At 35.8% G+C, this 72,089-nt stretch overlaps 5 protein-coding genes and 1 pseudogene across 6 annotated transcripts in view; 1 reads left to right on the forward strand and 5 right to left on the reverse strand.

The window, feature by feature from the left end:
• Positions 1–3,099: 3,099 nt before the first annotated feature.
• On the reverse strand, positions 3,100–4,940 carry LOC146905704 (alkane hydroxylase MAH1 pseudogene; annotated as a pseudogene). The gene has a single exon (XR_015019083.1). The product of XR_015019083.1 is annotated as an alkane hydroxylase MAH1 pseudogene (transcript).
• Positions 4,941–6,730: 1,790 nt separating this feature from the next.
• LOC146905705 (uncharacterized) lies at positions 6,731–8,522 on the reverse strand. The gene is made up of 3 exons (XM_085728615.1): positions 8,285–8,522; positions 7,128–7,632; positions 6,731–7,031 (listed from the first exon to the last, which is right to left on the reverse strand). Exons 1-3 carry the CDS (start codon positions 8,520–8,522, stop codon positions 6,731–6,733), a joined length of 1,044 nt encoding a protein of 347 aa, XP_085584741.1.
• A 304-nt stretch (positions 8,523–8,826) lies between these two features.
• LOC146905706 (uncharacterized) lies at positions 8,827–9,375 on the reverse strand. Its single transcript, XM_085728616.1, has one exon. It carries the CDS (start codon positions 9,373–9,375, stop codon positions 8,827–8,829), a length of 549 nt encoding a protein of 182 aa, XP_085584742.1.
• Positions 9,376–30,583: 21,208 nt separating this feature from the next.
• Positions 30,584–35,870, reverse strand: LOC146905707 (altered inheritance of mitochondria protein 32-like). The gene is made up of 5 exons (XM_085723477.1): positions 35,574–35,870; positions 35,408–35,493; positions 33,075–33,380; positions 32,898–32,981; positions 30,584–31,198 (listed from the first exon to the last, which is right to left on the reverse strand). Exons 1-5 carry the CDS (start codon positions 35,790–35,792, stop codon positions 30,859–30,861), a joined length of 1,035 nt encoding a protein of 344 aa, XP_085579603.1. The 5' UTR covers positions 35,793–35,870; the 3' UTR covers positions 30,584–30,858.
• Positions 35,871–37,846: 1,976 nt separating this feature from the next.
• LOC146905708 (uncharacterized) lies at positions 37,847–38,560 on the forward strand. The gene has a single exon (XM_085728617.1). The coding sequence runs from the start codon at positions 37,847–37,849 to the stop codon at positions 38,558–38,560; it is 714 nt and encodes a 237-aa protein (XP_085584743.1).
• A 29,704-nt stretch (positions 38,561–68,264) lies between these two features.
• Positions 68,265–72,089, reverse strand: part of LOC146905709 (protein kinase PVPK-1-like) — a 4,155-nt gene continuing 330 nt past the window's right edge. The window contains exons 2-3 of the mRNA XM_085730867.1: positions 70,455–71,490; positions 68,265–69,315 (exon numbers count right to left, since the gene is read on the reverse strand). Of these exons, the coding sequence (XP_085586993.1) occupies positions 68,469–69,315; positions 70,455–71,470 (1,863 nt within the window). The 5' untranslated portion in view covers positions 71,471–71,490 and the 3' untranslated portion in view covers positions 68,265–68,468. The remainder of the gene's footprint in view (positions 69,316–70,454; positions 71,491–72,089) is intronic.

Raw genomic sequence — 72,089 nt, forward strand, 5'->3', positions numbered from 1 at the left:
CCCCATCAACAGAAAGCATAGAAGATTCATGTTCCTCCAATACAACCTCCCCATTAGGAAGGCCATAATCCTCGTTTAGCAAATCAAATGAGTTGTGAAGAACCAATGATGGATCCTCAGCCTAATCCTAAAATTTTCCAATGTTTGCACTAAAAGTTTCATTGGTTCCTACGTTCACAGTGCAATTAGTATGAGACAGATCATTGCCAAACTCCTTGCTAGAATTATCAACAGGCATAGTGATGAGTCATAATTTAGTCTATTTTTATGCATTATTTAGTTTCGTTTTAATTAGATTTAGTTTTATTTTATTTAAATATTATTTCCTTTTTGAACTATTTTACTTCAATTGCATATTTTATATTTCAGGAACAAATATATGATGGAAGGTGTCTTGGAGCAAAAGAAAGGAGTCTGGAGCTGATTTGGAGCAAAAATACGAAAGATTCGGAGACAAAAATACTCTCCCCCAAGTCAGAAGCTTGGCACGGCCCGTGCCAATGTTGGCACGGCCGTGCCACCTCCCAGGACTGCTTTTGCTGCTTTTGCTTGAAGGCCAAGTTACCCTGTTTTAGATTTACCGGAATGCCCTTATAGTTGCTTAGATTTTAAGTCGATTGTAAAGCTATAAATAGAGTATCTCTCCATGACAAATATTCATCTTTTGTTCTTGGAAATAATATGTGACAATTGTTTCTTTGAATAAAAGTTCATCTTTATTTTCTTGTTATTTATTTTATGTTCTTCTTCCTCTTCTCCTCCATATCTATAATGAACGTTAGTGAGTAGATTTCTTTGTCTTGGGATTGTTGGATAAGTCTAATGACATAATCCGGATCAAGCCAAGCCTTAAACCTTAATCTTATGTAACCCTAATTTCTAATCTAGATTCACCGTTTTAACATGAATTAACCATTATCAAACTGTGGAAACGAAAGTGGAGGGTTTGATAATTGTTAATCCATTATTCCAAATATCAATTCATAAAACGAAAGTGGAGTTTTGATATTCGAACAAGTGAATCTAGACAAGGATTGCGAAACATGAAAATAGTCTAGCAAACCTTGAGACATATAAAATTTCGAGCTTCAAGGATTCCAAAGGCAATCACCCATGAAAATAGGTGTGGTTGTTGGAGGAACACACTCACTGAGACCGAAAGGAGATGTGATAGGCTAAAGAGAAACTTGTATTTAGAAATTAGGACCAACGTAAAGTTATAAGTTTAAGGGTTTGCTTGCGAAGGACTTATCATTAGGATGAACCAATAATGCCAAGGCTCCTTTTATTTTATTATTGTTATTTTCTCTTATTTAAAACCCCCTATTTTATAATCTTTCTTCTCTTCTAATCATTCTATAAAAGTTAATCGAATTCATAACTCCCTAGCGGAACGATACTCTTTTTACTACTACTTCGATAGACCGTGCACTTGCGGTTTAGCCTATCACATAGTAGTGATATGAGCATCCTCCTTCTAGCTTATCTCTAAGTACCTCAGTGCCTTTCCCCCCAACAACAATGGAATCAGTCTGCATTGTGTTGAGTTGCTTTTTCTTAGCCACCTTAGGTTTGTCAGTGTGCCCATTCTTAGAATTTAGCTTCTTGCAATTTTGCAGAGTGTGACCTAACATTTTGCAGTGTGCCCAATATAGAGGTTGCTTCTCATATTCAATAGCAATAAGGAAGGCATGATCCTCCCTTTCCATAATAACATAATCAAACAATCTACTTGACATATCCACATCCACAAGCACCCTAGCATACAAACCAAACAACCTAGAAAGAGTGGCATCATCTATGGCTAGAGGGGTCCCAATACCCGAAACTATATCAAACAAAGTCTTCTTCCTCCAATACTCCTACTGGAAATTCATCAATCTGACCCATATTTGAGCATGAGTCTCAACCTGATGCTGTGGTGTGAAGTCTTTTGTCTAACAGTAAAATCTCAGAATGCCTAGTTTCAGGTTCACTGCTCTAAGAGCCAAAACCTTGCGCATATCTTCAATAGATTGAAACTTGAAGTCGAAAAATCCCTTTCCTAGTGGAATTACACTTCAATAATTCATCAATTTGACCCATCTTTGAGCATGAGTCTCAACCTAATGTTGTGGCGTGAAGTCCTTTGTCCAACATTAAAATCTCAAAATGCCTAGTTTCATGTTCACTGCTCCTAGAGCCAAAATCTTGTGCATATCTTCAATAGATTGAAACTTGAATTTGAAAAATCCCTTTCCTAGTGGAATTACACTCCAATTTTGAAGACTTGGCTGCAAATCATTCAACTTGATTTTTAGAGCTTTTATAGACCTGATTCGTACTCATCTTGAGAAATTTTAACACTAATTGTATCACCTATGTAAACCTTGGAAGGAAGTTTATGCAATTGGATATCACAAGATTTCGAAAGAGCTTGAGCGAAGGATTTGTCGGTGCTGATTTTCTCTGCCACCACCGTCTCTGGTGGAGCAACAAAGGGCCAAGGGCAAACCATCCCAACGGAAGAGAAGAACAAGGTTGTTATGAAGAACGAAATCGATGTTGGAGCCAAACGAACAGAACAAAACGACACGACTACATAGGAGAACCGTCGAAATAGAAGGAACTACGCCGTGGAAGAGGAATGTGAAGAAGCTAACACCCGTAAACGAAATCGAGAGGTGAACCTGAACATTGAAGTCGGGCAAAAACCAGGGAAAACTCTTGCCGAAGTAACGCCGAAAAGATGAGAAGTCGGTGGAGAAATTGAAAAAAAAAATAAGTATGGAGGAGAGACGTATAATTGAATCTTTAATCTATCATTGAGATTGGTTACACATTCATTGTTGTTTATGGGTGAGAGGGGGTGAGAGTTTAAAGTGTGGCAGTGAAGAAAGATTTTCGAAAATTTATATGAAAGGACGATTTTGGTATAAGGTAAAATTTTAAGTATATTTGAGTGTAACTGAATCATATGGGATGACTAGAAAAATTATAAGTTAACCTCTCCTAATTAACTAGAAATAACACCATTAATTACACGATATTTATTTTTTTTGACAAAAACTGACTACATGATGTTAGTAACTAATTTAATTTAGAAAAACAAGTAAAAAATAATCTTAAAACAAACATGAAAATCAAACAAATAATTATTACAATCCAAACATAACACTGATAATATATTCTTGCTCTCGCATTGGAGAAACAAACAAACATGACCACATATGGTGTTATTTGAGAATTCAAATATATAAATAAAACATTACACATATTATCCGAACATAGTTCAGTTATTTTGAAAAGATCTCTCTTGATCATTAAATGCTTCTTTTTTTGACATAAACCTTCAAGCCATGTTTCATGTGTAAAACAACAGAAACACTTGGGATTATGGGATGATCTTCCACCACTTGAATGTGATAATTCAACAATATTGCTACAGCAACCATTTTCATCTCAATGAAGCTTATATCCTTACCCAAACAACTCCTTGGTCCAGCATTGAAAGCAATGAACTTGTAAGAGGGAACATGAACTATCCCTCCTTTCTTAGAAATCCACCTCTCTGGTTTAAATTCCAAGCAATCTTCTCCCCATATTTCCTCGACCCTTCCGACGGAGTATAGAGAATACACTATCATTGTATTTGATTTAACCCTATGCCCACTAGGAAGCACATCAGATTTTAATGCAGATTTATGCTCTAAAGGAACCGGAGGATAAAGCCTCAAGGCTTCACATAAAGCTCCATGTAAATAAATTAACTTGCTAAGCCCTTTTGCTCCTAAATCTTTCCAACTTTGTTCCCTTGATGGTAAATTTTCTTTGATCTCTTCAAGAATCTTGGCTTCGATAAAAGGGTGTGTTGCCACCAACCAGAAAAACCAAGTAAGGCCCGAGCTAATCGTATCTCTTCCAGCGGCAAGTAGATTGATTGATGTATCCCTCAAAAAATCATCATCTATTGGATTTTCTCCATCTCCTGCTGCATTCATAATGATATTTAGCAAGTCAACTTTTTGTTCTCCTTGCATTTCTCTTTTGGATTTGATTTCGGAATACAGCATTTCATCAATAATTTTCTGATTCTTTATAAACTGTTTCTCTTCACCAACTTGAAACCATTTCTGCAGCTTCCACCAAAATCTTGGTTTTACATGTCTAGAAAACAATGTGTCCTCTGCTTGAGTAAATGCTCTCTCACATGCAATTTCAGGGAGTTCAATAGAAAGACAATTAGGATCAAATCCTAAAACTACATAACATATATTGTCAAAGGTTAACCTTTGAAAAATATCTTGCAAATCCACTTGCATCCCTTTTTTACAAGCATGATCAAGAAATACAAGAAGACCACTAAACAGTTTTTTCTCAATGGTTTTGTGAATAAATACCTGAAAACTTTCCTGCTTGAAAATTGAATGAAGTAGTGTTCTGTTGTACTTCCAAATGTGAAAATCAGACCTAAAAATTCCATCTCCAAGGATTTCAAAAATCTCACTGAAATCATTTCCTTTCCCATAGTTTTCGAATTTTGTGCTAGTGATGTGTTGCACGTTCATGGGGTCACTGGTGCAAACAATGTTCATGTTTGTTAACCATGGTCCTTCAAAAATGAAAGTTCCTCCTTTTTGTTTCAAAACTAAGTTTAGATAATCATGGATATTGGACATGTTGTATAAGAGACCAGGTAGCATTCCAAGCACAGGCCATTTTGTGATTGGTGTGTTTCTATTGAGCCTCCAATAATGGATTGCAAGGAAAAGAAAAACCGCCAAAAGGATTTCTCCAATGCCAAACATGTACATTATTCTGTTGGCCTATGATATATATGTCACACTAACACTTTTGTAGATATGTTTTTCTATATGATATTGTCTCAATGATAGTATTTCATGAGGGTTATTGCCAATGGTGTGATATTGTGAGAATGCTAGGAAGCTATTTATAAAGCATTTCTATTGGTTTTTATTGTTTTTTTCATATATATTTTTTGGTCCATTTCATCACCCATATTTGCATCCAATGGTTACAATAGCAAACTTTGGTATTTATTTACAGCAGCAAATCCTGGTCCATGTTCAAGTTCGTTGATAGTATAGGAAGAAAATGTGAACGCAGTACGTTATTGGGTTTTATTACTATGATAATTAAATGACGGTACATAGATTCACAAATTTTTTTATGAAATAAAGTTTAGTTGAGTTGGATTCCAAAACTTATCAATGCAAGCTTGAGTCACAAAAAACATTTACAAAAACACTTACAAATCATTCACTAAATTTTTTTTCATACTAACGGCGGGAGTTGAATCCACTCTCTGATGGATATGAGTAGTGGCAAGAGCCACCGTGGTGGCCTTCGGAGGTCATGGTCCACCTAGAGTCTATAACCTTTTTAGTGTTTTAATACTAATTATAACTTTTTTAGTGTTTGAATACTAATTATAACTTTTTCAGTGTTTTAATACTAATTATAACCTTTTTAGTGTTTTAATACTAATTATAACTTTTTTAGTGTTTTAATACTAATTGAAATGTTCTCAAAAAAAAAAATACTAATTGAAATGTGAAAAAATACATATCTCACCTGTGTAAAAATACATGGCATGTGTCACCATAGGAACAAATATGGCACTCATTTAACTTACACAAGGACACACTCCACTTTTTAAGGTTTTTTTCTTCTTCTTTATTTTTAGTGGTGAAACTTCATATCAATAGATAAATTGCCTATTGAGACATAGCTTCTGTTGAATTTCTGCTATGATATTGTTGTTTGGAATAGACAAGAGTTATGATGTCTCCATATAAGAGGAAATATAAGAGTTTTGACATTGTCCAATACAGAATACAATAAAGTACAATGTAGGAAACTAAAGAAAGTGAAAAAACGATGGTATGATTTACTAGCACCAATATTTTTGCCATGTGCCCATGAAATTTGGATATATTTCAATAAGTAGCTCTAAAGTTGTGGTCATGTATACTTCAAATAGTATGAACGTCAAAATAAAATAAAAATAGTAGCATTAAATCATGGTTTTAAATATTTTTGTTTTGATCATGGTTCCCCTCAAAATAAAATCCTAGCTCTGTCCCTAGATATGAGTTATCAACTTCTTACCACTAAATCAATTTTCGTTAGCAAGATTCATAAATTTTAATGGAGAATTATCGGGTCCAGGAAATATAATTGTTGTTTTTCCTTTTGGATTCGTACACAAAAAAGGAGTGTGGATGTAAGGCAGAAGTCCTGCTATTTATTTTTTTTATTTATAGCCCCTGTAAGGAAACATTTTTTTTTCTTTAAGAAACAAAAATGGAATATAGATTCACAAAAACTAAGACACCTCTTTGACACAAGGCATCCCAAAAAGGGCTCACAAAGATACAATGTAGCTGTCCAAATCAAATAAAACAAGCAGTTAGCCGATGCCCAAACATGTCAAGGGATTTGACCACCACTGCTGACAACCATAAACAAAAGTGGCTTTATTAGCTCTCAACCACCAGTAGGAATGAAATTTAACCTTCTCCATGAGTTCTAAAGTGAAATTGTGAGAATTATTAAATAATATGTTATTTCGCTCATTCCAAACTAGCCAAATACAAAGAAGCCAAAGTAACTGTAGAAAAAATCGCCGCTCCCTCAGACCACCCAAGTAATTTGTAAACTGTACAAAATGATCTGGAATACTTTGATGGTCTACACCAGAAACGCCTATCCAAGACCGAACATGCTGTCAAAGAGGACTCGACATATCACAATGAAGAAACAAATGTTGAGCAGTTTCGACCTGACCACATCCCGCCAAGCAAGATGTGTTTGCGCCTATGATGATGTTGCGGCCAAGGAGGTTGTTTCTAGTTGGCAACCTGTCGCAAAGTAAACGCCAAGCTAAAATGGAACCTTCAACGGCACCTGAGAATGCCATATCAGATTCTCGGAAGTATGTTGCATAGGAGGATCCTGAGTAGTGAGCACTTGGTATGATGAGTGCACCGAATAGCCTCCAACAACGTCGGGGAGCCACTGCCAATGATCTGGAACATCAACCTGCACGATAACGCTAGAAAGTAACCTAGAGAAAACAACCTTCTCCCACACCCACAACCTTCTCCTCCACTACCAAGCATTACCCCCTCCTCCCACACCCACAACCTTCTCCTCCACTGCCAAGCATTACCCCCTCTTCCCAACCTAGAGAAAACATAGTTGCAACCGTATGCGACTTGTTCTCAGCTAGATCAAACAACCGACTGAAGCGCTGACAAAGAGGTACCTCTCCTAACCACCGGTCATACCAAAATAAAGTGACAGCCCCATCTCCCACCTTTCGCTTCACCAACTTCGGGAACCACCCATCGCCATCTCCACCTACTCCGTCCCTAATCTTAGCCACCTCTCTCCACCAATAAGAAACACTCCGGCCCCCAACCTCCAACCTCTCTGCCTCCTCACCATACCTAGCCGCCAACACCCTATACCAAAAACCACCTCTATCAACAAACATCCTCCAACACCACTTCCCTAACATAGATAAAATAAACTCCCCCAACTGCCTAACCCCCAACCCTCCAAACTCATTTCTAAGACAAACGGTATCCCAATTAATCCATGGAATTTTTATATGATCCTCACTCCCTCCCAAAAAAAATTAAGCAAAAATTCAATGGAAGAGATTATACCTGATAGAGCTTTGAAGAAGGAAAGAGCATAGACATGCAGAGAGGTCATGACAGATTTAAGCAGAGTCAAGAGGCCACCGAAAGAAAGAAAATGACTTTTCCAACCAGATAGTCTAGACTTTATGGTACGCAACACAGGGTCCCAAAACGCTAACCGACGAGGATTACCTCCGATGGATAGGCCCAGATACAAAAAGGCGCATGTCCCACTTTACAATTCAGAATGGATGTTGCTTCAACCAACTAAGAGTCAGAAATATTAACCCCAACCAACAGACTTTTGTGGAAATTCACCTTCAAACCAAACATCTCCTCAAACAATAACAAAACCGCCCGTAAAGCGCGAACATTGGCCCAACTCTTGACACCCAAAAGCAGAGTGTCGTCAGGAAATTGAAGATGGGAAACTACCATCGAGTTGTTCGTTCCCACCTTATATCCCTCGATTAACATTCACCATTGCAGACATCATGGTATTCAAGCCCTCTGTGGCTAAGAGAAACAAGAAAGGAGAGAGAGAGGATCCCCTTGATAGAGCCCCCTCCCCAAGGGGAACTCATTTGTAGGACTACTATTAACCAAAACTGAAGCCGTAGCGGTGGACACACATTCTTTAATCCACTTCCGCCATAAAACTGGAAATGCCATTTTACCCATCACCGCGTCCAAATAGTTCCCGTCTACTGAATCATAAGCCTTTTCTAAATCCACTTTAAAAAGCAAGAGATCCTTTTTTAACTTACGGGCTTCATCTACCACTTCATTTGCAATAAGGACCCCATCAAGAATCTTTTTGTCTTTTACAAATGTTGTTTGAGCTTCAAAGATAACCTTTCCCACCACCATTCTAAGCCGATTTTCTAAGACTCTGGCCAAAATTTTGTACAAACTACCCACCAACGAATGGGGTGAAAGTCATTTAATTTTTGAGGATTTTTGACCTTTGGAATAAGGGAAATAAAAGTCGTGTTGATACCTCTTTCCAACTTATCATTTCGATGAAACTCCACAATAAATCGCATAATATCCTCCTTCAAAATATGCCAGAATTCTTTTATGAACCCAAAATTGACACCATCCGGACCGGGACTCTTAAAGCTGTCACAATCCCAAACGGCGACCTTAACCTCATCCACAAAGAAAGGTTTTATCAACCCACCCCCCCATCCACAAACAAAAGAGTCTTGAAAGACAGGTTCTCAACCACAGACCTGTCTGTGCTAGTACCTTTAAAATGATTACTAAAATGAGTGGAGACGAAGTGTCGAATAGGTTGAACTCCCGCCACGATGATACCATTCTCCACAAAAGATACAATTGAATTACATCGCCGTCGACTGGAAAGAACTATGTGAAAAAATTTTGAATTCGCGTCACCATCCTTCATCCAAAGCATCCTAGACTGCTGCCAACAAATGTTAGTATTAACATGAGACAGTGAGTGAATCTCATGAGTAATACCACACATTTCCTCAATTTCCTCCGCAGACAACACCTCATCTTCACGTTTGTCATCGAACCAGGATAAACGGGCCTTTAAAGAATCAAGCTTTGCTGAAATATTCGAAAAATGTGACAGGTGCCACTCTTTCAAAGCTGCTTTTATCAATTTAAGCTTCTCCTTAAGAACGTAACCGCCCCACCCGTCAACAGAAAAAGAATTCCATTTTTTGGAAACAAACTGCTTATAACCAGGCATCACTTGCCAACACTTCAACATTTGCGACGGACTCGGACCCAATTTTCCTCATCCACAGACAACTGAATTGGACAATGATCTAAGACACCGCGGAGAAGAGAAATCTAAAGACAATTAGGCCATTTTAAACACCAATCTTCTGAAAAAAGAAACATATCTATATTTCTCATAGAAAGACCATCACCCTTAAACCAAGTGTAACGACGACCACAAAGCGGCAAATCTATCAACAAGTTGTCCTCAATGAACAAATTTAATGGAGCGGCATCTAAAGAAGCAACACCGCCCCGTGAAGAACGTCTTTCCTCCTCAACACGGACAGCATTGAAATCCCCACAAACACATACATTCTGACCACACAACTGTTGTAAACGAACCGATAAAGACCCCCATAACTCTTGTTTTACGTGATTATCACATGGAGCATACACATTAAACAAATAGAAAGTTTCATTCGACTTGATAAACCTGTCGTGTATCATAAGAACATGTTCCAGACTAACAGTTGACCACACTTCTACCTCTGAACTGTCCCACTCTGTCAACAACCCCCCCCCCCCCCCCCCCCCGACGCCCCTACCGAAGGACGAAAGGAGAAATCATGATTCAAACTTCCCCACAAAGAAGAACACACCGCCGTATCACAAACCGTCGACTTTATTTCTTGAAGGCAAAGAATCAATGATTGTTTCTCCGCTATTAACAACCTCACCTCCCTCCTCTTATCCATCCCCCTAACCCCCCAACATTCCAAGAAACCAACTACCAACTTCATCTCACCCACCCTCCCCGCCCCCACTCTAGACTCCTAACCAACGAACCTACTCCCTCCCCCCAACCGCATCTCCAATCACCTTCTCCAACCGCCACTCTCCCACTCTAGACTCCTAGCATCCGCCACTCTATTCAGAATAAGCGGTACCGACTCCTCATTAAGCATTGTACCTTCTAAGCGTCCCGCAAACTACAGCTCCTCGTCCTGAGTATCTGTACCCAAGAGTACAGACACCACAAATAAAACAACAAACAAAGGAGTGAGAATACACATCATAACATTTATTTGGGATGAATGATTAATAAAGTAAACTGTCATAACATCATTAGTCACCATTCATAAATACACTCAATTTACTTCATAATGTCATACATCATCAGCACATATGTCACTAACATATACATTAGTTACACACCTTTAACACATACATCAATTCACATCTTTGGCACATGCATCAATGCACTTATCATCACATATATTTTATGCACTTCCTTCCTATCATCTATATGCATGTTAGTACCGGTTCCTATCGTCATTTTAATGTATGTCAGAGTTGTGTTACTGAACGTACATTCGTCTTTCGTCATTTTTATTCAATATGATATGAAGCATGATGACTCATTAAACACCACATATCAAATACATCAACAACATATCATCTTTACAACATATTTCACTTTCTAATATTACTTATTGTTATAAAACAAGTACGTCATTCGTCTTTATTCGTCATTCACAAGCATCATTTATTACATCATTCATTATCATCATATAGCAATTAGTATTTCATGATTTACTCATCATCTTATGATAGTAATATCTCATTAGTAATCAACATCTTATATGCATTCGTATATTATCTTTTCATCCCCTAATTATCCATCATCACGTAAAGAATCCCGCAATCCACCTTTACTATATATTTTCCTCTAACGACATACTCTATTCTTCGTCTTAGTTTAAAGTTATTAATTCACCATTACCTCTAATTATAAAGCTCATTCATTTTCTAAGTCTAGTTCGTTGTGTTTTAAGACCCTACCTTCATATATTAATTCATTATTGTTGCCGTATATTACCTTAGACCTCTAACTCCGTATACTTTATTTACTCACGTTTTCTACCCTTTAATCTTGCTTATATTATTATGCTTGACCTTTATTCTAAGGTTCTCCTATTATCTATGTCCTTTGTTTATGAATTATTCCTAAACAAATTCTTTTTACTTAACTTATTTATCGTTCATCATTTCAAGCTTTAGGATCACTAGTACTTTGAATTAATAACCTTTTGATTATGCCTAACACACTCCCTCATCTTTCTATATTAGTTTTGGACCCTTACCCTTACTTTAGGAACTCATTTGGGTAAGAAAAGTTGGGTTTTCTAGGCTTTGAATGGGTGCACGGGTCGTGCTCATTGGGGACATGGCCGTGTTCCCCTTAAACAAAAAAAATTCAAATTCTAGATACCAACACACGCACGGGTCATGCGCCCTTGTGGCACGACCGTGCGTTCTCCCATTGTCAGCAAAATCGTAGTCTTGCTGCGATTTCGCCTCGAGGGACCTTCCTCGAATACAAGGAGATTGGGGTCTCATCAAGTGGGGACAGATTCCAAACAAGATATGTGAGCCTCTAAAGCCAATCAGAAAGAGGAAAGCTGCTTCTGAGGAGGTAAAAGATGTGCCCCAGAAGCCAACTAAGAAGGCAAAGGTTGTTAAAACTGCTACTTTTGGTGTTCATAAGGAAGTAGCAGAATTAGATACTTTTGAGATTCTACCCACCAGAACCAGAGGTGATGCTTCAACAAGAGCTGCTCCTGCTCAAACACCTAAGAAGCGTCATAACCAACCAAATAAGACAACCAGGAAGTTGGTGTTGTCCAAGTACACTGAGGAAGAATACAATGAAGAAGATGCTTCAAGTCTGATCTCAAGGGAAAATAGAACAAAGAAAGTAGAAGCTGCCAAGAAGGTCCTGGAGTTGTCTTCAGGTTTACAAGCAGAGATTCTTACTGAAGCTGCTGAGGGTCTGAAGGATCTTGTTGTTAAAGATCCCAAAGAAGCTATAGCCAGAAAGCAAGCTGAGGACAGGGAGCAAGTCAAGAAGTTATCTCAGGACCTGCATGGAATGGATGTTGTAGAGAGCTCAGAGTTAGTGGCATCTATGATGAAGGTGAAGAAGGAGTCTACTGCTTCTGATGCTAGACCAGAAGCTGGAAACAAAGGTAACAATGCACACTCTTCTTCTCCCATAAACCTAGAATCATCATCAGACTCTGATGATGATAAACCTCTTAGTCAGAGATTCACAAACTTACAAAAGGCCAAATCCCCCCCCCCCCCCCCCACCACACCATCAACCAAAACCCCACCTAAGCTGAGACCAATTCCTAATAAGGGTGATGCACCTAAGAAAACAAAATTCTTTGATCCACCAACTGTTATACCAATTCATACTCTGCAACCTGGTGAAAAGTATGATGGTGATACATTGATCCCTCATGAATACCTAGATGAACAAGCCAGACTTGATAAGATAGATGATGAAAGGGTTAAGCGTGACTACTAGAATCATATTGTAGAAAGTCATCTTAGAGCTAGAATAGCTGCAGAGGCAGCTTCTGGTGGTTCTAGTACATCATCATCAACCAACCTTCTTCAACCTACAAATGAAACTCCCTCCACCTTAAACCTTATAACAAATCATTTGAATGGTGAACTACCCACAAACCAACATGAACTACAAACAGCCTCTGAAACAGACCCACATTTAACTGTTTCATAACCTCAACAACAACCTTAACCCTCACCACAAAGAGCCTCTGAACTACGTATTACTCTCACAGTTTCATAACAACAACAATAACAACAACCAAGCTCACCATCACAAACAGCCTTTGATGCACCAACAACTAATCTAGGTGTATCAGAAAACCAAACAACAACTACATCTGAACTTCCATCAGTTTTTGATACTTCATTAGTCACTAAACCATTAGTTGTTGAACCTATACAGTTTGCCAAACCAGAAAATAACCTCACTGATTCTGATGTTCTCAGCATCTGAAGATGTGAATCCAACTTCATCACACCTAGCCAACCAAACCTTTGTGAATTTCACTGATCCCGAAATCACAAACACTTGTAAGAATCCTAACCATAAACCTCCAGCCTCTGTTGATGACATTCAAGCTATGGATATTCAAGAAACTGTCATCACAGAAACCCAAACCCAAACCTTCATTAACCCACCTCCTATCATAGATACCAACATTATCCTTAGGAGTGGGTGCATTGAGATCTTTGAAAGTCTGATGGAGCTTGTAGAAGACAGAATCAAAGCTATGCCTTCAGGAAATTACATTGACTAGTGGAACAGACTCAGGAAGCTAGTTGATGCTATTTCGGATAATCTTCAGGAGATGGTTGTTGCCTCTCAGCAAGAAGCTCTGCAAAACTGGTTCTCTGAAGTCTGCAGAAGCATGGATGAAGTAGAGCTCAGAACCTGCATCACAAGTCAAATAGATTACTCAGAATTAATCAAGGAACTTGAGCCTGCTCCAGAAGTACTTGATATAGTTAAATCTGGATTCCAATCTTCCTGACTAGCTCACATTATGAAGAAACTTGGGCCTATCATACTGAAGAGTCAAGATCTTGAGGTGATTGCATTCCAGGATAAGTTACAAGCTGATATGGATGCTCAGAAACTGAAGACTGAAGCTGTGGAAGCTCATTTGCTATAATTGAAGTTGAAACATGAAGCACTAGAGAAGAGAATGGAAGAACAATATCAGGAAAGTATAAGAAGGCATGAGGAATTTGAAAGAAGGGTACAGAAACAACACGAGGAGACCTTGGTTGAGCAATCAGAGATTAAGAATGGCATTGCTACACTACTTGAGATGATGAAGAAACAAAATCAGCCTTAGGTGCACATTAGTTTTTATCATCTAATTTGTCTCTTTATATTACTACTTCTGATATGTTATGCTGCAAATGATTACTTTTTTTGCTTCTGATAAGAATATTGTTTACTCTGATCTTATTTAATTCATGTTTTATCCATCTTCTCTTGCTCTTTTCCTTATTTTTTTAGTCTTTTTGTTGATGACAAAAGGGGGAGTAAGACATAATAACATTTAGGCTCTGAGTCCACTAAATTAAGAATAAAATTAATTTAGAAGAACTTTCTTCTCATCTTTTAGATTTCATGTGAATTATTTCTGAGTGACGTTTTTGTGCTTAAAATGAATTTAATTAAGTTGAATAGAACTCAGCGGGAGCTTACAAACCTCTCCTTAATGACTATTAGACTAAGGGGGAGCTTACAAACCTCAGACCCTAAAGTCAACTTGTTAATTAGATTAACAACAATTGACTATTAATACTAGTGTTTATCATCATCAAAAAGGGGGAGATTGTTGGAACAAAATGTGTTTAACAATGACACCTTTAGTTTTGATGATAACAAAGTATTAAAAGTTTAATTGGATATACTAATATTTGTTCAAGTGTGTAGGACCATAAACTAAAACTTATAAGTCTTAAAACGGGGTATTGGTTCTTAACAACTTTCATATCTTAGAAATTCTAGAGTCTTAAGAGTCTGCATCTGATTTGTATTGTGAACATCGCTGATTGTATATCAGGTGTTCAAACCAAACTTATTTCTTTGTAATTTGTTTGTTTAGAAGTTTCTTGCTTTTGTTCTTGAGCATAGGAAATCTCGTGCTTGTGTGCTTGAGTATTTAAGTCTCTTGCTTGTGTGCTTGAGCATTTGTAATCAGAACTTGATTTTAGTGAAATCTCCTTGGAAGTGCAAGAGGGACTGAACTACTTCTGGATTGTGTAAGGAACTAAGATAATTATTTTATGTCTTTCTCTTCTCTCTCTCTATCTTTACATTATCCGCTGCATTAGACTCTGAACATTGCTCCAAAATCTGAACTCTATCAGACTCTGGACTCTGGACTTAATTTAAAAAGAAGAAAAAGCTAACACAATTCAACCTCTCCCTTCTTGTGTTTTTCTCACCTTCAGCATCATTATAATCATAATAATTATGATTCCACCTATATTTAACTTCATAAAATTAATTAAATAAAAATTTGAAGTGTTACAAACTATATAAAAAAGACCGGAGGAAGTATAGTCTAAGGATAATTCGGTAACACTCATACACATATTAGAAACATTAAAATCACTACAACTTTTCTTCTTAATATATGTTCACATATTTTAAAGGGTGTTATAAAAAGGGATATAAAGAGTATTGAATATAATGATTTTTAAGATAAAAAAATCTCCAAAATCTTTAAATTAGTCATGTGAACGTGGTACCATGGAGAACATTGAACGAACTATGCCTTCAAAATTGTATATGATGTTCTCAAAGTATGCAACCACTCTACATAGAATTTGAGGACTAAAAGTGTTGATAAAAAAACTGGAGGCTAATATACGATATATTTTTTTAATATGTGATGAGTGCTACCGAATTATCCCATGATTTATGTCTTTTTTGAATTAAGGTAAAAATGAAATAGAAAAATTATAATGTGTCATGTTTTGTTCATTTTCCAAACAATCAAATAGATATATTATTTTGTTACATTGCAATATACCCAAACAATGGAATACAATCACGATTTTATTCCGCTTCATTTTGTTACGTCAATCCAAATAGAGTTTTAAGTCGTTACTCCATTGATGCTTTTTACCCTAAAATTTAAAGAAATTACACAGGCATAAAAAAAAACCTAGAATTTGAGGAGAGATGATCGTTGAGAGCGTTGTTGGGAGTGATACAATGCAAGAGAGACGGTCAAGTTGGAGAGACAATTGTGATACGATATACTTTTTTCTTAATGAATTTAAAATGATAAAGTTATTTGAAGAAAAAGGGTTGAATGTTTGGGTTTTAGCTGAAGAGTGTTTGGGTTGAGTGGAGTGTTTGAGACAAGGGTTTGGGCTGATTTACTAATTTAATCTCCCTACTTAAGTGAATGCGTGGTTCGATTTGGTTCGGGTGACAAAACAAAAATCACAAACAAAACTGAACCATGAGGTTGAATGAAAAATTGGCTCAAACATATTCAAACCAAACAGGATTTATTGTGATTTTTGATTTGTGTTGGTTCAACTTGCGGTTTTCCATTGGGTTTGTTCGGTTTTGAACATCCCTCCTACATATTTACTTTTATACACAACCATTTACTAACCAAAATATAGTAATATAACTATGATTTCATAACCGTTAAATGGCCAAAATTTAAAAACAAAATACTGAAAATAAATAAATAAAATTGTGTTAACCCTCCATTCTTAGGAGGAAGAGACCCTAATACTACAGAGTTCGAGCGGACCGAAAGGTAAATAAAGTTTGGTTAAAATTGTTCTAACCAGTAATAAATAACATATATTACAGCATGTATAATTATTTTTCAAATGTAGGTGACATAGTGTCAAAAATAACAGCAAGTATTGAATTTCAATGACTTTATTTTTGCTGTCCAAGTATTGTACTAAAAAAAACGGCAAGTATTGAATTTCAAGGTGTTGCAACAGAAAAAATTGTCCGAGAATGTGACATTAACAGCAAAAATTGTCTGAGAATGTCAAATTGGTTGGAAGCTGGTCACGTTCAATGACTTCCCAAGTTATACTAGCATGTTATAATTTAATTGAGAATGTGAAATTAATTGGTAGCAGTATTGGCTGCTCCCTTATCATCCACCGTATTTTCAGTCTGAAATTAATAGTTACATTGTTCTAACACTCAAGAGTCGAGACCTTATTGCATCTGTTGGGCTAGCAAAGGATAAAAGCGTACGCTCCCATTATTTCCACCGAACAGAAGGCTGTTCGTGGGGTTGGCTTCAGTACACATCACCTAATTCTATGAAATAAGTTCATAACTCATAGTTCAATCAATAAACAATGTCCAAATTCCTAGATCAAACGTTGATTTGTCAAATGAAGATCGAGAAAAGAATATGGTTGTGTTTGATGTTGTGTTGCGGTTGATGTTGATCTTTCGTGGTGGTCTTAAACACCGAGGAGAATTGTGCATGCAAGCACGTTAGCGCTCCAACTCGCCTACGTCACTATTATATAGGCACGTAGGAGAATAATCGTTGATATGCGAATTAGGCAAGTGTACCAAATTGTTTATCAAGTAATAAAGTGATAAGTAGAGTACCAAATCCACAGGGATTGTCGTTTCGTCCCAAACAATTCAATTTACTTATTTTAATTTGACGATAAAATAAAAGAGTTGACGGGTTAGAGATTTGCAATTTTTATCTGTTTGTGTTGGAACATTGGTATGATGTTGGAAGAAAAATTGGAAGATTAAACACCAAGTAATATACTTTGATCTAATGTTGCATGAATTGAAAAAATATAGTGTAGGGGTCCCACATAAAATAGAACACACACATTAGTAGTGTTTAAATTGCGGTATTTAATTTTAAATACTTGATAATGATCAAAATAATAGTAATTATTATTTTTTATTCGTGAATATCACTTCCAATAAATTTAGCTTATGATGGTTGTGATAAAAATAAGAATAAGAATTCAATTGAATTCTTATCTTTCTTTCGTTCAAATCCAATGAATTTGTTTCCTCCACTTTTGTGGATTTGTTTCTTTTTTATCTTATCCACAAGTGTTGTTGAACTGATTAATGGATAAGTTCCCTTTTGATCTTATCCATAAGAGTAACTGATGTCGCGGTTTTTGCTAAAACAGTTACATAATCTCTATATAAATAGAGGACTCAACTCAGTTCAAACACACATTAAAGAGTTTCTATTGAGTTGTCGAGAACTCTTTCTCTCTTCTCCCTCCAGCTTGTGTTGACGAGCTAGTCTTCTCCTCATCACCTTTTTCTGTCCCTTCGAAAATAAGAGTGTTCTTAAGACCTTAGTCCCTATTCGGTATAATGTCCCAATTCGGTATAATGTCCCTTCGGAATTAAGAAAGGTCTTAAAAATATAATCCCTTTGATAACGTATGTCCCTTCGGAATAAAAAATACTTTTAAGATCATAGTCCCTTTTGGAACAATAATGTCTCATCGGAATTAAGAATATGATTTTAACAGTATATAAATATTCTTTCAATATTTTTCTACTTTAGGAGAAATTAAAAAGTCGAAATGGTGGTATCACCATATTTGAGTGGTCGTAGTGCCATATTGATATTTTGGAGAACTTAAAGTTGGTATGGTGGTAACACCATATTTGAGTGGTCTCAGCACCATAACAGAGTGGTAACAATACCATATTAAAGTGGTTTCAGTATTAAAGAATGGTCTTAGTATCAAATTTGAGGGTGTAAATCTCGAACGGTTTTCTACAGTACAGTAGTTAACCGCACAGTTGTAGTTGGGCTTATTTTATCCTGGAGGTGGCGTGGTTGATATTCTGCTTGCACAACTTTGGGCAGTGCCACAAAACGTCTTAAAGAGAGCGACCTGGTCGTGACTTAACCTAGTAACAATTTCGGAAGATATTCTTTTTCAAAAAAAGAATTTGGAACTCTAAATATAAAAATTTGGAAATCCAAAAACAACAATTTTAAGACGTTTCCTTCTGTTATGTCTACCGAAGAAATTACTTATTGAACTTTTGTTGTTCAATTATAAAACAAGGATAAATCAGGCTATAGAAATACATATTTCGACTAAAACAATGAAGTATGTGTTGTTATAACAACAACACTAAGAAATTCACATACGTGACTTTGAAATTTATTTTCAAAAAATCAGAACTGCACTGTGAATAAGTAACTCTAACTGCCAACAGAATAGGAACCCCAAAAAGGTCTTATTTCAGAAATCAGCAGCCACCATGAAGAAATGGCATGGTTCACAATTTATTATAATACAATTGTGAGAAACCATGACATATGTCCAGCAAATTTATAAACAAGTATGTTGTTGCTCCGCTGCCTAACCTAACAAAAAATAAATTCACTTATATGACTAGTTAAATCAATCAAGTTGTTGAAATAAGTGAATGGTGGATAAACATTAGCACCTCATGTAACACCCTAAACTCTAAAAGCGTTAAATTACGCTAATGATACGACATATCAAGAATTTAGATGTTACATCTTCAATAAATCACCAAGCATGCATAAATAACAATTTTCTCAAAAAATCGCAGCAGAATAAAACATCATAACATCGATCACCTAAATAAAATATCTCAACAGTCATCCACTATAATAAGTCTCCAAGTAGCCATGTCTCAATATCATAATACATCACCAAAATAATAACATCTCAACAACTAAGTCAACAACAATAAATAGTCATGAGACTCAAAACATAAAGACGTCCTAATCAGAGCCGACACACTAGACTCTGAAAAATGATAAACAAGGAAGCTCCAGCTTTCCACAAGTAACTCACCGAGCAACTACTTCTGAACGCCGTCTACCCATCCATACAGATAAGAAAGGCGGTCAACCAAACGACCACTGGGGGTTAGTTCATAATTCACAAATAAACATAATCAATGAAAATAAATGATACAATTAAATTCAATTGATTTAAGCAACTAAACAATATCAATTTTCAACAAGTATACGAATATAGATATTCACCACACATTCTTACATATTCAAGGGTTCTCCATATTCCACCAAGTAAACAATCCAACAAGTACACACATCACCATGCAAAAATTTACCGAGCACATAACAACTATGTCACTTGTCAAATTATGCAATGCGCCTAAACAAGACTGCTATATGCATGTGGTACTGGTCACCTCAAGGTTGTCAGCTTAGATACATCCGTATCATAGTCGTCGCCAATATGAATACTAAGTATTCGTCGTCGCCAATATGGATATAGAATCCAGTCGTTGCCAATATGGATATACAATCTGACACCAACATCATGAATGCATGAACATATGACTCAACTGTTGCATATGTTCAACAACAAGTCGTCAACAATCATCAACAAGTTTCAATACATGCATACACCATCAAGGTTGTCGTCAATTGCATGTAAAGATTCAACAACATATATCATCACCACCATAAATAATCAACAACAATCATCTAATAAAACACGTGGTTCCAAAATCACATTCGTCACAAAACGCGGCACAGTTAACCACATCACAACATCCCTATTATTAAACATACAACATTATAGTTTCATTCACCTTCTATCATATTAACATGAATTCAAAGTCTCCTAAGAGTTATCCGACCATAAAACATCAGCTTGACAAAGTTCGGCTAAGTTTATGAAAATTAGCATCATCCTACAAATTCTACAAAACCTAAAGTAAATACATTTAATGCCTCAACCGAGTATACACACAAATCACATATAAGTGCAGTAGTGTGTACACATACGTTTCATAGGCTAAAGCCGTCAATTGCTCAAAATCCCTAAGTTCGTATCGTTTCTTTTATTTCCTAAGTTATCCGACAAAACAAATCAAACAAGTTCGAATGACTCAACTAAGCATACACACAAGTCACATATGAGTGCATTAGGGTATGCATATACGTCTCATAGGCCAATTCACCTCAATCTCAAAGTTCCACAAAGTTCGTATCATTTTACCGTTTTTCAAAGAATTCAAGTTTTCAAAGCAAAACCAAGTTAAAGTCCATCATTCCCATCCAAAACATTTTTACAAATCATAAAAATACTAGACAACCCTAGTCCTACCCTTTTTCCTTGAGAAATCGAGATTTTCGAAAATTTCATGTTCTTGAATTATTTTCAAAAATTTATGATACGATTCACAAATCCAAGTTCAATCAAACTCACTTGATGTTACCAAAGGTTTAGAAAGCTTAAATACATTTAATTACATCAAAAGAATCAGTTTGGAACTATTTACACCAATTTTTGGTAATGTAAACATCATTATCCATCGATGGGGACAAATGTATTTTTAAAGGGGATCGTTCAAGTCTCGAGGTTTATGACATCACTTCATGCATTCTTTAAGAACATTAATGTCAGAATTGCTTCCAACATCTTTTAATAACAAGTTGTCTCATGACAACATGATAGAAAATTGCTCAAGTAAGCATGTTAAAAACAAGAAGAAATAGAAGAAAGATGAAAAGAAATGTAAATTGCAAAAGAAAGAGGAAAGTAAAACAAGAACAGTAATATTAAATTGCATGAATGTAAAGGGTGGTTGGAATCTGTCAATCTATCCACTCGTGAACCTATATGCTCCGCGGCAGGGGTGTTAGAGTTTTAGAAATCAAGAAACCAACCATTTGTTCTTATTACAAACTGATATATATATATATATATATATATATATATATATATATATATATATATATATATATATACACACCTTGTAGAAAAACTACCACTAAATCCTAAGGTCTAGATTAAAAGTAGAAATAACTTCCTATGGCACTAAGAAATAACTTTCATGCACTTAGACACTAGGAAATAACTTCCATGCACTTCAGCCTTGTTTGCCGCTACACGTTCTACTTTGCCTTTTTGCACTACAACTGTAACTTCCTTTGTCGAATCTGTGGTATGTTGAATTCTGTATGCTCTTGGTCGAAATTGTGGTATCTCTTTGCACTTTGCAGCATGTCGAAATAACTCATCTGGCTCATCGAAATATAATCATAACTTTGACCAAATATTTTTTTTTTGGTATTAACAAAGCCCCCCCCCCCCCCCCCCAATGTTGTTTCTCGAAAGAAGTGATCATACTCAATCGGAAGCATTGATACGACGAGAATTATATTAAGGCTAGCTTCAAAATCGGTGAAATTCGAAATTAACTCATCATCTTCAACAGAAAGACCTTTCTTCAGAACTGAAAGGGGAGGAAAGATCCTCTTAGTGGCATGCTTTCTGAGCGTATCGAAGATGGTTTGTTCTTGGTTCTTTCCTTTGTCAACATTCTTTCTGACATTTTTGAAATTCTAGCGTACTGGTTTTAAGATGTTTTATGCAATGTTTCAACGTCAGACACATAGTAGGCAGATGTTACGGTTAATGTTTCAACATCATGCAAACAAACAAATAAAACACAGGAAAATAAATGGCAATAAAGTAAAAGACACAGTGAGTTTGTTAACCCAGTTTGGTGACAAACACACCTACTCAGGGGGCTACCAAGCCAGGAAGGAAATCCACTAGTGTAGTCCTTATTCTAATGTTCTCAGCAAACTCCTTGTTTACAACACAAGACCTAGGACCTACCCATCTAGATTTCAATCTAGGAACTCCTAGATCTGAGATCTCATCTCACTATCCTACAACCAATCACAGCCCCTATGATTATCAGATTCAAACACACAAAAGATGAAGTTACCTTCGAACAAACAACTATAACCTTGCTTAAAAGCTTTGGTGTAGCACAATCGAGTTACAACTCAACACACAGTCCTTAACATGTATCAAGAAGATACAAGAAAGGCTCACAATAAACAAAAAGTACTAAACTTGCATCAACACAATACAAGAGTAGACACACAAAGACTCAAAACCCTAAAAACTAGACTTTTAGAAATGACGGCTTGAATACTCAATTAGATCTTGAAGTCTTCCTTATATACTGAAGCAACAAGGGCCATTTAACTTGTTTGGGATTCATAACAAAGTAGATCGTCCAGCTGATCTACAAAACACGAATCAGTAACAAATAAGGAAAGTCCTAAGAAGTAGGACCATCTTTCGGAACTTCCAAACATATCCAATTATTCCCAAAAATATTATTGCTCCTTTAGGAATAAAAGTACAACTGATTTTGTACAGATATGCGCGTTGCTTGGTCAGCAAGATATGGGAAAGTGGTTTCCTTAATAAGATAACGCGCGTGTACAAATAGACATGAAACAAGGCAGACTGAATCGTGCCAGGATGTTGGAACATCGTATCCAACATCTTACAGAGATGCCTGAAACATGTTGGAACATAATATCCAACATCTTACAGAGATGCCTGAAACATGTTGAAGCATAGTATCCAACATCACAAACATGGATATTTGTTTTAGCATTAATGCAGCCATTACAAATACCCAACAATTTGTAACATCTTTCAAGGCGTCAGCCTTTTTCTGGCGTTGGAATCTACGACATTGAGTTTTTGTCATGGGATTTCTCCCTTTGTAGTTGACGTTATGGACGAACCTCTTCGAACCATATGTTTATTCTCTCTTCTAATCAGGCATCTCATTTCGGTCGCCATTTCCAGTGCTTTCCTTGACCCACTTTGTAGGTGGAGACTTGTCATTAGACTTTTTGCCACCAAAAACTACCCATTGGTTATTTGGGGATTTGGAGGGAGGAGAGAAGGTTTTCATTGGTCCCTTCTTCTGGTTTGCAGTTGGGGATGTGTCTTTGAGAGGAATGTTTGCTTTCTCAAAACTGAATTTAGGCCTTTTGTCAGCCCATTTTCCTTTCCACTTCAATTGAGGTCGAAAACCTTCAACATTCTTTGCATCTTTCTTGTCAAAAACCACACTACATCTGGGACACAGCATAACTGGGGAACCAGAAATTTTGCATCTATTGAGAAAATTAATAAGATCATCTTCAGCTTTGGGAAATACCACTTGTATTTTTTCTTCGTACTGATCTTCAGTAATCACTGTATCAACACATTTATGGCCTTCAGTAACCATCTCGACATCAATCTTTGGGCAATCAGTAGCCACTATAGGATTGATCTTAGATATTTCCACCATGTTCATGCCTGCTATTTCCAGGTACATGGAATCTGCTTTCTTCAAAGGATCAACATCAACCTGCATTGGCTGCTTTGGTTTGTCTCCAAAATTCATCCTGCCTTCAGCTAGTGCTTTTTGCATTGAATCCCTGAAAAGCACACAACGAGACGTGTTATGGTCAAAATTACCATGGAATTTACAATATCCTCTTTTTTGCCTTTGCTCGAGAGGAGGTAATTTCAAACCTTTAGGCACTATCATTATGCCTTCATTGACCAAAAGATCAAAAATCTCATCACATTTAGTAACATCAAATGTTTAGGTTTTAGACACAAATCTGTCATTTTTAGGTTATTTAGGATTCTTTCCATTCGAAGGTCTAAACAATTTACATACGAATGGAGGTCCTGGTTGCAGTTCAGCGATATTAATATCGCTTTCTTCGATGGGATTCCAATCAATGTCGAAATCTTGATTGTCGTCATTAATATCGACATAAGCAACCTTCTCTTTTTTACCACCATACTTGCCAACCCTTGCTTTTTCAGCTTTAAGTCTTTCGACTTGTCGGACTCTATCTGCTAATTATGCCATATCTCTTAGATACTGCGTATCTAATTTCTTTCGAATAGACTAGTCTAGACCACCAGCAGCCATTTCGACTAATTCATGATCAGCCGCTTGGGTAAAACATCTAGCTTTGAGAAGTCTGAACCTATTCAAGTAATCATCAATAGATTATGTTGTTTTACGTTGAACACTGGCCAATTCTTTGAGACTAATCTTAGATTGCCCCATGTAGAATTGTAAATGGAAAGCCTTTTCTAATTGACTCCAAGTAAAAATGGACCTTGGAGGCAACGTTGTGTACCAAGTAAAGGCATTCTTTGTCAATGAACTTGGAAAATATTTCATTCTCAAGTTCTTATTATTTGCAATATCACATGCCTCTGTCAAGTAACGAGCAATATGTTCGACAGTGGATTCATTAGTCTCTCCACCAAATTTGGTGAATGTAGGGATTTTCCATCCCTTGGGTAATTCCTCCATTTGTCACATACTCAGACAAAGGTGGCACAAAATTAGGTCTATGTAGACCCAAATTGAAACCATTTTGAGTCAAAAGGGTTTCGACCACGTTGTCAATATTATTTTGACCCTCCAAATTAATTTGTTAGGCTTGCCTAACTATTTGATCAGGATCTTGGTTCCTTTGAACCAAGATTGGAAGTCTTTCCTGCACCCTTAGCACTTATGGTTCGACCACAGGTTGAGGCACAGGATTGGCAAGATTTCCATCATTAGGCCTATTTACAGGTATTTCAACAGGCCTGGGATTTTGAACTTGAGATATTTGCACATTTCGCCTTGGAGGAGCGCCAAAGAAATCAGCAATTCGCCCCATTTGGTCTGAAAGTGCCAAATAACTGTTATGGGTGTCACTAATTAAAGGGTTAAACATTGTTTCAATTTGTTGGGTCAACATATTGACCATTTCATGGTTACAATCCTCCATTTACTGCCTTAAAGCAGCCAAGGAAGTATTGGTCAATGTTTGTTGAGGATTTAAACTAGGAACACTTGGCCCAGGATAATAAAACTGAGGGTGAACCGTATTCAAATTCTCTGAAATGTTAGATGGATTATTATGGAGACCTACCATAAAAGATGGGGGCATTCCATATGGTTGGTTCCTAAGATTTGACGGATCAAAGGACCACGGATTTTGAACTAACAAATTAACAAAATTCGCGTTAGATTGTGTAACCGCTGCAACCGTCGAGGTTGTAACGGGCACGGTTGATGATATATCAGCAGGAACCGTCGCCCCCACTGTTTCATCAACATATGCGCCATGAGATGGCATCGTTTATTGAATTTGTTGTGGAACTATATTTAATGATGTGGTTTCCATCGACACCCTTGTTGGGCTTGATGGTGGATCATTACTGTGAGTGGAACATACCATTTCTCGAAGTTTCTTTCTATTCCTCAAGAACATATGCAACAAAAATCACAAGTTTGGAAAAAACGGAACGAATTTTCAAAGAAAATTTAACAAAAGCACAAACTATCCCACTGGGCGTGCCAATTTGTTTACCCTGGATTTTGGTAAACTACTGAACTAGTTTAAAACAAAGGCGAGCGAGATCAACCAACAAATCTCAAGGCATTTTGTGCTTGATTGTCTTTCAGAAAACTGTGATTGTTCCTGTTACTAATGGCGAACTATGAATATAACCGTCGAAATCCAGACACAGGGTAAGACCTGTCGAGATTATCTTCAAGGGATCGATGCGAAAGCTTAAAAGAAAAGGGTTTGAACAAAGAAAAAGGAAAGAGTCTAGAAAAGCTAAACTAGAATTGCATTAAAATGAAACTAAAGTGGTACACAAATTCATACATTAAGACTTGTGTGCTCGTTTCTCCATGCGGGCGGATTGTTTGAGCGTAAGTTTTCAGTATGATTGAATTGCGACCCGTTTTCCATAGAGAAAAATTCTATTTATACTAAGTAACTACCTACAGGCACGTTCGAGACGTAACTGCCAATAACTGCTACAGACACATTTGAATTTCAAATAATGCCTCTTCGACGAGAAACCGCTCCTCGCTTTGTCGCCAATCTTCCTTCAACATATTCTTACTCCGTCGAACCATTCCTTCGATCAGCACATATTCTGAACTTCACTTCGACCGTCAAACTTGAGAGTCGAACTAAATTCTTGCTCTTCGAAATCTGGGTCAAACTTCATTTACCACATTTATTATAGCCTGTTGAAAATACAGGCTAACAGACGCCTCTGCATGAGGCGGTTAGAGATGGCCTCAACGACTCAGATGGGTTGAGGCATATGCTCCAGTGTGGTATTCCACGCGGGGCTTAAACTGCTCAATTGTCGTCGTTGTGATTGAGGTACGAACTTCGATACCACTATTTATGTGTGGGAGAGTTTTCAATGACTCTTGTCATTTCTGTGGAACTACTTTCGAATTTTAGCTACTTTTTAGTTTAAGGAAAATTTTAGCTAGTTTGTAGTCACATCACAATGTTAGACGTCTAAGAGAAACAACACTCACTTAAACGTAAATTGTGTTTCAAATTTTGTAATATTTCAAAAGTTATAAGTAAATTTTTCCTAAAAAAAAGGTTATAAGTAAATTTATTTTATGTTTTATTTAAAATTGATGAGAATACTATTCCAAATAAATAAATTCATAAGTAAGGATCCTAACACTTGGAGAGGATCCTAACTTGTAGTTGTGACCTATTTAATTTAGAGAATTATAGAATTAATTTATTTATTTTTTGGTGTTAACCTTCCGGTTCTCAGGGAAAAGAGGTCATAGTAATCTGGAGTTCGACCGTGAAACAAGGATAGTCTGATTAAGAATTGTTTCACCTAGGAATCGAATTCGGGTTCTCTCCGAACTATTTGTCCTTGGTGAAGCTCATTTACCATTTGAACACAATTGCTTGATTCTTAGGGCATCCACATTGGTAGGTCTTTACCATTTAAGACCCGGTACCAAATAGATACCTCCAATGTGAAAAAAAAATTGGAGGTCTCTTAAGACTCAGGGTCTAACTTAACACCTCCAATCTTAAGTGGACCTCACATCACCTTTCAATAAAATAATCATTATTTGAATTGCTTTTGTTGTTTTTCATTAATAAAATAGTTATTGATGGGACCTATTTAGACATTTTAATAGAGGATCTCCATTGGAGTGGTTAAGTACCTGTTAGGTACTATTATTAAAAAATAATAAAAAAGTGATGTGTTCATGTGGTACCTGTTTAAGACCTCAAAAAGTGCTCATTTACCATTTGAGCACAGCTGCTTGATTCTTATAGAATCAATTTAGAGCAATGTTTGTTTTAAACGATTACCGATGGAAATAATTGAGCTTTTATGGCATTGATGTCACACATTGACAATCATTTGTCTCAACCGTTTTCCTGTAATGGTTTAAGTCTCTCTTGTGATTGTGTTTGTATACATGAGGATGGTTGTTCAAGTGCAGGACCAAGTCTCTCTCATGATGGTGTTAGTATGTATAGAATGGTTCTCATGTGTAGGACCGACGAAAAAACTTCTTCTCATTGCTTTTGGAAAAACAAGAAACATATTTTATTTTGTTCCACTTCTCTTCTAGTAGGTTAATAATGATTTTTATTTGGGTCATGTTAACTTGTGCCCTTAGGGCACATGTTAAACAACCTAAATAAAGCAATTTTGCATTGGAAAACACAATATAACAACTTTTAAGAAGTTGAATGCACGTCTTTTGATATGTGTATTTCTATAATGAGTATCTTAACATGTGCCTTGAGGACACAAGTTAACATTAGCCTTTTTATTTGGCTAAACTCTGCTTTTCGTCCCCTAAGTTTTAAAATGTTGCGATTTTTATCTCCTATTAAAAAAAATGGCAAAAGTGACCCATGTTTAGGGAAATATACTCTTTTGACCCCCTAACATAAGGGAAATATGCTTTTTGACCCCTTATCTTTACAAAAAGTTGCGATTATGGCTCCTTTTTTGGGACACGTGACGTCTTCTCAGCAATTTTTGAAGGAAAGGGGCCAAAATTGCCATTTTTTAATAAGGGGCCAAAATCGCAACATTTCAAACTTAAGTGGAGAAAAGTGCAGTTTAACCTTTTTATTTTTACGTTGCTCTCAAAAGTATAATCAACAATGTGTCTTCGCAAGCCTCAGAATTGTATATCTATTCATGCTTTGCTGTAACTTGTGGATTATTGGATAAATTTTCTCATATGATTTGTATATGAAGTGAAATTTGCTTGCCATATGATGTGGTTCCATTGCCCTAACATAGCTACTGCAACATCTGAAATCATGTGGCTTGTTAATCTTTGGTGAAACTTCGTGTTCTCCTGAACACTCCACCAAGAATTCTTTGTTAGAATGAATACTTCTGAGTAGTTAAAATAAATTTTCTGATGCACTTCACTTTTAAACTTAGTCAAAAGCCCTCGTTTTTATTTAAGAAATAAAGAGGAACCTTACTCGTTTGCAATAGTCAATTAGTTTGCACGTCAATGCAAATTACATCTTTCAAAAATGATTCGAATATTAAGAGGTTTTTTATCATTTCACTAGGAGGATTGCTTGGAACACACTTTTAACATAAACATTCCAACACTCTCTCTATTACTAGTTAAAATTCATGGAGATTGTCCCTATGAGTTTAACTTAGTTGGTAAATACAATGCATAATATATGCAAGGTCCAGGGTTCGAACCTCGGACACCACCAAAAAAAATCACGTAGATTCCACATAATCAGGTGAGGTATCATAAATTTAGCAGGCTAGTGAGTTTTAATCAATAGAAGCGAGTTTGTCTAAAAGCGTGTTACAAAATGTATTGATAGTATTTTTTTTTTTTAAAACAAAAATGTATTGCTAGTATTATTCTTTCACTAGAGAAAGCATGCATATGTAACAAACCATATGTATTTGAGTTATACCTTCCACTTAGTGGAAATGCGCTTTAAATATATTGTGCTTGTATTATTAATTAGAGCCGTAGTGCTATATATATATTCTAAAAGCAAGTTGGATTCTGTTGAAGTGTTATAATACCAGTGTGTTAAACCCAGGTGACAAACTACTATATTTAATCTATAAAAAAAATAAAAAAAAAAAAAAAAAAAATTTATTTAACAACGAAATTATTTATCCCGTGACTTTTTCATATTTGTTCGTGTTTTTAATGCCGCAAAGATAAATATGTGTTTTCATATCCTACCAGTGCACCCGTTGTGCTGATAAGCTTGCTAATCAGGACTGACTCTGTTCAGGGTTTGTTTTGGTGGGATTTTTTGCTTACTTTTATCCGGACTGCCTAGTTAGGATGTTCAAGTCTTTGTTTCATGTGAAGTTGCTCATTTTATTTATTCTCAAATGTATGTACAAAAAGGATTGAGGAACAATTTAGTCAACATATGTCAAGTTTTATCCAGTTTATCATAGTAATTATATAGATATAGTCTATACAAAACAATCAATATTATACAATGAACAGAACTTTACGGTAGATAGAATATACTTAACAGTTTTATTATAAATCTTAGTTGAGGTTTGATAGTTCTACTTAATCTTGTCTAAGAGTGTACCTCTAATCTAAATTCTTCAAATTACAACAGAAACGTCACTCATCATTCAAAAAATCTTCACGTATATACATGACAGAAATAAAGAAGAGTTTTGCTCTTTACCTAACACATTTTACTCGGGCCCAACTGAAATACCGAGAAGAAAAAAACCCTGCGTGAGTTAACTCACACAGGTGTTAAAAATTGTGCATCTTAACATGCGCTGTGCAACTTAACTCACGCTGGAATTAACACTTGCATAAGTTAGCTCACACAGGGGTATTTTGGGAAGTTCAGATGGGCGCGAGCAAAATGTGTTGGGTAAAGAGCATAACTCAATAAAGAATAGGCAGACGCCCAATGAATATACATCTAAACTTTTCAAATCAAGAGCAATTTCTTTAACTTGTCAATTTAATTGGGATGCATCAATACTCAAACCACAATATAGAATAAATTATATTGCTGACAAACTCAGTGGCCAAACCGCACCATAAATATTCAAAAAATTCCCATCATGATTCATAACAGTGTAACACTTTCACATTTCAGTAGCGTAGCATAATAATAATAATAATAACAGAAATAACCAGCAGAAGCTTTCATCACAACAAACTTTGAATTAACAGAAAATCAGCACGCAGACAAAATGGAATACCCAGCAGCGTATACAGTCATAATCGTGAATTCAAAAAGAACAATAAAGTTGTTATCACTATATCTGTTGCTAGACTTTTGCTATCCTTTGACAGACCAATAAAGCGTCTATGTAAGTCTTTGTATAACTAGTTTTCGTAATTATTTCTTACTTCATTGTACATTGACCAAAATAATAGGGTCCACAAAAAACCTAGAACGCGTTATCAGAGCTTAATTCAGCCTGACCTTCTGTAAAGTTTGTAAGCTACAGCGACAGCCGCCACAGCTCCAAGCACACCAACGGCTGTGAGAATTTCACGCTCCTTCAATAGAGACCGGATCTTACAGCTTTTGCCCTCTTTAATCTCGTCTTTTTTTGCAGGACTTGGAAAACTGCAACAAGAAACTCCATTAACACCCTGGCAACAACCGGTCACATTTTCTTCCCTGCTCAAGCTGTTACTTTCAATATTCTTCTCGATCTTATTGGCATGATCTCCATTAGCAAGGTTTCCATTAGCAAGTTTCTGGTCATTTGCTCCCTTCACTTCTGGAACAGACGGTCCCATTTGGCCCCTATAACAATTTAAATAAGTTTAACTGACAGTTATACTACTCCGTTATAAAAATTAAAAAAAAAAAAGGTAAAAAATGCAATTATTACATTATGTGACTAACTGGCATCATAGATGGCAAACTATTATATAAAAGTGCTAAGTAGTTGCCTCCTTTGGTTATAAATGGTAAAACCAGCATGGCTTATAAAGGAAATGATCGAACTCAATCAGATAATAATCATAACAAAGGAAATAAAGCACAATGCAGCGAATGAGAATCAAGTTCACGACAAATGATTGAATGAAAACACCAAAACCATCTTTGATTTAGCAGCTATTAGGCTTTTTAGTAAGCCTGAAATGTTGTTCATAACTAATCACAGCAGCCCAGGATGAAGGAATACAACGGTGGCTCCCATTATATTCAAATATGTATTTATTTATAGATCCATATACGATTCAATTTAGTACAAGGCAGAAAACAAAATGAGTGGATATAATATATATCAAGCTTCATTTATATCATGCATGATTCTAGACCATTTTTCAAAGATTGGCAACAACTTTTTCTTAAAGAATAACAAAATAGTGATCTTATTTGCAGTTAGAAAGAAGAGAGAAGTTACGGATTGGCTAAATCAGCACAATAAAAATAACACGACAAGCGGTATATTTCTTCAAGGTAACTCCATTCAATACCAAATCAGAATGCACGATGGCTATAGAAACGCTATTATAGGAAATAATATATATTAATTGTCTGGCTCAACTATTTCTATTTTATGGAGTGATGTAAAATTCGACAAAGCCAATGAAATGGGAACAAATAGAAAAGAAAATTCACCTTGTTTCCAATTAGCTATGAGAAATACTTGGTAAATGCTTATAACCAAACTAAGGTACTTCTTCCCATAACTGGAAAAACTTAAACTCAAGGGACTTGTTATTTTTATTATAATTTTTTTATACTAAACCTATTATAACTTATTGATACCAACAAAATGGACAAAAGATAGGAGAAAAAAAATTGAGATGGCAAATCAAATACTCAAACCATCCATAGTTGAGAGGTAAGACAGGGTAATAAGGATGGGGCAATCTTCAACGATTTAAACACTCGACAAGAGTCTCTCAAACCATTATCATTTTTGTAAGTCTATGATAGGAACCAATAGATCCTACCAACGAATAATAGTAACACAACCAAGGAAGAAGATGAAACAGATGGTAATTAAGGAAGGAAAAAAAGGGGTGCTTTATTGATACAAATGAAAATAGTAAAATAGTAGAACAGAGAGTTTCTCTAACTACTCCCAGAGCAAAGCTCCGACATAGCTCAGAGAGGAATCCTACTCTGGCCCTAAAGAGAAAACTTATTCCGTCCTACTCCAAGACTCCTAAGAATTCCCCTTTATATACAAATAAAGAGAACATTCTAGTATTTAACTCTAATGAGCCTCTAATTATTTAATCATAATCCTAATGGGCCACTTACTAATAATCTACTTAAACCAACTAATACCTACTAATTACTTAAAACACCCTCTCATACTAGGTCCTAACAGTCTACACCATAGTTCAGTAACAAACCAGTAAATACTTCTATAAGAATCTGAAATATCACACTGTATATGTTCTTTTGATCTTTGCAGACAATATATCCTTTAAATTTTCATTTCATTAAAAGATGCAAAATGCCTAATCACAAAAATACCAACCTCCAAAGTCGCTGTATAACCTCTCCTTTTGCAATATGTTGGTCAAGTAAATCAGGAATATCATTAGGAGTAACATAGCCGTACCTGTAAACAATTATTAGTATGTGATGCAATTAAACCAACAACAGCGAAATGATTCAAAATTTGAGGTGGAAGTATGCAAGTCTATGAACTAACCAGTGACCCATTGTTTTTCCGTCCGGTCCTGGACTGTATATGATTATATTCCCAGCATATTTGTGCCCACCCAGGTGAGAACAGGCAGTAACAGATATCTGATCCTTCATACCTCGAAGCTCAATTTCCTCATTAAAATTATTGATGAGAACTGGCCCACAAGTACCACATCTAACATCACGGCTTCCATGAGCACATACATAGACATGTGAACCAGTTAAAACCTCCGGTACTCCAATAGCCCATGGTTTGTCATTCACCAAAACATCTTCAAAAAAGCTCTCAACATTTGACTCCACCAAACCCCTTTCAATTAAAGAAATGAAAATTGGTCTCAGAAACAGCAGAGAATTCTCAACATACAAAACCCAAAAACCCTCATTCATCAATGAAGACCAAATTTAACATAGAAACACGAAAAAAAACTCTTGAAGAAAAGGAAAGAAAGAAAAACCTTGAAACTCCATTCGATCTCAAAATATACAAGTATAATCTTCAAAATCTATCCTATGAAGCATAGACACAAACATGGAAAGGGCACACACTACCAACACTGGCACATAGACCAAAAATAACTTGAGAAAACCAGTGATTTAATGTAATCACATATGACTGTGCTGTAAAAGTGTCGGTGCTACATAGATCTTCACACACTCCATTATGCAGTCAAAGAAATATCATTTAGCCTAATTTCTAATTTAAAGCTAGAGCACACTAACTATCTCAATAACAACATGAAGTATTATGAACCATTTGCAAGTTGACCCACAAACATGAAAATCTTTTTTTTTTTTTTTAAACAAAGGGAAAAGTAGCCAGAGAGGCTACCACCCCAGGAAATATATCATAAGAAGAGAAAACAAAGATACAAAAAGATGGAGGGGGGACATAGAACCAAAACCCTCAGCAAAACTAGCAGAACCTATAATTAAGAAATCCAGGCTTATTCCTTACAAATTCAACATTGACCTGAGAGGGAACATTGTTGAACCAAGAATAAGGAGTAGTTAAGCCTAGATTAGCCAGTTGGTCTGCACAATGATTACCCTCCCTATATATATGAGAGACATTGAAATTAAACCTAGAAAAGAGAAACAAACAGTTGTCCCAACTGTTCCTAAGAGACCAAGGAACAATTTTTGAAGACTTGAATGCCAAGAAAACCAAAACATGAAAATCCATACAGTTAGTTTCATATCAAATACAAAACTTAGAAAACATTCATTACATGTCCGAAACATAGAATCATATAACAATTACTTGCTCATAATAGATTAAGGGCCTGTTTGTCATAGATTTTTTTAAAAATGATTTTTATAGTGTTTCATATTTTTGTTATAACTGTTTCTAAGAAACAATTTTTTAAAGAAAGTTTCTAATGAAAAATTGGTTTAAACAACTTATCTTAAACAAGTCATTCATCCTTTTCCTACGATTTTTTTTTGGGTAATAAAATTTCAAAAAAAACCTTAATGATAACCTATTTTGAATATAGCTTCTCATAAAAAAGATTTTTTTTGAAACAATATTTTTCAAAATTAAATAATTGTGGTTCCTCTTGGCAAAAACACCCATATTAACCGTTAGGCGAACTATAACATGTCGTAATTTGAGTTGTTTTCCTTTATCAATTGACAGAAGTTTCTGTATAATTTTGATGGCCCAACATTGGAACAAGGCTCAAATGGAATAGCGCCCAAAATGTTTGAGACGGCTTGTATCAAAATATCAAAATTACTCTTTTAATTTATACCAAATGAGTTCAAATGAGATTCATAAAAATAATTTTCAGAAATATAAAGTAAAAATCACGTTTTTATGTTGGTAAATTAAAGGACCGTTTGTTACGGATTAAAATAAAAATGATTTTGACATTGAATAATTTAGAGATTATTTTTTTAGAGATTTTATAAAAAAATAAAAATTTATTCTGCGCTTGTTTCCCGAATAATAATCACTTTTTAAAAAAAAAAAAAATAGTTTGTTTAGATACAAGTATATAAAATGGATTTTTTGGTACAAAATTAGTTCAATTTTTTTACACTTATTTTCTCTCATCTAAAAAATCTATTTGTTGATAAACAACTTTTCATTTGTTTTTAGATTTTGTTTAGATTCTGATTTTTCTAAAAAGCACTAACAAACAGATGCAATACTCTTAAAAACTGATTATTTTATTAAAAAGGTGATTTTTTTTCTTTTAAAAACTATAACTAACTGGCTCTAAACTTGGCATCTACCATCAATACACTGAAGCAATTTGTACCACCATAAATAAATAAAAATAGAAATAAACGAAACCCTAATAACGAGTGTCGAAATTCGAGGTTGACCTGTATTTAACCATCTCCGGGAAAATCAAAACGTCACCGTCGGAGAATCCAGCTTCCTCACTTGCTTCACACACAGTAATTTTCGTCTACAAAATTCAAATCAAACAAAAATCAGTTTTAATATCAATATCGAAATTGACAGAAAGAGAGAGAGAAAGAAACGAACCTTGAGAGCTAAATCGTCCTTACGGGCTTTAAACGTGTCGGCGACGAGTTTGGGAAGAGGATGATCGTCGGAAGCTTCGAGGCGTGGTGGCCAGGAGAGGTGGTTTTTGTAGTAGAGGAAAACGTGGCGGTCGTAGGCGTCGACGGTGCCGGCGAGTTTTTCAGTGTACATTTCAGGGCGAGTGAAACCTGTGTCGGTGGAAGAGGTATCGGACGCCATTGAAATGAAGAGAAGAGAAGAGAAAGCGTTGAAAGTGTTTTTGGGAAGTTGAAATGAAAATGAAATGAAAGGGTAGATATGAGTTAGGAGGGAATAATAAACCTTTCAAAGGATATTGATTTCTGATTTTTATATTTTATTTTATTTTATTCCATAATTTCATTGACTTCACCAATGGGTTTAATTAATTCACGCACTGCTCGTGGCTAATTACTACTGTGCAGGTGCTGGATCTAAGTTTGATTTTAAATTGAGAACTAATCACTTTAGTCCCTGAATGGGAAATGAGCAGTTACTTTAATCTCTGAATGTAGAGAAATCGCAAAACAATCTCTGAATGTAGACTCTGTTGGCCAATTTCAGGGACTAAAGTGACTAACGGAGTCTACATTCAAGGTATAAATTGACTAACGGAGTATGCATTCAGGGACTAAATTGACTAATAGAGTCTACATTCAAGGACTATTTTGCAATTTATGTGCATTCAGGGACTAAAGTGACGACTTATTTCCTATTCAGAGACTAAAGTGACTAATATCCCTTTTAAAATCATAAACTACAATTGGGTCCTCTCCGAGCTCAACATAAACACATCTTATTTATATGCATGGGTTGAGGATTCGAACTCTGAACACTTTATTTCTCCATATTTAAATGAACCGTCATAATATTCCTAGAGGCTTAGAAGCCCTCCAGAAAGGCTCTAAGCCCTCCAGAAAGGTTCTAAGGCCTCTAAAAGGGCTCAGGCGCCCTCAGGAAGGGCTTCTGAGACCCTGGCGCGTCCGCCTTAAGGCACCGCCCTTCTAAGCTTCTGGAAACCTCTAGAAGCCGCCCAAAATACGCAAATACCCATGTTGCTTGGGGACCAAGCAACCAAAACCCAAGCCCATAGCAGGCTATAAATAATACCCTTGAGAGCTTTCTCAAGGCATCTAATCATTAGCCTAAACCCTAGAAATCCTAGTATCTTTACCGTACTTTTTTGCAAGTACAGTTGGCGCTGTCTGTGGGAAGAGGTAACACTAGCCTTGACCACATCTTCTCTGGATCGCACATCGCGGTTCCGAGACCTTTGAACCGAGACTCTGAATCGTAAGACTCTTTACGATTCGGAAACCCCAATCCTTTCTAATCAACCTAGGTCGCACCTCACGTACGACCTAGAGAAAAGACCTCCCCATCATGACAACACCGCAGGAGTTGGAATCCATGCGAACCCAACTTGCTCAGTTGAAGGAACACAACGACGCTCTGCAGGCCTCAATGGAAACTATGCAACAGAAGCAACAAGAAGAGAGGGACGAATCGAACCACGGCGAGATGGATGGCCCAGAGCCTCAACCTATGTCAGCCGAAATCTGGGAAGCACCAGTCCCAGAAAACTTCAAGCCGCCGCATCTTTCCGTCTTTGACGGGAAGAGCGACCCTATGGAACATGTTACGGTCTTTAACACACGCATGGCCGTGGTCGGGGCCCCGGACTCCCTCAAATGCAAGTTATTGGCTGGCACCTTCTCTGACGTTGCCTTACGATGATACATGAATCTCCCACGCTTTTCCATACTCAGTTACCCAGACATGACGAGGAAGCTTATTCAATAATTCTCCGCAAGCCGCCACCGCAAAGTTCCCGCAACCAGCCTTTTCAATGTTCGCCAAGGGCATAACGAATCACTCCGAGACTACCTGGAAAGGTTGAACGACACAACCATAAAAGTAATCAACCCCAACCAAGAAGTGTTCATGGGCGCTTTCCAGAACGGCCTGACGGCGGGACAGTTCAATGAATCACTGGCCCAAAAGCCCGTTGATTCCATGGAGGAAATAATCGCCAGGGCAGACTGCTATTTAAAGGGTGAAGAAAGCAACGCGGAGAAGAAGGCGAGGGACGCTAAGGAGCGAGCATACAGTAATACAGAGCGGCGACCCTATCAGCCAACAGCAACCAGGGACCGAGCCCCCTACCGAAGGACAGATAAACGAAATTATGCACCTTACTCTTACAAACCACGTCTAGAGGAATTCACCCCCTGAACACACGGCCAGAGCGTATCATGAAGGAGGTCTACGAAACAAAATTGATATCAGATCCACCTCCTTCACGTTACCCCACCATGGGAGGAGACAAAGATAAATGGTGCAAATATCACAGGGTAAGAGGTCACGACACCGACTCATGCATTCATCTCCGCCAGGAAATCGAGAAGCTAATACAGAATGGAAAATTGAGGGGATACGCCCAAGACAAAAGGGGAGAAAACAGGCAGAAAGCAGACAACAAGAAGGAGGACGCAAACGAAGGAAAGAGACGCACGTTAAATACCATCTCTGGCTGGTTCTCCGGAGGAGGAGAGTCAAGTTCATCCCGAAAGAGGTATGTGAGACAGGTAATGCTATGCCAAGAGTACGGAGGTCGAACTTCTGAGCACGAGCTCGATGTGTCTTTCACAGCCAAAGATTATAGAGACGTCATACTGCACGATGACGACCCCATGGTTATCACGTTGCAAATTTTCAAGTGGGACGTGAAGAGAGTATTGATAGACCCAGGGAGTTCGGCTGATATCCTTTACTATGACACGTTTGATCGAATGGGCTTAGACCCAGAGCAACTACAACCTTTTAAAGGAACACTGGCGGGATTCACGGGCGAGCAGGTCCACGTAAGGGGCTACATCACTCTCAGGACGACCTTTGGTAGCGGATCTCAAGCAAAGACCATTCGTGTAAGGTACCTCGTAGTAAGTTTGCCAAGCTCTACAACATAATTATCGGTCGCCCCGCTTTCAACCTTTTGGGCAGTTTCCTGTCCACCAAATTCTTAGTCATGAAATATCCTTTGGATAATGGAAAAATTGGGACCATCCGTGGCGATCAAAAACTCGCCAGAGAATGCTATCACAACAGTTTGCGACTACAGAAAACTAAGAAGAAGTCCAACAACGAGGTGACACACGAAGTCAACATGATAGACCTTGACCCCAGAGATGATTTCCAGCAAGAACGTCTGGAACCCACTGAAGATTTAAAAGAAGTCTCCATTGGCCCGGAAGCTCATCAAACAACTAAGATTGGTACGTCTTTGAGTCACGAGGAAGAGAACGCCCTTGTTAGCCTACTACGACGGAATCTGGATCTTTTCGCTTGGCACCCATCTGAAATGCCAGGGATGGTTCCTGATATCGCTTGCCATCACCTATCCATCAAGCCTGGGGTAAAGTCGGTCGTCCAACGAAAGAGAAAGATGGGCGAAGAAAGAAGAAAAGTTGTGGATGACGAAGTAAAGAAGTTGGTAGACGCCCGCTTCATCAGTGAAATAAAGTATCCCACGTGGTTAGCCAATACTGTCCTGGTAAAGAAAGCAAACGGGAAGTGGAGAATGTGCGTGGATTACACAGACTTAAACACGGCATGTCCAAAGGACACTTACCCACTCCCAAACATCGATCATCTGATCGACAACGCCTCAGGATACAGAACTCTGAGCTTTATGGACGCCTACTCTGGATACAATCAAATAAGAATGGACCCCCTGGACGCCCCCAAAACGACCTTCATGACCAACACCAAAAACTACCATTATGAAGTCATGTCTTTTGGCCTCAAAAACGTCGGCGCTATCTTCCAAAGATCTATGGACACGACTTTCTCCCAGCAGATATGCGGAATCTGGAAGTATACATTGATGACTTGGTAGCAAAAACAAAAGAAGGGCGTAACCATACAGACGACCTGGAGGAAATTTTAGGTCAAGTAAGGAAGTATCGAATTCGATTAAACCCAACAAAGTGTTCCTTCAGGGTACAGGCAGGAAAATTCTTAGGCTTCCTCTTGACAAGGTGGGGTATAGAAGCAAACCCTGATAAGTGTCAGGCGATCATTGACATGAGAAGTCCTTCTAGCATCAAGGAAGTCCAACAACTAACAGGAAGACTGGCCGCCCTATCTCGTTTCTTATCCTGCACCGGCGACAAGGCTTTCTCCTTTTTTGCCTCCATTAAAAAGAAGGAGAAATTCGAATGGACGCCGGAATGCGAGGACGCCTTTCAACAAGTCAAAAAGTTTTCATCTAGCCCACCCATCCTCCATCGACCAAGTCAGCACGCCATCCTATTTTTGTATTTGGCGATCTCCGATCACGTCATGAGCACAGTTTTGGTGGAAGACTCAGAAACAGGTGAGAAACCAATTTACTTCGTCAGTAGGGTATTCAAAGGCGCAGAACTACGATACCAGAAAATAGAACGCCTGGCTCTGGCTGTAGTCACGATAGCAAGGAAATTTCGTCCATATTTTCAAAGCCATAAAATTGTCGTGAAGTCAGATTATCCCATCAGACAGGTCCTTGGAAAACTAGATTTAGCAGGAAGGATGATGGCCTGGTCCATAGAAATTTTGGAGTACGATGTTCAGTTTGTACCGAGAGGGAGCATCAAGTCCCAAGTTTTAGCAGATTTCGTTGTGGAGCTCACCCCGCCGGCACAGGAAAAGGCTCCTTTCGTGTGGCTTTTGTCCGTCGACGGTTCTTCCAACTTGAAAGCCAGCGGACCAGGCGTAATCTTGGAAGGTCCAGACGACGTTCTCATAGAGCAATCCCTCAGATTCGAGTTCAAAGCAAGCAACAATCAAGCTGAATATGAGGCACTAATCGCCGGCATGACTCTAGCACAAGAAATGGGAGCTGAAAACCTAAGAGCAAAAAGCGACTCTCAACTAGTGACAAGCCAGATTACAGGCGAATATCAAACTAAGGACGCCCAACTCATCAGATATCTAGCAAAAGTACAAGACCTCGCCAGGAGGTTTATTATCTTTGAAGCAGTTTACGTGCCACGAGAGCAGAACTCCAGAGCAGACTTACTGGCAAAGCTCGCAAGTACCAAACGGTCGGGCAATAATAGAACCGTCATCCAAGAAGTAATTGCGACGCCTAATACCAGTATTCAAACCGTACAACACATTGCTGGAGGCAAAGAAGGGTGGATGGAACCATTACTGAGGTACTTGACTGGCTCGTTCACGCCCAATAGCAGTGAGGAAGAACATATAGTACGAAAAAGAGCTTCAAAATTCATCATCTTCTCGGGAAAGCTTTACAAACGGGGTCGAACGAGTCCTTTATTGCGCTGTCTAAGTGAAGACGAGACTCACCTGGAACTACTTGAGGTACACGAGGGCGTGTGCGGCAGCCACATTGGAGGGCGGGCTCTAGCTGCAAAACTCCTCTGAGCTGGATACTACTGGCCCACCATGCTTCAGGATAGCTCAAATTTCGTAAGACGGTGTGACAAGTGCCAAAGATTCTCTGATAAAAAGCACGCCCCAGCTCAGGAATTAACCTTTGTTTACTCTCCCTGGCCTTTCCATAAATGGGCAGTCGACATTGTGGGACCTTTTCCTCTCGCCCCAGGACAACGAAAGTTTCTCATAGTAGGCGTGGATTACTTTACTAAGTGGATCGAAGCAAAAGCAGTCGCCTAACAGCAGAGATGGTCAAGAAGTTCTACTAGAAAAAGATCATTTGTCGTTTTGGCCTCCCCAAATACATAGTGTCGGAGAATGGAACTCAATTCGCAAGCTCAACGGTAGTAGACTTCTGAACACACCTGTGAATACAGACCAAGTTCGTTTCCGTAATTCATCCTCAAGCCAATGGCCAAGCTGAGTCGGCCAACAAAGTTATTCTCAGCGGAATCAAGAAGAAGCTGGAGGCCGCTAAAAGTCTTTGGGCAGAACAGCTCCATGAGGTAAGCATAGCTTTTAAATTAATCTTCATAACTACAAACTGCTATAAGAATACTATATCGTCACATATATATGAACGTTGTACTGGTCAACATAAGTACAGGTACTATGGTCTTACCACACAACCCCACATTCCACAACCAGGGAAACGCCATTCACAATGGTTTACGCCGCAGATGCCATGCTCCCTGTGGAAATAGATACCCTAACCTGGCGTCGGGATACTTTTTCAGAAGAAGGTATCATATTTTTCTATTCGTCTCCCTAACAACTTTGTATGCAGGAAAATAGTTTTACTTCTCACGACATATGAATTCATGATTTATTTTTCTATAAAGCAAACGACGTAGGCTTAGCAGTTAGCATGGATGTGATCGACGAAGTAAGGGAACAGGCCCACATCAGAAAGTTCGCAGCCAAACAGAGAGCTGCTCGCCGCTACAACTCTAGGGTAACGCCCCGAGAAATGAAGGAAGGTGATCTGGTCCTAAAACAAGCTGTCGCCTCGACAAGAATTGGAAAGTTATTCCCTAACTGGGAGGGGCGGTACAGAATTAGAGAGAAGTGTCCTCATGGGCATACAAGTTAGAGGAATTAAACGGCGAAGCTGTCCCCCGCACATGGAACATCGCCAATCTGCGCCATTACTATAGCTGATTTTCTCTTTATTATTTCGAAATTTCTTGTCTTTAAATAAGAATGGCATAAGGCCATCCCTATGACATTTATTATTCTCTTTGAAGTATTAAATAACATAAGGCGAGGGTGGCACTCTTTTCCCCTGCAAGGGCAGGGGTTTTTCACGAGGCGCCCTCTCCTTTTTTCAAATATGACCATCTCTGCAACACTTATTATATTACTTGTCATTGTCAATTTGAACAGACAGAAATTGATGCAAAAAGTGTGGACTCAAAAGAAAAGAAAACAAAAGTAAAATACAAAGGGCGCCCAGACTTCAACAAGGAAAACTTAAGCGATCACCCTAAACGTCAAAGAGGCTCTGACGGGATTCGACTAATTGAAATCGCTGCGAGCACCCTAAACGCCAACCCTTAAGAGGCTCTGGCGGGGTTCAACTAATTGAACTCGCCGAAGAATATTCCTCTTGTGATCACCCTAAATGTCAAAGAGGCTCTGACGGGGTTCGACTAATTGAAATCGCTGCGAGCACCCAAAACGCCAACCCTTAAAGGGCTCTGGCGGGGTTCGACTAATTGAACTCGCCGAAGACTATTCCTCTATGCGACCACCCTAAACGTCAACCCTTAAAGGGCTCTGGCGGGATTCGACTGATTGAAGTCGCCAAAAAGAAAAAATTATGCGACCACCCTAAACGTCAACCCTTATAGGGCTCTGGCAGGGTTCGGCTGATTGAAGTCGCCAAAAAGAAAAAATTATGCAACCACCATAAAACGTCAACCCTTAAAGGGCTCTGGTGGGATTCAACTATTTAAAATTGCCAAAAAGTTAAATCATCATCAAATTGTCGCCCGAAAGGACTTAAGCGATCACCCATAACGTCCATTGTCAAAGAATTTAAACTAGTCCTCGATGACATGCAACAAGTCGAATTCGCCAGAATATGAACGCGTAAAACAAAACCAAGTCATCAAAACAAACGTCCATGACTAAGATCGCTATTAAAATTCTTCGTACACGTCATCAACGAGAACAAACGTGATCTTGCTTAAAACTTAGCATAAGATTAAAGGCAAAAGCAAGTCTAGCGAAATCAAAAGAAAACAGAAATAAACATTGTTCGAAAAGGCACTTCGCAGAGCCGCCATAATTTAGTTACATAGTCCAAAAGAAAAAACATCATTCATCATCCACTAATTGTCCGTCGACAATAACCTTGAAAGGGTCCAGCTCTTCCATCTTAGCCTCCGGGTTGAAAAACAGAACTTGCTCAGTAGCGCGCCTGAAGCCATTTTCAAAATAAATGGCCAGAGCACGCCTACCCTCATCCACAGCTAATTCTGACTTGTCCAAAGTCGCCTTGGTGGCATCTCTCTCTTCCTCCACAGCTTTCTTGGCCTGCTTTGTTTCCTCCAAGGCCTTCTCTGCAACCTTTTTCTCCTTCAAAGCGTCTTTTAGACGCCCCTCAAAACCGGTTGCCTTGTGTTTCCACTTCTCCACGTCCTCCAAGGCATCCATGTATTTCTTCTCCACCGCGCCAAGCTTCAACTCCATTGCATGACCCATAAGCAGGACGCGAAGTGCAGCAGTCCCAGCATCAGCAACCAAGTCACTGAACTTCGCCTTCACCCCAGCATCAACGTCAACCTTAGCAAAAGGCATCTGCTCCGACATGTACCTGCAAAACAAACAATATGAGTACGCGTAAAAAGTCAAAACTCACTGAAGTGCTTAAACAAACAAAACGCTTACCGTCTAAAATCAAATTCTGAATGCCAGAATGATTTTGTAGCCTCGTCGTTCAGGGAGGTCCCACCAACTTCCATACTCGCCGAGGGGCGACTTCCACCAGCCTTGTCCCCCTTCAGCGTCGTCAACTTCTTTGGCACTGGAGAGTCGGCACGAGCAAGAACGTTACCATCGTTCGCACCTTCCGAACCTTCAACCTCAATGACACTTGCGTCACCTTTGGAAGACTCCTTCCTCTTCAACTTCCTCAGCGACACACCCGCCGGATTGCTCGCTACATAACCATCTGGATTCTTACTTTTCTCTAGCTCCGCGAGATACTTCCTCATCTCCGCACCAGTTAAAGGCAACATCTCCTCTGCAGAAAAAGACAAAACAATTACTTAGAAGATTTCTAAAGATGACATAGCAAGAACACAAATCAACCATAAAACTGTTAAGGACACTCACGCAAATAGGCCTCCAGGCGCACAACATCGCCTTCTCTATTCAAGAGTTCATGGATGTTGGTGAGAGGTACCTTCTCCAAAAATTAAACTAGCTTCCGTTCATAAGGAGACATCTCATCAAGGTTGTAGCCTCTCACAGCCAAAGGATTCTTTGTCCAGTAAAGAGGAAATTTTGGTTCCCCATCTACCATCATCGAAGCAGTAGAACATTCTTGCGCCCCTTGTATTCTAACAAGGTATCACGCCACTCTTTTTTGAAATTACAAGCATATTGGGGAAACAATATCTTGCCCGAATGAGCAGAAATGGCGATCTAGGTGCCTTTGTTAACATCCTTGGTACCATAAAAATAGAAGAAAACGCCAACCGATGGCTCAAGACCCAATGCCTTGCACAGAATCTCGAACCCACAAATAAACGCCCATCTATTGGGGCGGATTTGGGTCGGCGCCACGTTGAGATACTTCAACATGTCCATTTCGAAGGGAGAGAAAGGGATTTTCGCTCCGAACTCTTCCAACACGGCAGTGTACATGAAGTAGGACTCGTCACCTTCACCCGCCATCTCTTGGTCACAGGCGCGCTCATCAGGGTCGCAAGATAGCAGGACCACGTCCTCCTCACGCCCAATAGCGGAGACGTTAAACTTACTCCGAAATGAATCTAAGGCGGACACATCGACATACAGAGACTCCTCCAATAGAACTTCTTCGGCAAAAAGAGCCATCCCTATTAACTCAGAAGTCGACTCTTTCCCTACTAAACCAAACGAAGGATCCCGAGATGGACGAATTTCCCAACATTCGTCCTCCTTATGATTTGTTCCTGAAGTAGCAGACAGAAACACACAATCACTATCACTACCCGGGTCAGAACTAGAATCGCTAGACAAGTCGCTAAACAAATCATCCCCATGTAACCCTTAATAATAGACATCCCAATTTATAATCCCATCAGGACCGGTTGCATGTCTCAAGCATTCCTTCCTCAACCGATCCCTTTCAACTGGATCAGCGGGATGAATCAATTTCCCCTCCTCGTCGCACTCTCTAATCAAAACCATTACTAGGGTCGAACTCTCACAAGCGCAAAAGTAAAATGAAAATTGAGAAAAGATTAGAAGTCGAGGAGTACCTATGTAAAGAAGGCAAGGAAAAATCTCTAATCTGCAAATGACTGGAACGAAAGACACAGGCACTGGAAGGAACGCAAGCGAAGGGAGGAAGAAATGAAAAAGACAGAAAGCCAAACACGCTTTAAAAAGAAGATGAAAGTCGCCTCGGGAAGCGTGTCCAGAACGATTGAGTGGAGCAACGTCGTAGGATTATGACACGTGGCAGCCATCGACGAGTTGATAGAATACGAAACGTTCGCACAACGAACCGAAAGCGCCTTATAAATCTCGGATCGCCACACAGACGGAGCGCGACACGCCCTAGTGGGCGTTGTCACTTGGATAGACAGTGGTCAGTAACGTACACAACCAAGTGTACAAACCATCTCGCCTTGCCCCAAGACTCATGCTTGGGGGGCTACAAGAACCGGCAGTGGGCAATACATGCACCCTTGGGGGCTATTAAAACATTTTGAGACCATCCGAGGAGGGTACCTTAAACACGGATCACATACATACCCTCGGGGGTCACAGTATATTTCAGGATCGCCCCAGTACAGTTCCTCAAAAATAACGGCAAGTGTAATCTGAAATTTTAAAGAAAGCAAGACTCGTGCTTAGTTGGCTGTGAATCACCAAGGTCCCCCTAAAAGACTTGACGACCTCCAGAAGGTCCAGTCCCATGCTGTCATCACTTCGCCTTCTCACAAGACTCGTGCTTGGGGGGCTGTGAACCGTCATAATATTCCTAGAGGCTTAGAAGCCCTCCAGAAAGGTTCTAAGGCCTCTAAAAGGGCTCAGGCGCCCTCAGGAAGGGCTTCTAAGACCCTGGCGCGTCCGTCTTAAGGCACCACCCTTCTAAGCTTCTAGAAACCTCTAGAAGCCGCCCAAAATACGCAAATACCCCTGTTGCTTGGGGACCAAGCAACCAAAACTCAAGCCCATAGCAGGCTATAAATACTACCCTTGAGAGCTTTCTCAAGGCATCTAATCATTAGCCTAAACCCTAGAAATCCTAGTATCTTTACCGTACTTTTTTGCAAGTACATTAAAGTATGAGTATTGGTCACTATATTAGAATCTCTAATTGAAAGTTTTTCTCTTTGACGGTTCCAAGTAGAGTTGGTTGAAAGCACCAACATCTTCAGGAGATATTCTTGCATGAACTCATACCTAAGAGATTATTCTTACACCCAACCAATAAAAATACGACACATGTTATTAACTTTAAAAAAAATGTGATTTTAATTAAGGAAATGGAAACATAAATGGTGGTGGGTGGTTTTTGTTGGTTAAAGAAAGTGGAAAAAGGAGAGAGAAATATTAAAAATAATGAGAAAAAATTATGATATTAATTATTTTTATTATTTTAATGAGAAGTTTGATTTTAATTGGTTGGGTGTAAGAATGATCTCTTAGGTAAGAGTTCATGTAAGAATTTCTCCATCTTCAGTAACTTTTTTGTTATTTCATTCACAGTATTGAACGCTGTATTTTGTTGCTATATCTTTTCCTAAAACAATTAGAATATCTTTCACTAAATAAGTGTCTAATATCATATAAAAACAATTTGGAGATCACTAAATCGGTTTTCAATCCTGGTATTTATTCAATCTCTAATATCATTGTCAAAAGTTGGGCTCTAATCTCGTCTCTGATTGTCATTCTAGTCACTGAATAATCAGTCATTGTTCATTAGTGATCGATGGTTTATCGATTAGAAAAAGATGGTCTCTATTTCAGACGATAATGTATTTAGAGATTGATTTGGTGCTATATGTTTTTCTAGTAGTTATTTATGCCTTCAATCATGAACATCACTTTAAAGAGAGGTAAATATAAACATTTCTAAGTTGTCTTTGATCTTAGAGACATTTTTGCGCTTGCAGACGAAGTGATAAACACCATTTGAAACTCATACACACAATTCTGAGGTCCTGAGTTTAAATTTGAATGAAGGTGTTCAACATGACAATATCGGTATTGACAATTAAACTAGGCTTTCAGACACTTTAAGACTTACTTTTTCTTATGTAATTTACATACATTATTCATTTAATCTAAAAATGTATATAGTTGAGTTAAAAAAACTATATAGCATTTTATACGGTGTATGGAATCGTTTTGTAATCAGACTTTACTTACCTACCAAATAAACTTTAGATTATCAATGTCACTTTCTCTTAAGAACTGAAAGGTTAACGTCATCTTATAAAAATAATATATATGTTCATTCATTTTAAAATGACTTGATCTGGTTCTATACTTTTTAATCTTTGATTTGGTTGTATACATTACCGATACGTGTTATTCTAAATTTTCAGTTTAAATTATTTGTTTTGACTTTTTATATATATATATATATATATATATATATATATATATATATATATATATATATATATATATATATATATATATTTAATTATTTTGACTTAATCATACATATTTACTATTAATTACTACTAGTCCCTCTAGTTTATTTATATGCTTAAAAGGAAAAAAAAAAAACTCTAATTCATTAAGATGAAGGAAGCATATTGAAAATGATTGATTTCATTTAATACTCTTTTAATCTTTTAAGTTTAAATTTATTCTACAAATATCCTTTTCATTAAAAAAAATTATTAGAGAAAATTATCTCATTTCATTGGCAACAATTCCTTATATCAACTAGCGAAAAGACGGGCACTCACGTGTCCGTCTTTCCTCTCTTTTTATCATGCTAACGTTTGAAAATTATGAATGGTGTTTTTTTTATGAAATTTTGATTTTGATCAAAACTAAAAATATAAATGTTTGTTGCTTTCGAGTTATAACAAACCAAACTAACCATGATTATATATTTCAACGACACCAACAATAAAACAAAAAAAAATATAATCTAAATTCTTTTTTTAATGACACCAACAACAATCTTTATTATAGAAAAAGTTGTTTAACGATATAATTGAGATAATGAAAAAACAAGTATAAATATACTCATACAGTTAGTCGCACTTTTTAAGTGATAAAGAAAAAAACGGACATATATACATACATATATATATATATATATATATATATATATATATATATATATATATTCATATTGTGTTTGTTACATTTTTTTAATATTTAAATTTATTCTTATTTATTTGTTATTTGTATTTAAAATTATGGGCATTTTTGGAAAAAGAAAAAGTCAGTCCAAAAGAGCTGAAAGAAGTTATTTTCTTTATATACAGTATAGATAAAGATGCGGAAACTAATTTGAGATTTGTTTATATTTAATGTTTTGTCTGACAAATAAACAAAAATAAACATTTAATATTTAATACATTTAAAATTGTCCATAATAAAAATAAAAATAAAGTACATCTGAAAATGAGTGAATTTTTTATAAAAAGGACTAGAGGCGTACAATACGTAACCAAAAAAAAGAAGTGTACAATACACAAAATAATTTATACTGTTGTCTAGTTTCAAGGAAACATGAAACATTAAAACTTTTTGCCAAAAAATAAAATAAAACATATTAGAGGTGGTTGTTAGACCTATTCACGGTTATTCGGTAAAAGTCGTCTATCGTTATATTACTATCACAGGTCAAACTTCTGACAGGTCTCTGGTTGATGATGTGTGGCATAAGCATATCCCTTCAAAGGTGTCTCTGTTGGTGTGGCGTCTCCTTCGTAACAGGCTTCCTACTAAAGACAATATGGTGCATCGGGACATTCTTCTTCCAACGGACACGGCATGTGTAGCCAGGTGTGATCATATTGAATCCGCTACACACCTTTTTTTACATTGCAACGTCTTCAGTAACATATGGTCTCAAGTGTGGAATTGGTTAGATATTTCATCGGTGCCTTCTGGTGAGCTTCAACATCATTTTATTCAGTTTACCAAAATGGTGGGCATGCCAAGAGCTTCTCATTTATATTTAAGGATAATTTGGTTTGCAACTGTTTGGGTGATTTGGAAAGAAAGTAACAATGGTGTATTTCAAAATACGGTGTCCACTCCTTTTATCCTCATTGATAAAATTAAGCTTCATTCATTATTATGGTTGAAATCCAAACAGGCGGCCTTTGCTTATAGTTACCCGGATTGGTGGAAACATCTGTTGCTTTGTATGTGTGTTCATTTGTAATCTATATCGCTTCTTGGATGGTGCACTTTTTGTCACCTTGATGATGTAATTATGTAAACATTTTGTGGTGTTTCTTCCTTTTGCGCGTCTTGTGCAAGTGGAAACATCTTTGGATAATATATATCTCATTTTAATTTGTTAAAAATAAATAAATTAAAACTTCAAATAAATTACCATCTTCTATCATTTATACATTTTACTTTATTAAATACAAAGAGACATAATAAAAACTCCCTATGAACACTTATAATATTTTTTTTTTGAAGGAATGAACACTTATAATATTGATTGCTTTATCTATATAACACCGAGTTAAATATAGATACTTTCACCATGGAATCAAATATTTGAGTGCATATGGAGAATTGTGGTTGTGGAAACTCTCTCTTCATGTTTTGTCAGCTCCATTTAAATAAATTGTGCCAATATAATGAATTTTATTAAAATGTAATTATATAAAGTTATTTGTTTGATCCATCTTGTCAAAAATAAAAATGAGGCTCTCGTCAGCAGAAATTGAGTGCTTATTATATAGTAACATTAGAAAGAGGGTCAATTGTCTAAATTAACCTTGTAATATACACGAAGTCTGAAAAATGACTCTGTAAATATAAAAACACATATTCTAACTCCTATAATTTGAGATTCTTAATATTTTTTACCGTGTAATATATGCAAAGTCCACAAAAGTGACGTGGAGGTTTACCTTTTTCATGATTTTTTACAGACATATTTAGGACATTAAAATAAAGTTTTTCACAAAAAATTAAATTTTCCAATTAGAGAATGATTAATTATGAATTTTTGAAAACTCAAAAACAAAACAATGAAAATCTCGACTTATAAATCAAATTCTGAGTTGATTTTTTGCAAAAACGTTTATAAAAATATATAGAAAGGATTTGCAAACTTTCATAGCATTTCGAAGACCCCTCAGTTGATTTTGATTTTTCAACCAAAACGTGCAAAATTGTAATTTTGTTTTAAGTAAGCATATACTCACAGGTCAAATTTCACTCTCTAATTTTATAGGCATGGTTAGAACATCATAAGATTCACCATGAAATCTTAGAGTTTTTAAACTAATTGTGAACCATCATAATATTCCTAAAGGCTTAGAAGCCCTTCAGAAAGGCTCTAAGACCTCCAGAAGGGCTCAGGCGCCCTCCAGAAGGGCTCCTGAGACCCTGGCGCACCCGCCTTAAGGCGCCGCCCTTCTAATCTTCTAGGAACCTCTAGAAACCGCCTAAAATACACAAATACCCTTGTTGCTTGGTTCCCAAGCAACCGAAACCCAAGTCCATAGCAGGTTATAAATACCACTCTTGAGAGCAGTCTCAAGGCATCTAATCATTAGTCTAAACCCTAGCTTACGATTCTAAACCCTAGAGTCCTCACCGTACTTTTTTACAAGTACAAATTGTTTTTTGGTAGATAGATGAAATGATAAAGCTATCATAATTCACACACATAAAGTTGAGGTGTCGGAATTCGAACCCCGATCATAACATTCGGCCTAATAATTTTAACATTTTTGTCGATTAAACTAAGACTTATGAGACCCAATAAACTAATTTAAACATTTCTTTGACGTAAATAAACCAATTTAAACATACATCTATACTAATTTGCCATTAAATCTTAATTTAAAATTAAATAAATAAATAAATACATGTATTGCATCACCTCCCTTCAAGCTGTACGTACAGCGAGGTATTAGTAATTAATTAATATCGTGTCTTTGTCATTGGGTGTACAAAGCACATGATCATGGACGGATGCAAGGCAATCAAATTGGGGGAGGATGCCTCCACTTGAATCTTGCATTTTTCAATTAGTTTTGAGTCATGCTATTTTTTTTACTTAAAAAAATTATAGGCTTAAATATGCCATTAGTCTCTGCACTCTGATAAGTCCATGTTAAAAAAAAGACAAAACTAACGGTGTGCCACGTGGACCAATTATTACACACCACGGGACACACTAAAAGACAAAAAATTCAGAATTGAATATTCCAAAGTTTTGGTATTAGTCCCCGCACTTCAGTACTTTTTGAGATTGGTCCATGCATTTTGATATTGGTCCCTAGACCCTTTATTTATTTATTTATTTATTTATTTATTTTAATATCTTCCAATGATATTATTATGTTTATTATTGTTTTGTTTATTATTTTTATCGAGAATAATTCTAAAAAAATTCCCCAAAAAATTATAAAAATAAAATAAAAAATCATTTTTAAAGAATGGTTAAGCTTTAATCTATCACATCTTCCTCTAACATTCACCAATATTGATTCTTCAATAATGGTGAATCATCATTAAAGTTTAAATTATCATTAATTGTGCAATTTGATAGTGATTAGTTGTATGGCAAGTAGGCAAACACAATAATACGAAAAGGGAAAAAAATTAAATAATATATCGTGAGGTTAGCCGTTAAACATGTAAATTTAGAATGGTGGTCACGTTGTAATATAAGTTATTATTATATATTTAAAAAGTTATTTATTATTAGGAAATTATTTTCTGATCGTACCTGATCAGAAGGTGGTTGTTGGTGCTTGGTTGAATGCGGTGGTTCACGGTGGTAGTTTGTACTTCCGGTGAGCATAGGACCGAATGGGGGGTGTGTACCTGCAGACAATCCGACACTCAAGTCAGTAGAGTTCTGAAATGGGGGTTTGAGAGTGAGAGAGATTCTACCTTGGAGGCTGCGATGAACCTCCTATTTATAGAGGTGGGTGAATGCAGAGCCGTTGTAAGGCACACATGTGTCCGACGGTTACGAAATCAGCAGAAGTGTAACCGCCGGTAAGATATTCGCGGGAACGTGGGTAAAGAGACGTTACTATTCGTTTAAACAGGTCTCAGTTGCTCCGAGTACCCCCCCCCCCCCCCTCGCGGAGAAGGGGTGTGTTGCGAGTAAATTGCCAAATGCATCATTTGAGCTTGATTTGTTATTGGGCCTAAGTTGTGTCTTTTACTAATCATAGCAGTAAATTTCTCTTCATTCAGGTTAGGTTGCAGAGCAACACACGATCAGTTCTTATACTTGTAGATCATATGACTTGGTTTTTTTTTTCTTTCTAATTGCGGTAAATAAATTATGACCCAATGTCATTTCTTGGTGGTGGTTACTGATTTTTTATTATAAGACCTTTTTGTGGTTCCTATTCTCATGGCAGTTAGAGTTCTTATTCACAGTGTGTTTCTGATTTTTTAAAATAAATTTCAAACAAATTAAGAATGGACTATGTGAATTTCTTACTATTGTTGTTTGAAACAACAAGTACTTCACCGTGTTCAGTCGAAAGATGTATTTTTATAGCCTTTTATCTCCTTGTTGTATTTAGGGACAACAAAACCCGAGCCTGAAATTTCTTTTGTAGACAGGGCAGAAGGAATCTCTTTTGAAAATTAATTTTCATCCATCGAAGTTGTTACTAGGTTGAGTAATGACCAGATGGCTTTCTTTTAAGACATTTTGTGGTATTGTCCAAAACTATGCAATACAGGCTATCGATCATGCCACCTCCAAGATAAAACAAGCTAACTACAACTGTGCGATTAACTACATCCATGTAGCTAACCGTTCGAGAAAGACACTCTCAAATATGGCTATTAAGGTCACTCAATTTAATATTGAAGCCATTATAATATGGTATTGTGACCACTCTATTATTGCATTGGGACCATTCAAATATGGTGTTGTCACAATTCTAATATCTAACTTCTCCAAAATATCAATATAGTACTACAACCGCTCAAATATGGTGCTAACACCATTCTAACCTCTAATTTCTCCAAAGACAGAAAATTATCGAAAATATATATACTATTAAGATCATTTTTAATTTCGAAAGGACATTATTATGCCTAAAAAGGGACTATGATCTAGAAACTATTCTTAATTTTGAAGGGACATTATACCTTAAAAGGGACTATGGTCTTAAGAACACTTTTAATTTTGAGTATGCAGAAAAGAAAGGGTAGAAATGACTAGGAAATGCATCGAGTAGAAAGAGGGAGAAGAAATAAAGAGTTATGGATAACTCAATAGAACTTGGTGTGATTTATAAATTGAGTGGAGTCCTATAATTTTAAAGAGATTTTGTAACTGAGTTTAGCTATAATCACATGAGCCAATCAGTTCAAAGACTCTTGTGGATAAGATAAAAAAGAAATAAACCTTTCAACAACTCTTGTGGATAAGATAAAAAAGAAACTAACTCACAAAAGTGGAGGAAACAAACTAATTGAATATGAATTGAGGAAAGATATGAAACTTAACTAGATTTTCAATCTTATCACAACCAACATTAGCTAAAATTATGAGAAGCGATATGCATGAATAAAAAATAATAATTACTATTATTTTCTTTTTATCGTTATCATGTATTTAAAAATTAAATACCAAAATATAAACACTACTAACGTGTGTTCTATTTTACGTGGGACCCCCACACTTTATTTTTTCAATTTACACAACACTAAATCAAAGTCTCATTACTTGATATTTAATCTTCCAACATTCCGATTTTCTTTTAACTTCACACCAAAATTTCAACAAATCTACATATTTGTTTGAATTATGCTCTTTACCCAAGACATTTTGCTCATTCCCAACTGAAATTCCAAAAATACACATGCGAGAGTTAACTCACACAGCTATTGATATATCAGCAGACATCAAGATTTACACTAACGTGAGTTAACTCACATAGGGGCATTATGAGAATTTCAGTTGGGAACGAACAATTTTGGTTGGGTAAAGAGCAGATTTTGGACAAAATTACCTTATGAATCTTACTAAAAAAATGAGTTTTTTTTTAACAAAATGTGAAATAAATATGATTTTTTATATTATTTGCGGTTAAAAATTCATATTTTGTTTTATATTATTTTATTTTGTGCAAAAAAAAATTCATATTTTGTTGAAAAATTATAATTTTTTTTTTAACATTCTTCACAATTAAGTTAAAAAATAGAAATGTTGCACATGAATTTACTTAGAAATAGGAACCAAAAGTGGTGATTGAAAATTTTATAGGGACTAAAAATCGAACGAAAATTTTAGAGGGACTAAAATGAAAAGTTGATATATTTATAGGGACCAAAAACATATATAACATTTTTTTTAATGATAGGTTTGAATATGTTAATTGTTATGTTAATTTTTTCTCCTAGCTAGAAATTGAACCTTTAATCTCAGACTCTTAAACTCTTAGCTTAAAGCAACTGAGCTATATCCACCCCACACCACCACATAGTCACACACACAGACAACAGCGCGGCGCAGTTGCGCTGCCCGTGCTATAGCACCGGTTATCGACTAGTTTTTAATAGAAAAAGAAAAGTTCTTATTTATGGACCTAACACATCAGCCAACTCAACAAATCATATTTGTTCAATATTTAAATACAAGTCATATTTAGTCAGATTTTAAGTATTTATTGGTGTCCCTTTAGAAAACTACTGTCAATAGTTCATAATTGATTTTGTAACATTTATAGTTTTAATAAGATGGGGATGGGGATGGAGATGTGTTCTTTCCTGAGTGAGTGAGAGGGCAAATATAAAATGAAAAGAAAAAATAAATAATACACGTTCTTCTTATTTGCATACCTAACACATCAGTTAACTCAACGAATTATATTTGTTCAATATTTAAGTATAGGTCATATTTAGTCAAATTTTAAGTATTGATCGGTTATCTCTTTAGGTTTTGTTTGCAAGTTTGGAGGGGAAGAGAGGTGAGGATTTGAGAAAAAAGGAATAAGCAAGTGTAAGAAATGGAGGAAAATGAGAGGGGAGGGTTTTGGGTCGGGAGTTAACTTTTCTTCATAATACAAGACTCTCCTCATTTGGAGGAACTCAGAAATTGTACACCTTCCGGTCACAATTATAAGCAAAATCAACAATTTAAATTCATTCGTTAAATGATGTATGTGGTCAATAATAAAGATCATATACATCATTTTTGAATGAATCCAAAATGTAGATTTTTGCTTATAATAGTGACCGGATGGTGCACTGAAGGAAGGTTTTGGGTGGTTTTAAGGATTTATATGAATTATTCAAATTTAATTTATGTTCTTACAATATTCTTAAAATTAAAAATATAGTAATCATAGGCATTAATTTATCATTCTTCAAAAAACTACTCTTTTAAAATTAACTTTGATCATAGTACGCATTTGAGAACCCCAATTTAAAAACCCCAATTTAAAAATTGAATCTTTGACAAAATTAATTGGATTCTCAACAATTTAGGAACAAACCCGATATTAAATTAATTAAACTGAAATTTAATTTATGAACAAACCTTATATTAGATTAATTAAGCTGAAATTTAGAAGATATAAGGGAAAAAAAATATGAACTTTGAGGTTTTTAGTGGTTCACTCACACTCTTCTCGCTAGTGGGCTACTCAACTCTCAATGTCAAAAGAGATTGGAGTTTCTTTCAATATTGTTTGTTGAAATGTTACAATCAAAAATCTCAATTCGGTCAATTATTTCAATCCCTAGAATCCTCTTGGCCTTGGATTGTTTTGATTGATTCAAATAGTTGTGAGTTGTTTCTTGACCCCAAGAAACCCCTGAATCCACCTTTGTGGTGAACTTGATCAACTCCTTGACTTTGAGCAATCAAATCATTGATCCCCACCAATCTTTGTCAATCAAAGTAACCCTCAAGAAGAATCTAAGTAAATATAGCACATTTTTTATACTTGTGTTTCAATAGCAAGAAATAGCACAAATGCATTGAGGTCCTCAATGTCTGCAATGTTTTTGTTAAGAATGATCAATTGTTCCTTCTAGTGGATAATATATGCATATATAGAATGTACTAGAAAGTAAGGCAATTAAATAAAAGCTGCTCAAGACATCAATCAAATACTCACTTTAAACCAACCATTGCATAACACATTAATAGTGAGCAGTGCATAACACATGCCAAAAAAAATAAACATAAAAACGATAAACTAATTAAAAACTAAAAATACCATTTTTTTTTTATCTTGAAATTTAACCTAATTAAATACTACCATCGTAACTCAGCTTTAAGCCAAGATACCAATTCCTTGAAAAAATCAGGACTTGGTTGTAAGGCTGGTTTGTTTTCATTATCAGCAAATCTTGCAGCTCTTCTCCTGAGATGTTTCAAGTCTTGAAGTGGTGATTCATTGATGAGTGATTGCTTGAAACTCCCTGGTTTCAAACCAGCTTCTATTAGATGCATGTAAATTCTATGGGAGAGGCCATCTACTTTTCTAGCCTCTTGATCAAACCTATCTAAATAATTTTCCAAAGATTCATCAGTTCGTTGCTTCAAGCACATGAGTGTGGTGGGCAATTTTGGGCAAGTTTCTGTTGATAAAAAGTTAGATAAGAATAGTTTGGTTAAGTCTGAAAAAAAGTATATGGAGTTTGGTGGGAGGGTAAAAAACCAACGAAGGGCAGGGCCTGTTAGTGTGCAGGGAAAGGCTCTGCAAAAGATGGCGTCATAGGCTCCACCAAGTGTTCCATAAAGTGTCATGTGAACGTAGAAATTGTTGAGATGCTCGTCTGGATCTGTAGAGCCGTCGTATGGTTCAATACTAGGCAGCTGAAAACCGTCAGGAAGGTTGCATGCGGAGACCCACGAAGAGAATGGAGGAAGCTTTGGGCCATAGTCACGATACTCCATTGTGAAAATAAAGGAGGGGTGATGTTTGTTGCTATTTAGGGTTAGGGTTAAGTTATGTGGATATATATAATGAAGAAGATCCTTGTTTTTCTCAACTAATTAAACAATCTTCTTCGTTTAGTGAGCCTGAATTTTCTCTTTACAAAACAATCTTCTTCGTTTAGTGAGCCTGAATTTTCTCTTTACAAAATAACAGAAACATTCAAAATTAAATCAAATTTATTCCATTTAAAAAATGGGATCAAATTTGAAAAATAAATTAATTAAACAAGCAAGATTAGTTATATATATTTGGGGAATTCAAGTTGTTTTTATAAAACAAACTTTTGTTACCTATAACATTGGATCATGACAAGTAGATTTTGTAAACAATATTGTAACATTGTTACAAAATTAAAGTTGAAACTAGGGATGGCAATTGGACCCAGACCCAACGGACACCCGCAAAAAATATCCGCAATGGGTAGGGTAAAACCCCGCATTTATGGGTATGGGATTGGGTCCGAGTAATTACTCACAAATTTAGATGGGTATGGGTGCGGGTAATGGCACTATACTACCCAGCCTCGCAATCCGCATATACATATTTATATAATATAATAAATATTTAATTTATTTTTGGTGTACAGTTATTTAATTTATTTATCTATTTAAATATAAACATAAACCTAAAAACTAATATGGTAATCGTTTCATTCGTGCATTCATAAGCTCATGAGATACAAATTTATGATTTAAATCAATTTGATGTTTATTTTAGCATGCACTTTTTTATATGTATTTTGAATGTTTTTATTTTAATTTTCGAGGAATATTTTGGATGTTTTTTTATTTGGCTAAATACTACGATTTCAACTATTTTATGAGTTGCTTTAAAAAAAATTGGATCATAGTTTTATTTCAATTGTGATATTTTTTATTGGTTTTTTATAATTAAAGTGTGGGTAATGGGTACGGGTATGGGCACTTAGGTGCCCATAGGATATCGGGAATGGTACTAAAGTTGTTACCCACGAGGGTACGGGTTCGGGTACGGGCAATTTTTACAAACGTGTGTATGGGGAAGGGTACTATAGTACCCTACTCATTGGGTACCCATTGTCATCCCTAGTTGAAACCATAATTAAAACCTAAATTTTGATTAAAGAATTGTAGAGAATTCAAAGAACATAGTTTTTTTTTAAACAAGTTGAAGAACATAGTTATGGAAAAAAAAGTTTGTTGGAAAAAGAGTATATCAATTGTTTGTTATGGAAAAAGATATGTAATCGAAATGAGAAAGTGTGTTAAAAAAAAAAGTAGGAATTTATTGGTGGATAAAATGAGGGTATAGCACGAAAAAAAAAACTTAATTTTTTTTTCATGTTAATACTATTCTAAAACGGTAATTTAAAAATCAAGGGAGTAACCGGTTTTTTCCTTTCATTTTCATGCTACTTCATCAGTATTTTTTTAAGTGTCGTTTGATATTTGATTTTGTATTTCTATTTAAATGTCGTTTTGAACTTTTAAAGTACAATTATGTCGTCTCTCAATTAATTTTAATCATACTCCTTTTCAATAATTCAAGTTTTTTTAAACAAAGTTTGTTTTTCTTAAAAAAACTCGTGTTACCTAAAATAATAGATTCATCAATATATAGAGTAAGGTTTTTTATACCACGTGTCACTTTCACGTTCATTCTCAATATTTTTATTATTTTTTCTATTTTTTAAAACCAATATTTTATTTGGCAAAAAAATCTCAACAAACTTTTAATCTTATCCACTCAATATTTTATTTAAATTTTTATTGAATTTCTAATATTTTATGTAGCAGAAATATCTCAACAAATGTTGATTCCTTAAAGACGTGGATTCCTTAAAGACGTGGATGTCTCCTCCTCCTCAGCTAAGTCTCACTCTGCTAGCGGATACCTCCAGAGTATTTAGACAGAGATTTGCTTAGTTTTTTTTATTGTTTTCCCTTTGATCAAAAAAGAAATATCTCAACAAACTACATATAATATTTTCAACAAAGTTCACATATATGATCTTATTTTATGATTAAAATGCTCCAATTGGTTTTTTTTTTAAAAAGAAGCTTCAATTAGTTACTAAGTAATCTTTTAGCACCGTATAATTCGATTAGTTTTTCTTTTTGAGGAAAAAAGACTTCGATTAGTTATTATGTTATCTTTTAGCAACATATTCTAATGCAAATGTTATCTATAAATAAAGGAATTTTTGTTAATCACTTATTCACATATTTTGAGCACAAACGGAAACCCCAAACCTTCTTTTCATCTAACCTTTTTCTTTCTTCAGGTTTGCCAAACACCAACTCTATTATTTATCTTACATATACTTTGATATATATATATATATATATATATATATATATATATATATATATATATATTTCAACCACTTCCTAATGCTACTTTTTAATATAACATGTTTTTATCTTTTTGTTATTTTTATTTTTTGATTTTTGAAGACAACTTTTCAAACATCTTAAACACTTCTACTGATGTTTACACACACACTTGCAATACCTTATTCAATTTTGATTCCCAACTAACCAAATCATAAAATCTTTCATCATTCTGTTTTTTATTTTTCTTTTCCAAAAAATTTCGCTACAAAATTTAACTCCATTGATGACGTCAATAAATCAATAATATATAAATAAAGTAAGGTATTTTATGTCATATTTCTACTCCACGATTATTCTTAAATTTTTTATTAATCTTCTATTTTTATATGAAGATTTCGTTTTGCATAGATATCTCTGCAAATTCTTTCTTTTCATCAAAAAGATTTTGTTCTTCTTTCTATTTAGCATATCTCTCTCTCTCTCTCTCTCTCTCTCTCAACAAACTATATACATTATATTGATATTTTCCAATAAATATGTTACTTCACTATTTGATTAAATAATAATTTTCTCGTACAATTATTAAAAGTATAATTTAATTTTATCATAATTTATTTCAATAGTTTATTTTTTATTTCTTTATTTTTTTCATATTCAATATTTTTGTCGCTTTCACATTTATTTTGAATATTTGTTAATAATATTTATTTTAATTTGCTATAAATATACCATTGTACATTTTTTACTTTATCATAGTTTATTTCAATAAATTTATTATTTTTTATTATTTTTCAAATTCTTAGTATATTTTGTTTATTATTTTTTATGTAACATAATTGTCTCAACAAACTACATATAGTTGTTATACCCTAATTTTGGACCTAAAAATACTTATTCAAAACATTTCTTCTATCTTGAATATATGTCTATTACTCTTGAAGAATTGCCAATTTGCTATTGTTTACACTAACATTTTACTCTGCTTTATCTCTCAATTTAGCTTTAAAAATCTTTTCAACTGTGTATTTGTCTATGATTCTTTGCATTTCAAGTCATCCAAAAGTATTTTTCTTGCATTTCAAGTCATTTGAATTTGTCTCTGATCAAGTGCATATTTCCCTGCATTTTATTTCAATGTTATTTGCAAAATTCATGAAAAAGGGTATTTTAGTCATTTCCTGCATTCAAACTCATTTTAGTCCTTGAAAATTGTTTGAGTCTTTTCAAATGGTCTGAATAAGTCCTTGTTTCAATCCCATGCTAAAATCCATTTCAAAAATCACAGTTGAAGTCATTTTGAGTCAGTATAGCCCCTAGGGGCATTTTAGTCATTTCCTGTGTTAAAACTCTGTTTAATCCCTAAAAATTTGTCTCTGAGTCTTTTAATTTGTTTGTATAAACTCTTGCTTTAATTCCATGTTAAAACCCATTTCAAAAATTACATTTGAGTCATTTTGAGTCATTTTAGTCCCTAAGGGCATTTTGGTCATTTCACACGAAATTTTGACAGAGAGAGGTTACTTTGAAGTACCTCATTTATGTAGTTGGTTCATTTTAGTCCTTTGGTTGATTTTATTTTTTGGTTTCACTTTACGTTATTTTCAAAATTACATTTTTTAACCAAATTTTATTAACTTTGCATTATTAGTCCTTTTATTATTTTGCACTTTAGTCTTTTGTTTTTAATTAATTGCAGTCCAGTCCTTGTATTTTTCCCTTTTTGCAGAAATGTCCCAAAAGTCAAAGTAGTTAGAAGATCAGTCAAAGTTTGTTACAAGCTTGTGTCCACGTGGCAGTGCCTGATTTGTCCAGAGTGCACACTGCGTCAGCTATAAAGGGCCATCTCATCACCATGTGGCAAGGGATGATTCATTCTGCAAAATCACACCAGAAACAATAACCACTTTCTCTCTCTGCAATTTCAGGATCAAAAAGCCAAAAACCATGAATGTTCATGAATATTCATCATGAACATTCATCTTCAACCTCATAACAAAATCCCAGAAATTCCAGAATCATCACCATAGCCACGCATCACAACACCGTCACAAACTCAAAACCGAAAATCATCAAAAACAAGCTCAAATTCATCACCGTTCAACATCCACAGGTCAAGATTCAAGCATTCAAGCTCAAATCCTGTAAAATCCGAACCAAATTCATCGATCCAGAAAGAGAAGATCGTAACAACAGCGAGCAAGAAGGATCGATTCGCAAGGATCGAAGGAAATTGTGGCAAATTCAAACCGTGAGCAAGAATAAGAGGACGTGGAGTCTAAAGGTTGTTTCTCCGATCTAAAATACTGGTAAATCTTCATCACGTCCTCTGCTCTTGTCTAAGGATTCTTACGACTTTTCTCTCTTTGAAACTCTTGCGATCCATAAATGAAAATCACGATTTGTACTGTTTTAAACTTGTTTTCGAAAATCTGAGTTCGGATCTGTGACGAGAGTGAAATTCCGCGTGAAATGATGTGAAAATTTTCGAAGAAAAAAGATGTTGAAGCTCCGACCACCGCGCCGGAGCCGTTTCCGTCACCGGAATCTCACTTCTCGCCGGAGAAGACGAATTGCAGAGAAGGCTAGAGAGAGAGAAACATGTGCGAGCTTAGAGAGAGAAAGAAATTGGAAAATGGTTCCAAGAACCGGTTCAACAGCTTATATGCTGTATCTAATGGGTCGGGTCTCATCCAATCCGGTTGGATTGAACCGACCCAATCCTTCATCTCTCTAGGCCCAAACCTGTTTATGTATGTATACTGCTACTCACACCCCCCTTTCATGTGTGCTTCTTGTCAATTTCGCTGTTCATACCCCCCGTTGTGTTAGATTTTCATGATGAAAGCCCCAAATAATTTTCTATGCGTTCTTTAACTTTTCCTTAGGGTTTTATGATTTCTTGCATGTTAAAAGACTGTGGAAAATATGTGGAGAATATTTTACAATTTGATCCAATGCTTTTGTTTAATTTTGTGTGAATTTTATTAAAAAGGCTTCTAAGTTTTTGTGAACTTTCGCTCATGGTAATTTTGGCACTTGAAGCCTATCTTTTGGGATGTGGTTTCATGCCAAAATTTACTTCAAGAATAGGTGTGACATTTTGGTGCTTTTGGTTCACTTTTCCTTGTAATACTTTGTGTAATTTTGAAGCGATTTTGGATCTTGAATTTGATACATAATTGTGGCTTTGGACATGTATTTTTTGAAATGAATTTTCCTTTGGGTTTGATGCATGCTTGCTGTCTTGGTATATTTTTTCGTGTGAACTTTATGTTGGTGAATAATGTGAAACCATCTTGTGAAATAAGGTGTATAAAGAACTTGCAATCCTTATGATCTTTGGTATGATTAATGACCTTAATTCTCATGTTTTTTCCCTTGAACTAAGTCACTCAAAACTTCTCTAATATCATGAGGATTTAGGCCTTTAACCATACCATAGAATGGTATTAAAATGTCAAGTCTCTCTTATCACCTTTAGTTAATTTCTCTTGTTACCTCATTTTCAAGTTACATTTACTTTACTATGCTTTTAGTATGTTGTTTCTATTTCACTTATGCTACTAACTTTTTTTGTTTTCATGCCTCATTTCCATAGCATTTCACATCATATTTTCATCTCTTACTTCTTGCACTTTAATTTCTTGCACTTTAATTCTCATGCCAAGACTTAGAATGTAAAGACCTAGGAATTTTGTATTTTACTTCATGCAATTTTAAATTCTTGCAAGACCATAGAATGTAAACTAGGCCAATGATGTAAAGGACAATGGACTCTAATGATGTACACCGACACAAGCACCGACACATGCACACACATCACATAGATATTTTAGATGTATGTTTAGGGTATGCATGCTTTAGATGTATGTTTAGAGAATGTGTTTTTAGATGTATGTTTAGGAACTTTGAAACTTAGGCAAAAAATCCTTTTTCAACAAAAAATATGAACAACTTCACTCAAATGATTTTCCAAATAAACTTTGGGATCAAAATCCCATTGAATTTTCCTTTTCTTTTCTTAAACAAAAACCTTAATGAATTCCAATAATACTTAGACTTTCTTTTGCAAAATAACTAACTCAATCTCACAATTTCACAATCTTATGCCCTTGAGGCCTCTCTCTCTCATTCTTCAAATTCCAATTTTCAAACTTAAAATCAACTAACAAAAACAAAAACACTTTTTGGAAGAGAACTACGGTGGATTTGATCCCTTAAAAGGGTACGTAGACAAGGAAACAATATTCCTTCAATTCAAATAAAACAAAATTCAAACACATTCTTCTCCCTCCAATTCTTCACTTAGTAAACCCTTAGGTGTAAATATCACTTTTCAAATAGCATTTAAAAATAAAGTGCGCGCGTAGAAAGTAAAGACGGTTCCTATAGGATACTATAGTCGTTATGGGTGCCTAACACCTTCCCGTAACGAAAACAACTCCCAGACCTCGATTCTCAAGGGTTTTTCTTATTTTTTTCCCTTCCCAAGAAAAAATGAGATATCAAAGGTTAGAAAGGTTCAAACGTAATCAATGTTTGACACCCGAAAACCAAGATAAAACAATAGTATATCTTTTTCTTTCTTTTAAAGGTTTTTGTTATATTTTATCTTTAAAACTAAATTTTTTAAATTGCTTAAATTATTTGTTATTTCTTTTTCTTTTAGCATCATATGCCAATTCAAATTTTAACTACTCACATATTTTTAAGACTATAAAATTAAGGGATTTTGGTTAAACAACTACTCATATAATTTTAGCACAACTAGAATTACACCTTTGAAATCAACATTTCTCATTCTTCTGGTTTGACAAATATCACTTCTATAATTTTTTTCATACACTTTTTCATATATTATTGACTTGTTTTGCAGAAACTTTATCAACATTATTCAAACTCTAAATATAAAATATGGAGCTCAAGTTTAAGATCATTAGAATGTGAAGAATGTCCAATTTTAAAGAGATCACATATATTTAATCGATGTGATTTTTATGAATGATAGAGCATGCATCAAAAAAAATTTCTTTGTAAATTTTTACTAACATTATTTCACATTAACTTAATTATTTTTCTATGCTAATATTTATTTAATTCTGTTGTTGGTGATATTCTATAGGATCAAAATTCAATGCACTGTGTGAAGTGGCAATGTTACAAAATATCAATCTATGTTATTATAATAAAAAAATATCAATCTATGTTGATTGATGTAATATATTATGAGATAAGAAGTATCTTAATTTCTAATAACAACCATCAATTTAATCCAACTTCCTATGAATATATAATAATATTTTGTAAAACTATAACCATTGTGAAGACGTATAAATTTTTTTAAGGAGTTAATTTATATGTCTTTTGTCTATTTATTCATTATACTTTTTTTTGGGTAACCATGATATAGGTTCACAAATTCCACCATCGTTAAAGATGACTAATCTCCGTCAGGAATCGGTGGGGCACAAAAGGTGGGTTCTTCCCATTCAATCGATTTTTTTCTCATGCGCATGAACAACGAAACAAACTCATGACCACATGTTTAAAGGGACTCAAAACTCTTACCACTTGGACTAATTCATTATTGATTTTGTTACACTCTTTATTCCTGCATTTGACATTCATTTCACCATTCAGGGGCGGATCTCTATTGAGACCCCTAGGTGCCGTGGCACACCCCCTAATAATTTTTTTTCTTTTTTTGTATATACAAAACTACTATAGTAACCTGAGACACTTTTAGTTCACACTTGTTTTGTCTGAGTCTCTCTCTCGGTACCCCCTCTCCTCTCCATCTTCACATATCAAAATGTGATTCTCACTTCTCATGGTCTCCCCACTCTTCACCTTCGGCGATGCGACGGACGACGGTAACATAAGTGCATCACGGCGGAGAAGTGGAGGCAGCAGCAACACGGTGCTCCTCTGAACTCTCATACACCTCACTTCAGTTTGTTGTTTTCTTGATTTTCAGTTCAGGTTTGTTCTTCTCCCTGTCATTCTATGTTTCATTCCTTTGATTTTGATTCCTTTCATTTCAGTTTGTTCTCTTAAAAGTTATGATTTCATTCCTTTGATTTGATTCCTTTCACTTCAGTTTGCTTGAACCCTAGAAATAAAAAATTGGGGGAAACTTAATCCTTGATTTTCTATGTTGTTTGATTCAATTTTATTCTATTCCTATGTTGCTGATTCAATTCAATTCTATTTTTAGAACTTAGAACATAGTGGCTTAATTCATATTTTGAACAAGACATGATTATGTAGTGATTATTACTCTTTGTTTTGTGTTCTTTGATAATGTGTTTTTTTTTAATTACTTGCTCAAGTCATTGTTCATATTCACCATTTCTAATTTGATTTTGTTACTTGTAATTTATGTGTGAATTGTGCATTTTGTAGGAGTATGGGCAAAGTCAAACATAAGAAACTTGAAGCATTTTATAAAAGAATACTTCCTGTCCCTGAGGAAGATGCAAATTGTATAGCTTCAACATCAAATCTAGAACAGAACCCTTCCGGTGATCAAACAGTTCAACCGGACGAGCAGCCTTGCAAGATTCAAAGAGTCATTGTGGAGAACTTTGATGTCAATCGTTTAGAACGTGACCCCGGGAAGCGCCTCCAAATTTGGGAATATCCGGTGAATCAAAGAGATGAAGTTCGTAGAGCTTATCTTAATTTAGTTCATATTTACGGCACCCCCAATATTTTCTGCAAGATCCGCCACTGTCACCATTTATATTTATTTTTAAGATATTATTATAATTGTAAATTTAGATAAATTCAATTTAATATACTTACACAATCTATGATATCTAACCCCGAGCAACGTCGGGACTCTAAACTAGTTCTTACATTTAAATGCAAGTCCATATGTAAGACCGAAATACCCTATTAATTAATCTAGTAGTACTATTAGGGGTTTTGAGCCGTGCAAGTATCATTAGTTAATCTGTCATTAAACTTGACTTTGACTATAATGGAGGAGTACACGTTTAAACTCATCTCAGTATTAACGGCAATAACTAACTAGACAGAAAAAGACTGATAGCCAGCTGCAACCATAACACCTATTTATTTATTTAATAACACTACAACAGAATTCCACATCCAGACACTGTTTTGCGTTTTGACATTTTGATCATGGTTTGATTTGTTCAATCAATTCAGCAACGGTTGAACCAAATGATAAATAGTAAATAAATATTATAAAGTAGAAGAAAATTCAAAATTTAAGGCTTTGTTTAGTAAAAATAACGGATAATTGATAAGCTGGTTTATGACTGACAATCTATAATTGATGGCTAATAGTTTATACTTGATAGTTTAAAATTGGTAGCTGATTAATTAATTGAAGTGTTTGGTAAAGTTAATTGTTTAACTAACAGATAAACATTGTATAAAATAACATAAAAAAAACATTTTTATATATTTTTTTATGAAGACGTGGTAATCTAAACCTATGAAGATTACTTGAAAAATCCAATTTTTTCTTTTTCACAAGATTAGCATATTCTTTCTAACCCAAGAACGATAGACATTTTTTATTTGTAACGAAAATGACATAAAATTACATTCAAAATATTTTTTTTTTTTATCGTTGCTCAAGAAACATAATGATTATGCAACAAATTACTTGAACAAACGAGAAACATCATATAATAGAGTCCGCAATAGCTTGAAATACACATGCAGCAGTGCATAGAACATTTTCTATAGCACAAAATATATATAAGTCTAGAGTGATAAAAACAATTAAGAGGAGAGTTGTACTTTCGTATACCTTGTATCTTTTATTTTAAATTATAAAGGGTAAAAATGGATTTTGAATAAAATAATAAGGGTAAAAGTGGAAGAAAAAACAATAAGCTATAAGCTCAAATATTACTTGAAATAATGTCTGAAAAATAAGTTATAAGCTAGTAAAATAAGTTATAAACTTGTGATGAGAAGACAGTTACCAAACATGTCTTTTTATGTCATACGAGCTTATCTTATATCTTATAGGTCTTACCAAACAGACCATAGAAGATAAACCCTCGTGTATTTAACTTAAGTTAACATTTTGAAAGTTCAAAATTTCTTATTTCCAAAGCAAAATTTACATTTTTTGTTTCTTAACTCCTTAAAACACTTGTCAAACGTGTCCAAAAATAAAAACCAATTGAACCAACAACGATTCAGCTCTAATTCAAACCAAAATGCAGTACAACCGAAATCAAACCAAACAGCAGCATCAAAACGGCATGTTCCCAATTCAATCGGTTGGTAACATGTTTGTTTCATTCAATTTTTAAAACATTGCATCTGGTACAATCTTGCAAAGGATCTTTGGCAGCTGCTAATCACAAATTTTACTTTACAATTTGTTTCATAAGAATTATATTCATCTTCTGCTTATATTCCCCTGTTTAATTGATTATGCACAATAGGGTAGTTTTATGCGCATTTCACGCTCTCTGAACCTTGAAGTTTTCCCTAACCCTTGTGAGACCTCGGATCCCAACTCGCCTACACTTTGTTTCCCCAAAAAATATAGATATTTGCAGATGACAAAGCAACAAATATTCATAACAAAAAACTTTGCAAAGGAACGGAAATAAATTAATAGATCACAGACTTTGTTCATCAATTTAAAACAATCTGGAATTTCTTATAAGCGTTGATTCAACGTAGACGAAAGAGTTGCATTCTTTTATACAATGGAAAGAAAAGAAACGTAAACGGACAACAACACAAATAAAAGAGGGAAATAAATTAGTTCAAAGGAAAAACAGGCATGAGGATCAAAAGAAATCAATATCTAAATAGTTACCAGAAGGCTTCACACCAGGACCCTTCTTCTCAGGTGTGAGTGCTGCCTTCATGGCCTGTCTCGGCACTTCTGGAGGAGTTGCACAACGGATCAGTGCCCAGTTAATATTTTGAAAGAATGGATGTTGTTTTATCTCTGTGGCTCCGCGTCTGTACGCAAGACGATGCTGAGGTTCTTTCACAAGCAAACCCCTAATCAAGTCCCTAGCAGCAAAGCTAACACTAGGGGATTCTGGAAATCTTAAGGGCTGCCCGACTACATTAAATAAAGTTGCCCGATTCGCCGAACCTTTGAATGGAGTTCTACCAAACAAAAGCTCATATAAGAATATACCAAATGTCCACCAGTCTACAGCACTGCCGTGACCTTCGCCTTTGATGATTTCGGGCGCCAAGTACTCATGCGTGCCAACAAAGGACATTGATCGGGCATTCGTGGGCTCCGCCATAAGCTCAGGGAGTGGTGTCACCTGATTATGCACGTCATTTTTAGGTTTCAACTTCTTTTCTTTCTTCTTGGATTTGCCTGATAGAAAACGTGGCGTGAAACATGAAGGTTGGATGCAGTCTGGCTTAATTACGCAAGTTGGTTCGATGCAAGCAGGCTGAGCGCAATATCCTGAGCCTTTTGTCTCTAAGTTAGAGTTGGCAGACTTAACGAGAGTTGGACTAACGGCACATCTTAGAGAGAGATCGAAATCTGATAGCATTATGTGACCATCTTCTCTCACCAACACGTTCTCGGGCTTAAGGTCTCTGTAGATGATTCCAAGCATGTGCAAGTACTCCAAAGCAAGGAGAACTTCTGCCACATAAAACCTGCACAGTACACATTAACAAAATGACAACATGCTTAGTTGTACTTTCTTCGATACTTCTCAAAAGATTTAACCAAAACATAAAAAGGAAGCATCTAAGTCAAAGGCTAGGCCGGAAGAACACGTTAGTAAGAGCTATATAAAGAATCAGCTTGATCATATGTTTGTCATCACTTGGTAAAAAATGTGACACTTAATATGAGACGGAGGGAGTATATGGAAACAGCTTGATCATATGTTTATCATCAAGATAGGACCAAATGTAGGTTAATTAGCAGTGATCAAATGAATTGATATTGAATTCTTTTTAGCTGTCAATCAAATGCTGAAGTTATTGATGAGAAACTAACAAACAGAACTAGTTACTCACGTAAGATATTCATTACATTTATCTGAGACTTGTAAAAGCCATTAAAAAGGATCAGTACATGGAAGAGAGACAAGTTACCTGGCATTCACAAGAAATGAAGTAAATGTGGCAAAAAAATGGTAATGACCACTATGCAATAACGAAGTGTATTGTATGTATACATTCAATATGCCTTGATTGTGGTAAAAACGAGAAGTAGAGAGCTAAAGTTTATTTATAAAGGCAGGAAAAGAATAGTAGACCATTCCGGTAAATAAAACTGTATCAAATTTAGCAGATATCCATAAACAGTTGACAAATCTTCAGTTTTTACTTTTAGACAATAGGATGAGGGGAAAAGAATATCTTGGCTATTTAAACTTTTTGGGGCATTGCTCAGTTTCTCGTGTAGCTAGAAAGTTGAAAGTCACACAAATTATTATTAGGGCCTATTTGGATTGACTTAGTTGAGCTTATCTACTGGCATTAGCACGTGTGAGACTGCTTGGAATAGCTTATAGAAACAACTTATGACATGTCTATAAGCTGTTTTCAGCTTATTTCCATAAGCTCTCTAGGAAAGCTTATAAAACATCTTATAACTTATACGAAAACAGATTGACATTATTTTATCTTTTGTCATACATATAGCTTATACATAAGCACTTATGCTATGAACATTTAATTAAGGTATTTATCCAAAAAGGGCCTTAGTGGAAGATGACAAATTATAAAATTTATGCGACAGTCCAGCTGTTCATTGATATAAGGAAGAAAAAGGAAATGCTAACCTTGCAGCATGTTCTGAAAAATATTTCCCAGGTTGTCTTTGCCTGAGTGCATGAAGATCCCCACCAGGACAAAACTCCATAACCAAGCAAGAGAATGATTCTGTCTCAAAGTGTGTGTACAATGAAGGTAAAAATGGATGATCGAGAGACTGCAATATCTCTCTTTCGGTCTGTGCCCTCGGAAGCTTCTTGCGACTCGACAGTTCAGTCTTGTTCATTACTTTCATTGCAAAACAAGTCCTTGTGCTGCTTAACTCTGCAAGATATACACTTCCTATGTCCCCACATCCCAATTTCTTCAACAACCTAAAATGTCTCATTTCCAATCCTCCATCCCGAACCCGGATCGCTTGAATTGCTTCCCATCTTACATCATTTGCCTTGTGAGGTTTATACAATGAACTGCTCAAGCTACTGATGCTGCTTTCATCGCTAACATCACTTCCGGTACTCCCTCTACAGATGCTCGTCTTCCTGCTCTCACCTGAATTAGTAACTTCTCCACTTTCAATTGACTTATCGACACTAACGCATTCAGTGATTCCAGTGTTGGTGAAACTTTCTTTGGCTTCTAAAAAGTCAGTGGTAGAATATAAACTATTCTGTGGACTTGAGCAAAACGTAATCTCCGAGTTTTTCTGATCGATAACCTGTTTCGATGAACCCAATATGCCATTGTCAGATTCTAATATGTCGACGGAATTGTGATCAGTGGAATCGTCGCTGATGCACAATTTTGTTTCGATTGTGGAAATGTTCTTAACCAAACAACTTTCAAAAGTTTCGGTTTGGCTCGCATAGTCAGATTTACCATTAGGGTTGTGATATTGCTCGACATTTTTAGCTTCCTTGTAGGTATCTTTCATCTTTCCTTGACTATGATGATTGAAAGATGGCCCTTGATTTCTAGATGCCCCTAAAGGCGGCCGAGACGTCGAAGGCGGATTGTGATCTACGCCGGAAACCGATTTCTGAACCTCTAGTAAAGAACCAACTCCATCAAAAGGTGACTCCATCAATAAAAATTATTAACAAGCTGCAAAATCAAAATCAGCAAGAAAATCTCTTAGATTATAACAAGAAGAACTCAATATTACAAGTTAAAGAATCTCATGAAAAAATTCCTGCTAAAAACTAATTAACACACAAATAAGCTAGTTTTAATTAAAAACTATACAAAAACTAAAATTGGCACAGAAAACCTCAAAAATTGAAAATAAAATTTAAAATTAAAATTAAAATCAAGAGACCCATTTTAATTATAATTACCAGAAAACCATCTAATCAAACATAATCTATTTATAACAGAAATTGATTGAAATTGAAAAACTAAATTTAGAAAAAGAAAACCATTGAAAAAAAAGCTTTCACATATCAAAGTTAAAGTCTTTTTACAAACATACCAATAGTCAACAAAACCATGAAGGAAAAAAATAAAAATTAAAAACAAAAACACTCTTATATAATTTGATTCCAAAATTTGTACTAACTTGTAACAACACTCCAAGTTAAAGTTATTGCTTTAATTATTCTTAAACTTTATCTTAGATTATACTACAAGAACAGTAATTGAAAACCATCCATAAAGAAAAGAAGCAAAAGGGTATACTTGCTTAGAACAAGAAGAAGAAAAAA

The sequence above is a fragment of the Medicago sativa genome, chromosome 7 (assembly GCF_051527215.1).
Source record: "Medicago sativa cultivar Bolivia chromosome 7, Bolivia_mono, whole genome shotgun sequence".
NCBI classification, from domain to species: domain Eukaryota; kingdom Viridiplantae; phylum Streptophyta; class Magnoliopsida; order Fabales; family Fabaceae; genus Medicago; species Medicago sativa.

Bases quoted from the DNA above. Each gene is read 5' to 3' on its own strand.
- LOC146905705 (XM_085728615.1), bottom strand. From the start codon at position 8,522: ATGGTGGTGGGAAAGGTTATCTTTGAAGCTCAAACAACATTTGTAAAA. The intron at 7,633-8,284 runs GTGTGTCCACCG...TTTTTTTGGGAG, and splicing joins GCGGAAGTGGATTAAAGAAT to GGAGTGAGGATCATATAAAA. The intron at 7,032-7,127 runs GTAATGCTTGGT...TTGATGTTCCAG, and splicing joins TGTGGGTGTGGGAGGAGGGG to ATCATTGGCAGTGGCTCCCC.
- LOC146905706 (XM_085728616.1), bottom strand. From the start codon at position 9,375: ATGCCTGGTTATAAGCAGTTTGTTTCCAAAAAATGGAATTCTTTTTCT.
- LOC146905707 (XM_085723477.1), bottom strand. From the start codon at position 35,792: ATGGCGTCCGATACCTCTTCCACCGACACAGGTTTCACTCGCCCTGAA. The intron at 35,494-35,573 runs GTTCGTTTCTTT...TGAATTTTGTAG, and splicing joins AGGACGATTTAGCTCTCAAG to ACGAAAATTACTGTGTGTGA. The intron at 32,982-33,074 runs GTTAGTTCATAG...AATTGTTTACAG, and splicing joins GGAAAAACAATGGGTCACTG to GTACGGCTATGTTACTCCTA.
- LOC146905708 (XM_085728617.1), top strand. From the start codon at position 37,847: ATGAAGGAGGTCTACGAAACAAAATTGATATCAGATCCACCTCCTTCA.